This window comes from Bubalus kerabau, chromosome 2 (genome assembly GCF_029407905.1).
Source record: "Bubalus kerabau isolate K-KA32 ecotype Philippines breed swamp buffalo chromosome 2, PCC_UOA_SB_1v2, whole genome shotgun sequence".
Classification (NCBI taxonomy): domain Eukaryota; kingdom Metazoa; phylum Chordata; class Mammalia; order Artiodactyla; family Bovidae; genus Bubalus; species Bubalus kerabau.
This window is the reverse complement of record NC_073625.1, coordinates 168,320,854-168,392,942: the sequence shown is the minus strand read 5'-3', so window position 1 is coordinate 168,392,942 and position 72,089 is coordinate 168,320,854. Positions and strand designations below refer to the sequence as shown.

General features: G+C 37.3%; 1 protein-coding gene across 1 annotated transcript; it reads right to left on the bottom strand.

Annotated features, from left to right (window-relative positions):
- Positions 1 to 30,077: 30,077 nt before the first annotated feature.
- On the bottom strand, positions 30,078 to 69,304 carry LOC129644985 (phospholipid scramblase 1-like). The gene is made up of 7 exons (XM_055570360.1): positions 69,212 to 69,304; positions 67,744 to 67,786; positions 56,619 to 56,839; positions 45,262 to 45,423; positions 41,097 to 41,258; positions 40,795 to 40,796; positions 30,078 to 30,174 (listed from the first exon to the last, which is right to left on the bottom strand). The coding sequence occupies exons 1-7, from the start codon at positions 69,302 to 69,304 to the stop codon at positions 30,078 to 30,080; spliced, it is 780 nt and encodes a 259-aa protein (XP_055426335.1).
- Positions 69,305 to 72,089: the final 2,785 nt, after the last annotated feature.

Genomic DNA, 72,089 nt, shown 5'->3' with positions numbered 1-72,089 from the left:
TCTTTTTTTATGGCTCAGTAGTATTCTTTTGCATATATGCATATATATATATTTATATAGCTCACATCTTTTTTGTCTGTTCATCTATTGATGGACACTTAGGTTGTTTCTATATTTGGCTAGGGTAAATAACATTGCAGTGAAAATAAGTGTGCCTGTATCTTTTTAAATTAATGTTTTTCTGTGTGTTTTTTTTTTTTTAATACATGCCCAGAAGTGGAATTGCTAGATCATATGGTAGTTCTATTTTTCAGTTTTTAGGAACTTTCTTACGGTTTTCCATAGTGGTTGCATCAATTTACATTCCGACCAACAGTGCACAGAGTTCCCTTTTCTCCATAGCCTTGCAAGTACCTATCATTTCTTGTGCTTTTTTCATAATAGTTATTTTAGCAGGTGTGAAGTCATTTTAGCAGGTGTGAGGTGATATCTCATTGAGTTTTTGATTTATATTTCCCTGATCATAAGTGATGTTAGGCATCTTTTCATGTGTTTATTGACCATCTTCATGCCTTTGAAAAGATATCTATTCAGATCCTCTGTCAATTTTTTAAATGGATTGCTTGTTTTTACTATTGAGTTGTATGAGTTCTTTATATGTTTTGGATATTAGCCCTTTATTGGATATAATATTTGCAAATATTTTCTCCCATTCATTAGGTTGCATTTTCATTTTTTAAAATTTCCTTTGCCATTCCCTGGTGGCTCAATGGTGAAGAATCTGCCTACAATGAGGGAGCTGTAGGAGACATGGGTTCGATCCCTGAGTCAGGAATATCCCCTGGAGGAGAGCATGGCAACCCATGCTCTCTTTACCAGAGAATCCCTGGGACAGAGGAGACTGGAAGGCTACAGTCCGTAGGGTCGCAATGAGTCGGACACGACTGAAGTGACTTAGCATAGCACAGCACAGAAGCCTTTTAGTTTGATGTAGTCCCTTTGGTTTTGTTGCCTTTGCGTTTTGGTGTCAAATACAAAAATCATCATCTGGACTGATGACAGAGAGCTTACTGCTTATGTTTTCTAATAGGAGTTTTACAGTTTCAGGCTTTATATTCCAGTCCATCTTGAGTTAAATTTTGTGTGTGGTTTCAGATAGTAGTCCACTTTCATTCTATTGCATGTGGCTCTCCAGTTTTCCCAACAACAGTTACTGGAAAGACTGTCCTTTCCTTGTCTTCTTTGTAAATTATCGACCATATCTGTTTAAGTTTATTTCTGGTCTCTCTGTTCTGTTAATTTATGTATTTTTATGCCTAGATGCTAACTGCTTTAGTAAATGATTTTTTTAATTGTTAAATACAATGTAAATTAAATGAATTTGTCTGTGAATATCCCAAAGTAGTGTTGGGGTATTACAGTGGAAATAGTACAACGAAGAATATAATATACAGATTATAATACACATGATATTATGTTCTTAAACCTAAATATATAACTTTTATTTAAATGTCTAAAAATCTTATCTTAAAATGATCTTTATGGTGAATATGTGTGATTGATACCTCACAACTGAGATGAAGGATATCATTAATGGAGAAGGAAATTTTTTAAAAAAAGTAATTAAAGGACTGTGTCAACTTAACATAATTATGTTTACAAAACTAACAAAGCAATGTTATAAAACCACTAATTTACACAGTTTTTATAATATATTTGAAAGTGAAAGTCACCCAGTCATGTCTGACTCTTTGCAAACCCATGGACTATACAGTCCATGGAATTCTCCAGGTCAGAATACTGGAGTGGGTAGCCTTTCTCTCCTCCAGGGGATCTTTCCAACCCAGGGATTGAACCCAGGTCTCCTGCATTGCAGGCAGATTCTTTACCAGCAGAGCCACAAGGGATATATATTTAATTATTTGTAAATTCACCAGAAGAAAATTCACATGTGCAAATTCATGTATAGTATTAAGACTTGCAGTGGAAATTTTAATTAACATGGCCACATTTCAGTGAGGAAATGGAAAGTTTCATAACTTTTCCAACATTCAGTTGGTAATATGTGATGGAGGTAGGATTCAGACCCGTTTTGGTATAGTTAAAAGATAATGATTTACATTCTAGACCAAATAAGAAAGATTTAGCTTGCTTCAATGTATACAGTGATACTATCCTCTGGTCAGGGCTGGCTTCATGGACCTTGAAGCTGGGCTTGGATTAATGTGCTGCTATTGGCATCTTGAAAGTTCAGTGGCATTTGAATAAGTGGCACTTCATTTTTATGCAAATTATATAACAGGTCCTGCTTTCGGGAAATATCTCAACAACACTTTTTTTTTCCCCCCTATTTTGCTGTGATGTTAAGCACATTCCTTAACATCTCTGTTTTCATCTCCTTTCTTAAAAATTCAGATTTTGCTGAAATGAACTAGTATAACCATTTAGGAAACCTTTTCAGACAGGTCAGTTTCACTCATCATAGATTCTTAACAATTTTTATTGGAGTGTAGTTGCTTTACAATGTTGTGTTAGTTTCTGCTGTACAACAAAGTGAATCTTCTATACATATACACATATCCCCTCTTTTTTGGATTTTCTTCCCATTTAGGTCACCACAGGGCATGAGTTGAGTTCCCTGGGTTCTCATTAGTTATCTGTTTTATACATAACAGTGTACATATGTCAATCCCAATCTTTTAATTTCCCCTCCCTCCTTGAGCACCTTGGTATCCACACATTTGTTCTCTACATCTGTGTCTCTATTTCTGCTTTGCAAATAGATTCATCTGTACCATTTTTCTAGACTCCACATATATCTCTTTTAAATTTATTTTAATTGGAGGCTAGTTACTTTACAATTTTGTAGTGGTTTTGCCATACATTGACATGAATCAGCCATGGATGTAAATGTGTTCCCCATCCTGAACCCCCCTCCCACCTCCCTCCCCATCCCATCCCTCTGGGTCATCCCAATGCACAGCCCTGAGCACCCTGACTCATGCATCGAACCTGGACTGGCGATCTGTTTCACATGTGATCATATACGTGTTTCAATGCTATTCTGTCAAATCACTCCCCCGCTCACCTTCTCCCACAGAGTCCAAAAGACTGTTCTATACATCTGTGTCTCTTTTGCTGTCTCGCTTATAGGGTTATCATTACCATCTTTCTAAATTCCATATATATGCATTAGTATACTATATTGGTGTTTTTCTTTCTGGCTTATTTCACTCTGTATAATAAGCTCCAGTATCATCCACTTTATTAGCACTGATTCAGATGTATTCTTTTTAATGGCTGAGTAATACTCCATTGTGTATATGTACCACAGCTTTCTTATCCATTTGTCTGCTGATGGATATCTAGGTTGCTTCCATGTCCTGGCTATTATAAACAGTGCTGTGGTGAACACTGGGGTACACGTGTCTCTTTCAGTTCTGGTTTCCTCAGTGTGTATGCCCAGCAGTGGGATTGCTGGGTCATAATGCAGTTCTATTTCCAGTTTTTTAAGGAATCTCCACACTGTTCTCCATAGTGGCTGTATTAGTTTGCATTCCTACCAACAGTGTAAGAGGATTGCCTTTTCTCCACACCCTCTCCAGCATTTATTGCTTGTAGACTTTAGGATAGCAGCTATTCTGACTAGCGTGAGATGGTACCTCATCGTGGTTTTGATTTGCATTTCTCTAATAATGAGTGATGTTGAGCATCTTTTCATGTGTTTGTTAGCCATCTGGATGTCTTCTTTGGAGAAACGCCTGTTTAGTTCTTTGGTCCATTTTTTGATTGGGTCGTTTATTTTTTTGGAATTGAGCTACAGGAGTTGCTTGTATATTTTTGAGATTAATTCTTTGTCACTTGCTTCATTTGCTATTATTTTCTCCCATTCTGAAGGCTGTCTTTTCACCTTGCTTATATTTCCTTTGTTGCGCGAAAGCTTTTAAGTTTAATTAGGTCCCATTTGTTTGTTTTTGCTTTTATTTCCATTACTCTGGGAGGTGAGTCACAGAGGATCCTGCTGTGATTTATTTCAGAGAGTGTTTTGCCTATGTTTTCCCCTAGAAGTTTTATCGTTTCTGGTCTTTAATTTTAGATCTTTAATCCATTTTGAGTTTATTTTTGTGTATGGCATTAGCAAGTGTTCTAGTTTCAGTCTTTTACAAGTGGTTGACCAGGTTTCCCAGAACCACTTTTTAAAGAAATTGTCTTTTCTCCATTGTATATTCTTGCCTCCTTTGTCAAAGATAAGGTGTCCATACATGTGTGGATTTATCTCTGGGATTTCTATTGTGTTCCATTGATCTATATTTCTGTCTTTGTGCCAGTACCATATTTTCTTTATGACTATGTCTTTGTAGTAGAGCCTGAAGTCAGGCAGGTTGATTCCTCCAGTTCCATTCTTCTTTCTCAAGATTGCTTTGGCTATTCGAGGTTTTTTGTATTTCCATACAAATTGTGAAATTATTTGTTCTAGTTCTGTGAAAAATGTCGTTGGTAGCTTGATAGGGATTGCATTGAATCTGTAGATTGCTTTGGGTAGTATACTCATTTTCACTATATTGATTCTTCCGATCTATGAACACGATATATTTCTCCATCTATTTGTGTGTTCTTTGATTTCTTTCATCAGTGTTTTATAGTTTTCTATATATAGGTCTTTTGTTTCTTTAGGTAGATATATTCCTAAGTATTTTATTCTTTTCGTTGCAATGGTGAATGGAATTATTTCCTTAATATCTCTCTCTGTTTTCTCATTGTTAGTGTATAGGAATGCAAGGGATTTCTGTGTGTTGATTTTATATCCTGAAACTTTACTATATTCATTGATTAGCTCTAGTAATTTTCTGGTGGAGTCTTTAGGGTTTTCTACGTACAGGATCATGTCATCTGCAAACAGTGAGAATTTTACTTCTTCTTTTCCAATCTGGATTCCTTTTATTTCTTTTTCTGCTCTGATTGCTGTGGCCAAAACTTCCAAAACTATATTGAATAGTAATGGTGAAAGTGGGCACCCTTGTCTTTTTCCTGACTTTAGGGAAAATGCTTTCAATTTTTCACCATTGAGGATAATGTTTGCTGTGGGTTTGTCATATATAGCTTTTATTATGTTGAAGTATGTTCCTTCTATTCCTGTTTTCTGGAGGGGTTTTATCATAAATGGATGTTCACTTTTTTCAGTGGCTTTCTCTGCATCTATTGAGATAATCATATGGTTTTTATCTTTCAATTTGCTAATGTGGTGTATTACATTGATTGATTTGCAGATATTGAAGAATCCTTGCATCCCTGGGATAAAGCCCACTTGGTCATGATGTGATTTTTTTTTAATATGTTGTTGGATTCTGTTTGCTAGAATTTTGTTAAGGATTTTTGCATCTATGTTCATCAGTGATATTGGCCTGTACTTTTCTCTTTTTTTGTGGCATCTTTGTCTAGTTTTAGTATTAGGGTGATGGTGACCTCATAGAATGAGTTTGGAAATTTATCTTCCTCTTCAATTTTCTGGAAAAGTTTGAGTAGGATAGTTGTTAGCTCTTCTCTAAATTTTTGGTAGAATTCAGCTGTGAAGCCATCTGGTCCTGGGCTTTTGTTTGCTGGAAGATTTCTGATTACAGTTTCAATTTCCATGCTTGTGATGGGTCTGTTAAGATTTTCTATTTCTTCCTGGTTCAGTTTTGGAAAGTTATACTTTTCTAAGAATTTGTCTATTTCTTCCCAGTTTTCAATTTTATTGGCATATAGTTCCTGATAGTAGTCTCTTATGAACCTTTGTATTTCTGTGTTGTCTGTTGTGATTTCTCCATTTTAATTTCTAATTTTGTTGATTTTATTCTTCTCCCTTTGTTTCTTGGAGAGTCTGGCTAATGGTTTGTCAGTTTTATTTATCTTCTCAAAGAACCAGCTTTTAGCTTTGTTGATTTTTGCTATGGTCTCCTTTGTTCCTTCTGCATTTATTTCTGCCCTAATTGTTAAGATTTCTTTCCTTCTACTAACCCTGGAGTTCTTCATTTCTTCCTTTTCTAGTTGCTTTAGGTGTAGAGTTAGGTTATTTATTTGACTTTTTTCTTGTTTCTTGGGGTAAGCCTGTATTGCTGTGAACCTTCCCTTTAGCACTACTTTTACAGTGTCCCATAGGTTTGGGGTTGTTGTGTTTTCATTTTCATTCATTTCTATGCATATTTTAATTTTTAAAAAATGTCTTCGGTGATTTGTTGGTTATTCAGAAGCATGTTGTTCAGCCTCCATATGTTGGAATTTTTAATAGTTTTTCTCCTGTAATTTAAATTTAATCTTACTGCACTGTGGTCAGAAAATATGCTTGGAATGATTTCAATTTTTTTGAATTTACCAAGGCTAGATTTATAGCCCAGGATGTGATCCATCCTGGAGAAGGTTCCATGTGCACTTGAGAAAAAAAGGTGAAATTCATTGTTTTGGGATGAATTGTCCTATAGATATCAATTAGGTCTAACTGGTCCATTGTATTATTTAAATTTTGTGTTTCCTTGTTAATTTTTTGTTTAGTTGATCTATCCATAGGCGTGAGTGGGGTATTAAAGTCTCCCACTATTATTGTGTTATTGTTAATTTCCCTTTCATACTTGTTAGCATTGCCTTATATATTGTGGTGCTGTTATGTTGGGTGCATATATATTTATAATTGTTATATGTTCTTCTTGGATTGATCCTTTGATCATTATGTAGTGTCTTTTTTCACAGCCTTTATTTTAATGCCTATTTTATCTGATATGAGTATTGCTACTCCTGCTTTCTTTTGGTCTCTATTTGTGTGGAATATCTCTTTCAGCTCTTCACTTTCAGTCTGTATGTGTCCCTTGTTTTGAGGTAGGTCTCTTGTAGACTACATATATAGAGGTCTTGTTTTTGTATCCATTCAGCCAGTCTTTGTCTTTTGGTTGGGGCATTCAACCCATTTACATTTAAGGTAATGATTGATCAGTATGATCCCATTGCCATTTACTTTGTTGTTTTGGGTTTAAGTTTATACACTTTCTGTGTTTCCTGTCTAGAGATGATCCTTTAGCATTTGTTGAAGAGCTGGTTTGGTGGTGCTGAATTCTCTCAGCTTTTGCTTGTCTGTAAAGCTTTTGATTTCTCCTTCATATTTGAATGAGATACTTGCTGGGTACAGTAATATGGGTTGTAGGATTTTCTCTTTCATCACTTTAAGTATGTCCTGCCATTCCCTTCTGGACTGAAGAATTTCTATTGAAATATCAGCTGTTATCCTTATGGGAATCCCTTTGTGTGTTATTTTATTTATTTTTTTTTTTACCTTGCTGCTTTTAATATTTGTTCTTTGTGTTTGATCCTTGTTAATTTGATTAATATGTGTTTTGGGGTGTTTCACCTTGGGTTTATCCAGTTTGGGATTCTCTGGGTTTCTTGGACTTGGGTGACTATTTCCTTCCCCATTTAAGGGAAGTTTTCAACTATTATCTCCTCAAGTATTTTCTCATGGCCTTTCTTTTTGTATTCTTCTTCTGGGACTCCTATGATTCAAATGTTGGGGTGTTTAAAATTGTTACAGAGGTCTCTGAGATTGTCCTCATTTCTTTCAATTCTTTTTTCCTTTCTGCTTTTTTTTTTCTACCATTCTATCTTCTACCTCACTTATCCTATCTTCTGCCTCCATTATTCTACTGTTGGTTCCCTCCAGAGTGTTTCTGATCATTTATTGCATTATTCATTATTGATTGACTCTTTTTTATTTCTTCTAGGTCCTTGTTAAACATTTCTTGCATCTTCTCAATCTTTGTGTCCAGGCTATTTATTTCTAACTCCATTTTGTTTTCAAGATTTTGAATCATTATTACTATCATTATTCTGAATTCTTTTTCAGGTAGAGTCCCTATCTCCTCCTCTTTTGTTTGGTTTGGTGGGCATTTATCATGTTCCTTTACCTGCTGAGTATTTCTCTGCCTTTTCATCTTGTTTAGATTTCAGTGTTTGAGGTGGCCTTTCTGTATTCTAGCAGTTTGTGGTTCCTCTTTATTGTGGAGGTTCCTTGATGTGGGTAGGGTTGGATGGGTGGCTTGTCAAGTTTTCCTGGTTAGGGAAGCTTGTGTCAGTGTTCTGGTGGGTGGAGCTGGATTTCTTCTCTCTGGAGTGCAATATTAGTGAGTCCACTGGTGAGTTTTGAGTAGTCTATGGGTTTGGTGTGACTTTGGGCAGCCTGTATATTGATGCTCAGGGCTATGTTCCTGTGTTGCTGGAGAATTTGTGTGGTATGTCTTGCTCTGGAACTTGTTGGCCCTTGGTTGGTGCTTGGTTTCAGTGTAGGTATGGAGGCTTTTGGATGAGCTCTTATCAATTAATGTTCCCTGGAGTCAGGAGTTCTATGGTGTTCTCAGGTTTGGGACTTAAGCCTCCTGTCTCTGGTTTTCAGTCTTATTCTTACACTAACCTCAAGACTTCTCCATCTATACAGCACCAATGATAAAACATCTAGGTTAATGATGAAAAGCTTCTCCACAATGAGGGACACCTGGAAAGGTGCACAGAGTTACACGGAGAGGAGAAGAGGGAGGAGAGAGATAGATGTGACCAGGACGAGAAGAGGGGGGAATCATAAGGGGAGAGAGCAAGCTAGCCATTAATCAATTCCCTATGTGCTCTCCACAGTCTGGACCCCTCAGAAAGGTTCACAGAGTTACAGAGAAAAGAAGAGGGAGGAAGGAGACAGAGGTGTCCAGGAGAAGAAAAGGGGGAATCAAATGGAGAGCGATAGATCCAGCCAGTAATCAATTCCCTAAGTGTTCTCCACAGAAATGGTAGGGACCTAACAAAAGCAGAAAATATTAAGAAGAGGTGGCAAGAATACACAGAAGAACTGTACAAAAAGATCTTCACGACCCAGATAATCACAATGATGTGACCATTGACCTAGAGCCAGACATCCTGGAATGTGAAGTCAAGTGGGCCTTAGAAAGCATCACTATGAACAAAGCTAGTGGAGGTGATGGAATTCCAGTGGAGCTATTTCAAATCCTGAAAGATGATGCTGTGAAAGTGCTGCACTCAATACGCCAGCAAATTTGGAAAACTCAGCAGTGGCCACAGGACTGGAAAAGGTCAGTTTTCATTGCAATCCCAAAGAAAGGCAATGCCAAAAAATGCTCAAACTACTGCACAATTGCAGTCATCTCACACGCTAGTAAAGCAACTCTCAAAATTCTCCAAGCCAGGCTTCAGCAATACATGAACTGTGAACTTCCTGATGTTCAAGCTGGTTTTAGAAAAGGCAGAAGAACCAGAGATCAAATTGCCAACATCTGCTGGATCATGGACAAAGCAAGAGAGCTCCATAAAAACATCTATTTCTGCTTTATTGACTATGCCAAAGCCTTTGACTGTGTGGATCACAAGAAACTGTGGAAAATTCTGAAAGAGATGGGAATACCAGACCACCTGACCTGCCTCTTGAGAAACTTATATGCAGGTCAGGAAGCAACAGTTAGAACTAGACATGGAACAACAGATTGGTTCCAAATAGGAAAAGGAGTACGTCAAGGCTGTATATTGTCACCGTACTTATTTAACTTATATGCAGAATACATCATGAGAAATGCTGGACTGGAAGAAACACAAGCTGGAGTCAAGATTGCCGGGAGAAATATCAATCACCTCAGATATGCAGATGACACCACCCTTATGGCAGAAAGTGAAGAGGAACTAAAAAGCCTCTTGATGAAAGTGAAAGTGGAGAGTGAAAAAGTTGGCTTAAAGCTCAACATTCAGAAGACGAAGATCACAGCATCTGTTCCCATCACTTCATCGGAAATAGACAGGGAAACAGTGGAAACAGTGTCAGACTTTATTCTTTTGGGGCTCCAAAATCACTGCAGATGGTGACTGCAGCCATGAAATTAAAAGACGCTTACTCCTTGGAAGGAAAGTTTTGACCAACCTAGATAGCATATTCAAAAGCAGAGACATTGCTTTGCAAATAAAGGTCCGTCTAGTCAAGGCTATGGTTTTTCCTGTGGTCATGTATGGATGTGGGAGTTGGACTGTGAAGAAGGCTGAGCACTGAAGAATTGATGCTTTTGAACTGTGGTGTTGGAGAAGACTCTTGAGAGTCCCTTGGACTGCAAAGAGTCCAACCAGTCCATTCTAAAGGAGATAAGTCCTGGGATTTCTTTGGAAGGAATGATGCTGAAGCTGAAACTCCAGTACTTTGGCCACCTCATGTGAAGAGTTGATTCATTGGAAAAGACTCTGATGCTGGGAGGGATTGGGGGCAGGAGGAGAAGGGCATTGCAGAGGATGAGATGGCTGGATGGCATCACTGACTCGATGGACGTGAGTCTGAGTGAACTCTGGGAGTTGGAGATGGACAGGGAGGCCTGGCGTGCTGCGATTCACGGGGTCGCAAAAAGTCGGACATGACTGAGCAGCTGAACTGAATTGAACTGAACTGATGGGACTGGATGCCATGATCTTAGTTTCCGAATGTTGAGTTTTAAGTCAGCCTTTTCACTCTCCTCTTTCATTTTCAACAAGAGGCTCTTTAGTTCTTTTTCATTTTCTGCCATCAGGGTGGTGTCATCTGCATATCAGAGGTTATTGATATTTCTCCCGGCAACCTTGATTCCAGCTTGCACTTCATCTAGCAGGATGTTTCTCATGATGTACTCTGCATATAAATTAAATAAACAGGATCACAAAATACAGCCTTGATGTACTCCTTCCCGATTTGGAACCAGTCTGTTGTTCCAAGTGTGGTTGTAACTTTTGCTTCTTGACCTGCATACAGATTTCTCAGGATGCAGGTAAGATGGTCTTGTATTCCCATCTCTTGAAAAATTTTCCACAGTTTGTTGTGATCCACACTGTCAAAGGCTTTGGTGTAGTCAATAAAACAGAAGTAGATGTTTTTCTGGAACTCTCTTGCTTTCTCGATGATCCAACAGATGATGGATTTGATCTCTGGTTCCTCTGCCTTTTCTAAATCCACCTTGAACATCTGAAAGTTCACGATTCACATACTGTTGAAGCCTGGCTTGGAGAGCTATGAACATTACTTTGCTAGCATGTGAGATGAGTGCAACTGTGCAGTAGTTTGAACATTCTTTGACATTGCCTTTCTTCAGGATTGGAATGAAAACTGAGCTGTTCTGGTCCAGTACTTAATATAAATCTCTTTAATTGCCCTTATCACCTGGTGGAGTTATATTGGGTTTAAATATATTTGTTTAAATATATGTCTCTCCTACTAATCTCCTTAGTCACTAGAATACAGCTGTGTTCATTGTTTTATCTTTGGACCCCTACAGTTTAGTCAAAATTTTGATGGAATGTTTGATGAAGTAAAATGCCAAATTCCTTTTTTACTCAGAATTTGGCAGTTATATATCTCAACAACTATGCATTTTTTTACATGAGTTATGTGAAAACTTCCCCAAACTAAAACTTAGTGAGTCCCCAAAATGTATGCATAAGTGCTTCATTACCAAAAAGCAACATTTCCAGTTAGTTTCTGCCTCTGGGTTTTATTTTCCCAACATGATTTATCTAATGTTTTAGCTAAAGAGAAAGTGAGCCACTGATTAAACTAATGTCTTAACATAAGATAAAGTGAGCCTTTATTTGCGTAAATCTTCCTTCAATACCATTTGACAAACCCACTGGTAATTTTTTAGCTAACTACAGATGTACTTGTCAGCAGAATCACAAGGTTCTTTTTGCTCTTTGCTTCATTTGCTTTTCTTTTTCCTGGAATATGGCACTTACATTTTAAATAATAGGTTTTTTGGAAAGATACAGTACAATTGAAGACTTACTCTTTGTAGAGGAAGAAAATAAAATATCTTGCATTAAGAAAAAGTTATACCTATTTCAGGAGTGATAGGATCAATGTTTAGATTCACTAATTAATGCCACATGAATGTCAACAAAAATTTAAAGAGGAAGTAAAAGTAGTAGACCAGTTCTTTCAGAATGTAAGAACAAATTCCAGCCTCTTTTTTTTTTTTTTTTTTTTTTAGTTCAGAGTAGTGTTATACTGCAGCCAGCTAACAAGGACCTATTGTGAGCATCTATTTCTGAATCTGTATTCAATGACATCACATCGGTAGACTGAAATCAGCTGTAATAGGAGTATGTTCACCAAGGTAAGCATCAATCACTATAAATCAAGGCCTTTTATTTCCCCTGGAAAACCAATGACAACATTTATCAGCATAGCATTGGGTCACATTAACCCTATTTCCAAAACATAACAAGAATATTGTAAGGGGAGAGAATTACAGACTAAAGTCACTCATGAACACAGATATAAATATCTTAACAGACTATCAATTAGTACTCACCAGCAAAAACAGATGAACTAAACATTATTATCAAGTAGGGTATGGAAATATGATTGATATTTTAGGACTAGCTAAAGTTTAGCTAAATAGTTCAAAATAAATCAATTTAATTCACCAGCTTGTCAGAATAAGGAGAAAAACCATGTGACCTTATGACTAGATGCATAAAAATTAATTAAATGTAACTTGGAAAAGCTGTGGCTCTTCCAGTAGTCATGTACAGATGTGAGAGTTGAACCATAAAGAAGGTTGAGTGCCAAAGAATTGATTCTTTCGAACTGTGGTGCTAGACAAGACTCTTGAGAGTCCCTTGGACAGCAAGGAGATCAAATAAGTTAATCCTAAAGGAAATCAACCCTGAATATTCATTGGAAGGAGTGATGCTGAAGCTGAAGCTCCAATATTTTGGTCACCTGATGCATAGAGCTGACTCATTGGAAAACACCCTGATACTGAGAAAGATTGAGGGCAGGAGGAGAAGGAAGCAACAGAGGATGAGATGGTTGGATGGCATCACTGACTCAATGGACATGAGTTTGAGCAGACTCTGGGAGATAGTGAAGAACAGGAAAGCCTGGCATGCTGCAGTCCGTGGGGTCACAAAGAGTCGGATGCTACTGAGCAACTGAACAACAATAACAAAGTTGGTAAAAATCTCAGCAATTTAGGAATAGAATTAAACTTACTTAGATTAAGAGTATCTATCAAAAACCTAGAGCTAACAACAAACATAAAGGTGAACTATCAAAAGGTTTCCCCTTAAAAAAAGTTGGGAAAAAAGAAATCTCCTGCTAATATGTTTATTCACCCTTATACTAGATATTTTATCAAGTTCAAAGAAAGCAAGAGAGAAAAATCCGTAAAATTGGAAAGTGTAAAGTTGCCCTTATTTTTATTTGCATATGATGATTGTGTGCACAAAAAATTCCAAAAGACTCTATAAAGAAACTATGAGAACTAATAAGTGAATTTAGCAAAGTCATAGTTTGCAAGTCAGTATAAACAAAATTAGTTTATTCCCATAGACTAGAAATAAAAATTTAAAAATATAATTTAATAGATGCCATGTACTTCAGCATAAAAACATCAAATATCAAGTTAAAAGTAATGAAAAATATGTAACACCTCTACTCTGCTAACTACAAAACTTTGATGATAGAAATTAAAAGCCTACATAAAAGAGAAAGGTGCTATGGTCTCAGAGTGGATGTTTAATATTGTGAAAATGTCAGTTTTCAAAGATTGATCTGTGGATTCAATGGAATTCCGAATAAAAACCCCAGCAAGTGTGTTTGTTTGTTTTTATGAGAAACTGGATAAAGAGGAGTAGCCAGAGACTTCTAAGTTTTTTTTTTTTTTTTAGTGGTGTTTGGCTTTTTAAACTATTCACACGCTATTCATTAATAAAACAAGTTAAAAAATTCTCCATGTACCTCTGACTTTCTAGCTAAGTTAGATCAGAAAAGAGCCTGGGATGCAAACTTGAAGAACGTCAGCACTTAAGGGATAAGCACAAGGGAAGATCTAATAGAGACTGAAAATGAGTGGGAAAAACTGGGGAATCAACCCCAGAGAACAGCTTCTGTGGAAACCAGTGAACTAGAAAAGTTCAAGAAGTAATTGTCAGCAACACCAAATGCCCTGCTGCTGCTGCTGCTGCTGCTGCTAAGTCGCTTCAGTCGTGTCCAACTCTGTGCGACCCATAGACGGCAGCCCACCAGGCTCCTCTGTCCCCGGGATTCTCCAGGCAAGAACACTGGAGTGGGTTGCCATTTCCTTCTCCAACCAAATGCCCTAGAGAAGTCAAATAAGATAAGGTTTAAAAGAGTCCCTTGGTGAAATAAGGAGGGTATGGTGGATATGGGAGAAAAATCACAGTGATGTGGGTGGTAAATAGGAAGTAGAGAAGGAAAGTAGAGAATAATCAAACTTAGACCACAAACACTAGTGGTCCAGTGGCTAAGAATCTATGCTTCCAGTGCAGGGGGCCTAGGTTCTACCCCTGATTAGGGAACTAGATCCCACATGCTGCAAATTAGAGTTTGCATGCCACAACTAAAGATCCCACATGCTGCAACTAAGGCTTGGCACAATCAAATAAATAAAAAATATATTTTAAAAAGAAGAATCAAGCTTAGATATAAAAGAACAACAATAAAAATGTTAAAGCTAGAGGAAGCTATATGATTGAGGAAAATGTGAGGAAAAATAAGAGAATCATGAGCATGTTTAAATTCTAATAAGAAAAATATTCATGGGAGTGGTTCCCAAATGTCACTACACATGAGGATCACCTGGAGAGCTTTCAAAAATTACAGGGCCTCTTTGTATGTGGGGGTAAAAGGTATATGGAAAGATCTCTGTGCTGTGAACCTAAAACTGTTCTTAAAAATTCTACTAAAAGAAATCCAGTGCACAGGCTCTACCTTAGATGAATGAAATCAGTCTCTGGGGATGGGACAAAGCAGCAATAGTTTTTTTAAAGCTCCCAAGTGATTCTGATGTATAGAAAAATCTAGTACTTCTCACACTCTTGTGACAATTAAATTACCTTCATTTTGTTGAAACACAGATTGATGGGTCCCAACTCCAGAGTTTGTGATTAGGTAGGCCTAGGGTGGGGCTCATGAATTGGTCCTTTTAAAAAATTCTCAGATTATGTTTAATTCTGCTAACTCAAAAGAGCAACACTCCACTGTAGGGAGAGAGGTTGGAGATGAAGAGAAAGGAACTAATTGATTGGGGAAGGTGATTTGGGAGGATGAAGGCATATAGAAACCAATGGTTTGGTTGCCTTTTTTAAAATTAATTTATTTTTTAGTGAAGGATAATTGCTTTACAGAATTTTATTGTTCTCTGTCAAACCTCAGTATGAATCAGCCATAGGTATACATATATCCCCTCCCTTTTGAACCTCCCTCCCATCTCCTTCACCATTCCACCCCTCTAGGTTGATACAGAGCCCCTGAGTTTGTTTTCTGAGCCATACAGCAAATTCCCATTGGTGATCTATTTTACATATAGTAATGTAAGCCTTCCTCAGCGATCAATGCAAAGAAATAGAGGAAAACAACATAATGGGAAAAACTAGAGATCTCTTCAAGAAAATTAGAGATACCAAGGGAACATTTCATGCAAAGATGGGCTCAATAAAGGACAGAAATGGTATAGACCTAACAAAAGCAGAGAATATTAAAAAGAGGTGGCAAGAACACACAGAAGAACTGTACAAAAAAGATCTTCACGACCCAGATAATCATGATGGAGTGATCATTCACCTAGAGCCAGACATCCTGGAATGTGAAGTCAAGTGGGCCTTAGGAAGCATCACTATGAACAAAGCTAGTGGATGTGATGGAATTCCAGCTGAGCTGTTTCAAATCCTAAAAGATGATGCTGTGAAAATACTGCACTCAATATTCCAGCAAATTTGGAAAACTCAGAAGTGGCCACAGGACTGGAAAAAGGTCAGTTTTCATTTCAATCCAAAAGAAACACAATGCCAAAGAATGCTCAAACTACCGCACAATTGCACTCATCTCACGTGCTAGTAAAGTAATGCTCAAAATTCTCCAAACGAGGCTTCAACAGTATGTGAATCATGAACTTCCAGATGTTCAAGCTGGTTTTAGAAAAGGCAGAGGAACCAGAGATCAAATTGCCAACATCTGCTGGATCATCAAAAAGCATATGAGTTCCAGTAAAACATCTATTTCTGCTTTATTGACTATGCCAAAGCCTTTGACTGTGTGGATCACAATAAACTGTGGGAAATTCTGAAAGAGATGGGAATACCAGACCACTTGACCTGCCTCTTGAGAAACCTATATGCAGATCAGGAAGCAACAGTTAGAACTGGACATGGAACAACAGACTGGTTCCAAATAGGAAAAGGAGTACGTCAAGGCTGTATATTGTCACCCTGCTTATTTAACTTATATGCAGAATACATCATGAGAAATACTGGACTGGAAGAAACACAAGCTGGAGTCAAGATTGCCGGGAGAAATATCAATCACCTCAGATATGCAGATGACACCACCCTTAGGGCAGAAAGTGAAGAGGAACTAAAAAGCCTCTTGATGAAAGTGAAAGTGGAGAGTGAAAAAGTTGGCTTAAAGCTCAACATTCAGAAAATGAAGATCATGGCACCCAGTCCCATCACTTCATGGGAAAACAATGGGGAAACAGTGGAAACAGTGTCAGACTTTATTCTTTTGGGGCTCCAAAATCACTGCAGATGGTGACTGCAGCCATGAAATTAAAAGATGCTTATTCCTTGGAAGGAAAGTTATGATCAACCTAGATAGCATATTCAAAAACAGAGACATTACTTTGCCAACAAAGGTCCGTCTAGTCAAGGCTATGGTTTTTCCTGTGGTCATGTATGCATGTGGGAGTTGGACTGTGAAGAAGGCTGAGCGCCGAAGAATTGATGCTTTTGAACTGTGGTGTTGGAGAAAACTCCTGAGAGTCCCTTGGACTGCAAGGAGATCCAACCAGTCCATTCTGAAGGAGATCAGCCCTGGGATTTCTTGGAGGGAATGATGCTGAAGCTGAAACTCCAGTATTTTGGCCACCTCATGCGAAGAGTTGATTCATTGGAAAAGACTCTGATGCTGGGAGGGATTGGGGTTAGGAGGAGAAGGGGACGACAGAGGATGAGATGGCTGGATGGCATCACTGACTCGATGGACGTGAGTCTGAGTGAAGTCTGGGAGTTGGTGATGGACAGGGAGTCCTGGCGTACTGCAATTCATGGGGTCTCGAAGAGTCGGACATGACTGAGCGACTGAACTGAACTGAACTGAATGTAAGTTTCCATGTTACTCTTTCCATACATCTTACCCTTTAGTCCCCTCTTCCCATGTACGTAAATCTATTCTTTATGTCTGTTTCTCTATTGCTGCCCTGTAAATAGATTCTTCAGTACCATTTTTCTAGATTCCATATATATGTGTTAGAATATGATATTTATCTTTCTCTTTCTGACTTACTGCACTCATTATAATAGGTTCTAGGTTCATCCACCTCATTATAACTTACTCAAAGGCGTTCCTTTTTATGGCTGAGTAATATTCCATTGTATATATGTGCCACAGCTTCTTTATCCATTCATCTGTTGATGGACATCTGGTTGCCTTTTTGACGGGAGGAAAGGCAGGTACCTCTTCATTTGTGATAAGGGGGGGAAAAAAAGAAAGTATGAATGTGAATTCAGATAAGTTGGTAGATTAGTAAGAAGCTAAGGAAGGTCTGCTTTGACGACTTCAAGCATTTTAAGCTAGTATTGATGGCGTGAGATGGTCACATGTATCTGACACAAAGTCATGAAGAAATAATCTACAACAATTACTCATGTGGTAGCAAAATTAAATTCCAGACAGCTGCATCTCCAGGCTGCATCAATGTCCCAAGATGTGTGTGCAGTTGTAGCCATATTGATTCTAACATTTTTTTTCTCACATAAAAAACAAGAAAGCAGTGCTATTATACCAATGTTCATAATACCTACACAACAGCAAAGGTAACTCTTTTGCTTAGAAGTAGGAATTACCTTTAGATAGTAATTCAGTAGACATTTGGCTTATAAACTGTGGAATTCAAACTAAAATAAACTAATCTAAACCAAAAATTTCTCTAGTCATCTAGTAGTTTGAGTACTGATAATTGCCCTGCAGACTGCATGTGGGATTGCTTCTGTAAAGTAATTGAGAATTTCATTTGCACCATATCAAATGTATTCACTTGCTGATAAATTGGGGAGCATATGTGAATCTGACATGTTCACATATTAAGTGACAAGTCACCCAAGGTTAATGCTACTTCTTGGAAGTTTCACATTCAGAAAACAAAACACACATACCAACAAGAACACCCCTCAATTTGTGTAGCTAAGTTATCTTCAAGTGGCTCAGATGGTAAAGAATCTGCCTGCAATGCAGGAGACCTGGGTTCGATCGCTGGCTTGGGTAGATCCCCTGGAGGAGGGCATGGCAACCTGCCCTAGTATTCTTGCCTGGAGAATCCTCATGGACAGAGGAGCCTGGAGGGGTACAGTCCATGGGGTCGCCTGGAGGGGTACAGTCCATGGGGTCACAAAGAGTTGGACACGTCTGAGCAACTAAGGATAGCACACAACACCTGATAAAAGTCAAATACTCTTTAGAGTATTAATTACAAAAACAACAACTTAACCCAAGTCCCTGCTGGCTCACTAGCTCCCTATGAGGTTATTAGCAAGACTCTTCATGTGACTAAGTCATATCAGAGTCTAGAAATACTTAATGTATTTTTAAAATTTAGTCTATCCTTATTATTTTGACATTGCATGCTGCTCGCTGTTTCTTGGGTCCTTGCTTCCATCTCCAATGTCATCTAAAGAAACCTCACCTATACTATGACCTGTTGTAGGAATATCACTTTTCATACCAAGGACACTAGGTCTAAGTGCTGTCAAAGCTTCTAATTTAGAGTGCTAGAAGAGCCTCAAATCATCTATAAAGGTAGGGATAAACTTTGTCTCTAAAACAACTTCACTTGTGTCAAAATGCCTACATGGCCTCTTCTTTATCAGTTTTACTGGCTTCCGACCCCAATGCCCAAATCACAGAGGATAAGACTGGAAAGAGATACATAGCTCATCCTTCATCTTCCTCTCCTGTTTTATTGCATTAAATATATTTGGTAAATTGTGAGCTGGAGACAAGTTTATTTATCCTATATAAATAGTTTAGAACTTTGTTCTGGAATGTGAGCTTTGAAATCTTAGTGTTTTGTGCTTATCTTTGGAGGCCTGACCAAAGCAAAAGCAGAAAATACTCAAATTTAGCAACTTCAAACTCCTTTGTCCTCTAAAAAGTGAGTTTATATCTGTATAAATGGAGACAAACAAACAAGATATTGGTGTGTGAATAAGGTCCAGTTTTCTTCATATATTAATATTCCACTGTGGGTATGAGAATATCTGAACTATCAACATTCAATTGAATATGGCTATGGTAATATTAATATACACAAATCATTCAGTGTGTAACATACACTGTGCTAAAAATGATCAAATTTTAATGTTGCAAACAATGCTTTAAGTAGGTACTGTTACCACAGACACAGTTTAGAGGGGCTGAGTACCTGGCCGCAGTGGTGCCATACCCTGATTTTGTCAGACTGGGATGGAGAGTGAAAAAGTAGATGTAACTTCCAGGGGTTTTAGGCAGATAAGTTTCATAGTAGGAACTGGGAATGAGACAGATAATTTGGAAATTAAATTGCTCCACAAAATTTGGGCATGAAATATTTGTATTATTTTTTCTTGAAATCAGTTTGGTTCCAAGTCTCATTGCCAGTATGGTAAGAGAGAGTGTCTTGTATGTGTGTTGCCTTGTAATTAAAAGGTCATAAAAGACTGCTAAAAAATGTTATACACTATAGAAAATTGGGGAGACGTTCACAGGCCAATGTCCTGTGGAAGGAAGGAGCAAACCCTCACTCCCTCTGACTGCACCAGAGAGTGGGGTTCTTTAAGTGAGTCTCCCGGGCCAGTGAAGTGAAGTGAAACTTGCTCAGTCATGTCTGACTCTTTGTGACCCCATGGAACTATACAGTCCATGGAATTCTCCAGGCCAGAATACTGGAGTGGGTAGCCTTTCCCTTCTCTGGTGGATTTTCCAAACCCAGGGATGGAACCCAGGTTTCGTGCATTGCAGGCGGATTCTTTACCACCAGGGAAGCTCCCAGGCCAAACACCCAGTAAACATTTTTGGGCATACATGTGGGTCCATTTACCTCTTACTCACTGAAAAGGAGTAGGTGACTCAAGTCGACCCCTCTCTCTGTAGATGAGCCATTTTTGACTCCTTCAAATCTTCCATTTCATCTTTCTAGAATGTTCCAAGTCATACCCATTTCAAGCATGAGCTTGTGCAATCAAAACCTACTACTTCCTTCTGCAGACAGAAATCCTTAACCACAGGCATAGGATTTATTCAGAACCTGAAATGGCAATCTTTGTATGACAAGGGCTGCTCTATCCAAACACTTTAAAAAGAAGAGTAAGAGTAGCCTATGTGTGTCCTCGTTTTATTATATTTCACTGAGTCTTTTTCTCTTTTGTTCCCCTTTAGACAGTTGTCTGTGTAGGTCTCATGTAGAATGACATGTTCTTTGGATCTTATCTTTCATTGAAACCAACCATATCCAGAAATAGTCATGGATAATTATCAGTCAGTTACACAGTAGACAGAACTGAAAAAAATCATTTATTAAAAACTGTTTTGTAGCTGTGAAAAAACAGATATAGAAAACACACTTATGGACATGGTGGGGGGAAGAGAGGATGAGAGGTATGGACTGAGTAACATGGAAATTTACATTATAATATATAAAACAGATCAGTTCAGTTCAGCTCAGTTGCTGAGTCATGTCCGACTCTGCGACGCCATGGACTGCAGGGCGCCAGGCCTGGCTGTCCATCACCAACTCCTCAAGTTTACGCAGACTCATGTCCACTGAGTTGGTGATGCCATCCAACCATCTCATCCTCTGTCATCCCCTTCTCCTCCCACTCTCAATCTTTCCCAACATCAGGGTCTTTTCAAATGAGTCAGATCTTTGCATCAGGTGGCCACAGTATTGGAGTTTCAGCTTCAACATCAGGCCTTCCAATGAATATTCAGGGCTCATTTCCTTTAGGATGGACTGGTTGGATCTCCTTGCAGTCCAAGGGACTCTCAAGAGTCTTCTCCAACACCACAGTTCAAAAGCATCAATTCTTCAGCACTCAGCTTTCTTTATAGTCCAACTCTCACATCCATACATGTCTACTGGAAAAACCATAGCCTTGACTGGACGGACCTTTGTTGGCAAAGTAACATCTCTGTTTTTTAATATGCTGTCTAGGTTGGTCATAACTCTTCTTTGAGGAGCAAGCATCTTTTAATTTCATGGCTGCAGTCACCATCTGCAGTGATTTTAGAGCCCCCCAAAATAAAGTCTGTCACTGTTTTCATTGTTTCCCCATCTATTTGCCATGAAGTGATGGGACCAGATGCCATGATCTTAGTTTTCTGAATGTTGAATTTTAAGCCAACTTTTTCACTCTCCTCTTTCACTTTCATCAAGAGGCTCCTTAGTTGTTCTTCGTTTTCTGCCATAAGGGTGGTTTCATCTGCATATCTGAGGTTATTGCTATTTCTCCTGCAAGTTTTGATTTCAAGCTTGTGCTTCATCCAGCCCAGCATTTCTCATGATGCACTCTGGATATAAGTTACATAAGCAGGGTGACAATATACAGCCCTGACATACTCCTTTTCCTATTTGGAACCAGTCTGTTGTTCCATGTCCAGTACTAACTGTTCTTTCCTGACCTGCATACAGATTTCTTAAGAGGCAGGTCAGGTAGTCTCGTGTTCCCCTCTCTTACAGAATTTTCCTGAGTTTGTGATCCACACAGTCAAAGGCTTTGGCATAGTCAATAAAGCAGAAATAGATGTTTTACTGGAACTCATATGCTTTTTGATGATCCAGAAGATGTTGGCAATTTGATCTCTGCTTCCTCTGACTTTTCTAAATCCAGCTTGAACATCTGGAAGTTTATGATTCACGTACTGTTGAAGCCTGGTTTGGAGAATTTTGAGCATTACTTTACTAGCACGTGAGATGAGTGCAATTGTGTGATAGTTTGAGCATTCTTTGGCATTGTGTTTCTTTTGGATTGGAATGAAAACTGATTTTTCCAGTCCTGTGGCCACTGCTGAGTTTTCCAAATTTGCTGGAATATTGAGTGCAGTATTTTCACAGCATCATCTTTTAGGATTTGAAACAGCTCAGCTGGAATTCCATCACATCCACTAGCTTTGTTCATAGTGATGTTTCCTAAGGCCCACTTGACTTCACATTCCTGGATGTCTGGCTCTAGGTGAATGATCACTCCATCATGATTATCTGGGTCGTGAAGATCTTTTTTGTACAGTTCTTCTGTGTGTTCTTGCCACCTCTTCTTAGTATCTCCTGCTTTTGTTAGGTCTATACCATTTCTGTCCTTTATAGAGCCCATCTTTGCATGAAATGTTCCCTTGGTATCTCTAATTTTCTTGAATAGATCCCTAGTCTTTCCTATTCTATTGTTTTCCTCTATTTCTTTGCACTGATCACTGAGGAAGGCTTGCTTATCTCTCCTTGCTATTCTTTAGAACTCTGCATTCAAATGGGTATAACTTTCCTTTCCTCCTTTGCTTTTTGCTTCTCTTCTTTTCACAGCTATTTGTAAGGCCTTTTCAGACAGCCATTTTGCTTTTTTGCATTTCTTTTGCTTGGGGATGGTCTTGATCTCTGTCTCCTGTACAATGTCACAATACTCCATCCGTAGTTCATCAGGCACTCTATCAGATCTCATCCATTAAATCTATTTCTCACTTCCACTCTATAATCATAAGGGATTTGATTTAGGTCATACCTGAATGGTCTAGTGGTTTTCCCCACTTTTTTCAATTTAAGACTGAATTTGGCAATAAGGAGTTCATGATCTGAGCCTCAGTCAGCTCCCAGTCTTGTTTTCGCTGACTGTATAGAGCTTCTCCATCTTTGGCTGCAAAGAACGTAATCAGCCAGATTTCGGTGTTGACCATCTGGTAATGTCCATGTGTAGAGTCTTCTCTTGGGTTATTGGAAGAGGGTATTTTCTGTGACCAGTGCATTCTCTTGGAAAAACTGTATTAGCCTTTGTCCTGCTTCATTCTGTACTCCAAGGTCAAATTTACTTGTTACTCCAGGTGTTTCTTGACTTCCTACTTTGCATTCCAGTCCCCTATAATGAAAAGGACATCTTTTTTGGGTGTTAGTTCTAAAAGGTCTTATAAGTCTTCATAGAACCATTCAATTTCAGCTTCTTCAGCATTACTGGTTGGGGCATAGACTTGGATTACCATGATATTGAATGGTTTGCCTTGGAAACGAACAGTGATCATTCTGTCATTTTTGAGATTGCATCCAAGTACTGCATTTTGGATTCTTTTGTTGACTATGATGGCTACTCCATTTCTTTGAAGGGATTCTTGCCCACAGTAGTAGATATAATGGTCATCTGAGTTAAATTCACCCATTGCAGTCCATTTCAGTTCGCTGATTCCTAAAATGTCGATGTTCACTCTTGCCATCTCCTGTTTGACCACTTCCAATTTGCCTTGATCCATGGACCTAACATTTCAGGTTCTTATGCAATACTGCTCTTTACAGCATCAGACCTTGCTTCCATCACCAGTCACATCCACAAACTGGTGTTGTTTTTGCTTTGGCTCTTTCTCTTCATTTTTTCTGGATTTATTTCTCCACTGATCTCCAGTAGCTTATTGGGCACCTATCAACCTGGGGAGATCATTTTTCAGTGTCCTATTTTTTTGCCTTTTCATACTGCTCATGGGGTTCTCAAGGCAAGAATTTTGAAGTGGTTTGCCATTCCCTTCTCCAGTGGACCACATTTTGTCAGCACTTTCCACCAGGACCTATCCGTCTTGGATGGCCCTACATGGCATGGCTCATAGTTTCATTGAGTTACACAAGGCTGTGGTCCATGTGATTAGATTTATTAGTTTTCTGTGATTGTTGTTTTCATTCTGTCTGCCCTCTGACAGAGAAGGACAAGAGGCTTATGGATGCTTCCTGTTGGGAGGGACTGACTGAGGGGGAAACTGGGTCTTGTTCTTATGGATGGGGCCTTGCTCAGTAAATCTTTAATCCAATTTTCTGTTGATGAGTGGAGCTGTGTTTCCTCCTTGTTTTCCACCTGGGGCCAAACTATGGTGGAGGTAATGAAGTTAATGGTGACCTCCTTCAAAAGATCCCACGCATGTACTAGTACACTCAGTGCCCCCAACCCTGCAGCAGGCCAGCACCAACCCACACCTCCACTGGAACCTCCTGGACACTCACAGGCAAGTCTGGGTCAGTCTCTTGTGGAATTATTGCTCCTTTCTCCTGGGTCATGTAAAATAGATAGCCAATGGTAATCTGCTGTGTGATTCAGGGAACTCAGACAGGGGCTCTGCATCAACCTAGAAGGGTGGGATGGGGAGGGAGATGAGAGGGAGTTTCAAGAGGGAGGGGACATATGTATACCTATGGCTGATTCATGTTGATGAATGGCAGAAAACAACAAAATTCTATAAAACAATTATCCTTCAATTAAAAAATACCTGTGGCAGATTCATGTTGATATATGGCAAAACCAATACAATATTGTAAAATTAAAACTAAAATAATTTTAAAAATAAAAATAAAATAATTTTAATTAAAAAAAATTTAAATAAATTAGAAAAAATCTGCCTGCATGGTAGGAGCTGCAGGAGGCCCAGGTTCAACCTCTGGATCTGGAAGATATCTTGGAGGAGAGCAACCCACTCCAGTATTCTTGCATGGAGAATCCCATGGATAGAGGAGACTAATGGTTTACAGTCTGTGGGTTCACGAAGAGTCAGACATGACTCAAGTGAATGAGCATGCACATAACTCACTGAGAAATTGACCTTATACCTAAGAATTATTCTAGGTCTCAAGGAGCCCCTTTTTTAGAGTTTTCTCTTATTATACAAAAAAAAAAATGTTTAATAGGCTTGAATCCCATTATCATTTCACCAACTTTCAGGTAGATTTCTCCATATTATCATGGTGGAAATATGACTGTAAATGTCTAATTTGAAGATTGGTAAAGAGGTCAAGATTGCTAGTACAGAACCATTATTGAAGGACATGGGCATGTGGTACACCAGTTGACTAAAGTCATCTTGAAAGTGGTTGGGCCTGTTCTTCAGTCCAGTGATGGCTACTGGACTGAGTTTTGGGCTAATAGTTTGGCACATGGACAGCAGCACTGACTCGTTCCTGCAAAGAGATTCCTGTAAGAGTTTCTCTTTTGTGTGCCATGGGCCTCATCAATGTATTTACAGATGATATGCATGTTCACCTGAAAAGTTTTCATCAAAAACCTTTTTCTCATACATGTACAAACATCAGGTAAATTTGCATTATTCTTAGAGAATCTAATTTTTCTCTTGTCTGCTTCCACTATCCTGACTCTCAGAGGTACTTGCCTCTTTCACTTACTACTGAAACAGAGCAGGACCTTATAGTCCTTCCTCCCTCTGCCCCCAATGTCCTCAGCCTGCCTTTTGTCTGTAGAAGAACTTTAGTCAAGGATAAATTTAATCTAAGAAGTGAGAAAATCCAGAAACAAAGGAAAAGCAATCAAACAGGATAAAATAATTATAGTTTAGTCATTAAGCAAAGTCAAGGACCTTTAGTTCCTCTACAAAGACTGTAAACAATATTCTGAGCCATATGCTTTGAGCTGTTTTGTAGAAACTAAAAACCCCACCTGACAGAAGATGTTAACTTCAGGAGGACCAGACTGTCCTTGGCATAGGTGGTGCAATTCCAAGACCTGGCCCCGGAGAAACTGGAAAAAAATGACCCTGACCTGAATATTAACTGTACTTAAAACAATCAGGATGATGCTGGTCAGAGAATCACATGACCAATTTCAAGATGACTGTCAGAGATGACTGCTGTTTCTGTCTGGAGTCCCTTCCTTTTTCCTATACACCCCAGAAACTACCCATTTAAAAACTCTTGTCCTCAGTTGTCAGTGGAGAGTGGGACACCAGAAATCATATTCACCTCAATGAACATAACTGATGCAGAAGCTGAAGCTCCAATACTTTGGCCACCTGATGTGAAGAGTTGACTCATTAGGAGAGATCCTGATGCTGGGAAAGATTGAATGCAGGAGGAGAAGGGGATGACAGAGAACAAGATGGTTGGAATGGGATCACTGATTCAATGGACCTGAGTTTGAGCAAGCTCTGGGAGATGGTGAAGGACAGGGAATCCTGGCATGCTGCAGCCCATGGGGTCACAAAGAGTTGGGCATGACTGAGCGACTGAACAACAACAACACAATGAGCTTGTATCTTTTCCAGTTAGTGTCAAGTCTGGTTCGACAAGCAGGGTTTCCGAAAGTGCGATACAATGGGAGAATGAGAAATAAGACACATGAGTTCAGTGAAAGGCGAGGATCAGGGGACCAACACCGCTCCAAGGTGAAGGTGCCAAAACTGAATCCATGCCAGCTTTATTATACTCTCAGCCATGAAGGAAAGAATGTGCAGGGAGTTAAGCTATAACTCATGTGGCCTTCAGGGCCAAAGAACAAAGTGATCATTAGCCATTAAGTAACCAAGAAACAGTAATCAATAACAAATTAGTAACTAAGACTAATATTCTTACGTATAGATTTTCCTTCAGATATGTAAAACATGGGACTCTGAAACGTCAGTTGGGAAACAGTCTGGGATCGGCCACACCCAGGATCATATCTTGTTTTCAAGATTATGAACTGTTCCCTCTGGACTTATTCCATGAGTCTCATGTCTTGAAGCATCCAGTTTATCAATAAATTCCTTCTGTGGCCCTTGCTGGGGCCTGATTTTCTATTCTTCCTGTCTCCTACAAGTTAGTGTTTCTGTTTTCTTCAATAAATATCCAGAAGTGGGAAAAGAAAAAGAAAAAAAAAAACTATTTTTTAGGTAACACTGACTTAGTCGGTTTGGGCTGCTATAACAGAATGCCATAGACTGAGTGGCTTATAAACAACAGAAATTTATTTCTCACAGTTCTGAAATCTGGAGAGTCCAAGATCAAGATGCTGGCAGATTAAATGTCTGATGAGGATCCCCTTCCTGAACTATACTCTTTTGCTATAACTTCACATGGTGAAAGGGCAGGGGAGCTCCCTGAGGGGGCCTCTTTTATATGGGCCTCAATCCCATTCATTGCAGGCTCCATTCTCATGAACTAATCACCTTCTAGATGTCCCACTTTCAAATATTATCACATTGGAGATTAAATTTCAAAATATCAGTTGTAAGGGACAGAAATAGTCAATCTATGGCACACTCAAATCAAGAAAAATCACCCATTAAATAATGTGGTGGATTGTGGAAAAAACGTTTTTACAGTGCCTCAAATCAAGGAATGGGATCTCTTTAAAAGTCTACGGAATGTGAATTTAGACATGAGACTTGAGTTGGCCAATGGGTCATTTGCAAACTTGATGTAAACAGAGGCTTGAAAAGTGCTTATGCATAAGGTTGTATCCTCTGGTTGCTTTTAGAACCCAGCTACATATAAAGAAACTAGACTAGCTGTTAGTAAATTCAGAGATAGAAGCCCGTCCTGAAAAGAAGACTGAATGTAGCTTTTTCTAATAGAGTGGGCTAAATCTGATATGGAGAAGGCAATGGCACCCCACTCCAGTACTCTTGCCTGGAAAATCCCATGGACGGAGGAGCCTGGTGGGCTGCAGTCCACGGGGTCGCTAAGAGTCGGACTAAGCGACTTCACTTTCACTTATCACTTTCATGCATTGGAGGAGGAAATGGCAACCCACTCCAGTATTCTTGCCTGGAGAATCCCAGGGACAGGGGAGCCTGGTGGGCTGCTGTCTGTGGGGTTGCACAGAGTCAGACACAACTGAAGCGACTTAGCAGCAAATCTGATATATGGAAAACCACAGTTTTATAGAGAGTTATATTGACAGAGACTTAAAAGAGACTGAGACAGTTTAAAATTAAAAGACTTCTATCTCCAACTTTCTGTAAGTAGGAAAAGGGCTACAAAACTATTCAGTTAAAAACAGCCATTTCATTTAGAAAAGGAAAATGTCTCAGAAGGCAGAGCCAAAGGTCATAGCTATCCCCGAGGTCATAGCTACGGGGAACAGTGGACTAGAGAGCCACTGCCAGAGGGCAGAACATTCTCTGTTCCTAGAGTAAGAGGAGCTGGCAGCATATGTCCATCTGAGTTCTAAAATCACTATTGATCAGTTCCATTTGTTTACTGCAGTTATTTTCACCTTGGCTCATAGTCCATGGAGTTGGACGTGACTGAACACAGCACATAACACAGTACTATGGTTTGGTGTGTCTTTTTAGTTTTGAAGTCTCTGAATCAAGAGGAACTGCATCCAGGTATCCTTGCTTGCATTCACAAATGATGCAAATCACATGATATTGGACTTGAACCTGATGCTGTAAGTGAAAGAGAATTTTGGAAGTTCTGGGAAGGTTGAGGATACTTTGCATGTGGGGAGAATGAAATAATTATAACTGGAGGGTGGATGGGGTAGAAGGGGAGAATAAAAAAGCCACAGTATTTTTCAGCATTTCCCATAAAGAAGTAGAGTCTATTTTTCCACTTCTTGAATCTGGACTTGGCTATTTGACTTGTTTTGGCTAAGGGACATTAGTAGGTATAGTAGAAACAGAGGTTTGGGATGAGTGTGAACATTTGAGCTTGCTTTCCTGCTGCTTTTCTAATATAGTCATCATGTGTAAGTTTTGGCTAGCCTTCTAGATGATGAAAGCTATGTGGCCTGATGCCCCTACTAACTTAGGCAACAGCCAGACATATGAATGAGACCATCTGGGATGAGACAGTCCCCAGCCAATCTATTAAGTGACTGCACATGCATGAATGATCCAGGTCTTGATAAGAAGAATTATACAGCAGAATCCTCAGCTAAATACAATGATCTTTTTTTTTTTTTCATTGAAGTATATTTTTGTTGTTGAGTCCCTATGTCTGAATAGTTGATTCATAATGTTGTGTTACCATCAGGTACAGAACAGATTGATTCAGTTATATGTATATAAATCCCTGTGCTATAGAGTAAATCCTTGTTGGTTGTCTATTTTACATAAAATTGTATATGTGTATATGGTAATCCCAAACTCCTAACTTATCCCTATGTCCGTCCCTTTCCCCTTCGGTAACCATAAGTTTGTCTTCTGTATCTATGGGTCTATTTCTATTTTGTAAATAACTTCATTTGTATCATTTTCTATTTAGATTACACTTGTAAGTGATAGCATATGCTATTTGTCATTCCTCTATCTAGCTTACTTAGTATGTTCCTCTATGTTTGTGTATATTGCTGCAAATGGCATTATTCCATTCTTTTTATGGCTGAATAGTATTCTATTGTATATATGTAACACATCTTGTTTATCCATTCATCTGTAATTGGACATTTAGGTTGTTTCCATGTCTTGGCTATTGTAAACAGTGCTGCTTTAACATCGGGGTGCATGGATCTTTATGAATTCAGAGTATTCTCTAAATATGTGCCCAGGAGTAGCTTTGCAGGATCATATGGCAATGTTATTTTTAGTTTTTTAAGGAGCCTCCATGCTGTTTGCTATGCTACACTAATTTATATTCCCACTAACAATGTAAGAGTGTTCCCTTTTCTCCACACCCTCTCTATTTGTCATTTGATGATGGCTATTCTGACTCGTGTGAGATGATACATCATTGTAATTTTGACTTGCATTTCTCTATTAATTAATGATACTAAGCCTTTTTTCATTTGTCTATTGGCCATCTGTGTGTCTCCTTTGGAGAAATGTCCCTTAAGTCTTCTGCCCATTTTTTGACTGGGTTGTTTGCTATTTTCATTATTGAGTTGTATGAGCTATTTGTATATTTTGGAAATTAAGTCCTTGTTGATTGTATCATTTGCAAATATTTCTTCCAGCCTGTAGGTTGTCTTTTGTTTTGTTAATGGGTTTCCTTTACTGTACAAAAGCTTATAAGTTTGATTAGGTTCCATTTGTTTATAGTTTCTAAATTTTTGGTGTGGTTCATTATGTAGAAAATTAAATGCTGTGTGTCCTATTATGTAGAAAAAAATCATACAAATAATTTTAGTGAAATAAAACTTTATTATATATTCTAAGTAAAAGTTGTTTAATTTTTCTGAGGACTGGCAAAACTTAATGCCAGTAATGTCTGGCATGATTTTTCAGGCTGACTCTTATGACCAGAGTTCAAAATACATGTAGTCCTAGGATGAAAATGAAACACAAATATGATTAAGCTGGTTTAATAGCAGTAACAGGCAACTTCTAAGGGATTAAGTATGATTATTTGACTACCCTTAATACACCAAAATAATAAATTTGAATATAATATGAATTTGTTTCCCTTAGAGAACAGCAACTAATTTCACCTTACTTTATTTTCTTCTGTATTTTTTCATTCATGTATACTCAATACAGAAAAATATAGAAATACCAAAGATAAAAATTTATAATTTCAATTCTCCAAGATCTACCATTAATATTTTGGTTTAAATTCCTTCCAGGAACATAATTAGTGTTATAATATGCTTATATCCTACTTTTTTCATTAAATAATATACACTGAATATGCATGTCATTGAGCATTTGAGTTATTAACATTCTACTTCATAGATAGTTTATAATGTAATTAATAAATCTCATACCTTACATTTTAGATTTTAACATTTTTTTATTTATTAGAGTGAGTTTTGCAACATAGAGTATACATTTCTGTTTACAAGTGTACACAGAATTGTCTGTTTTTTAGTCACTAAGTTGTGTCCAGCTATTTTGTGACCCATGGATTATAGCCTGCTAGGCTTCTCTGTCCATGGAATTTCTGCAAGAATAATGGAGTGGGTTGCTATTTTCTTCTCCAGGGGATATTCCTAACCCAGAGATTGAAACTCATGCAGCTTCTGCACTGTAGGTGGATTCTTTACCATTCATTGTACCACCAGGGGAGCTCTATGTAATTGTCTGCATCTCTTAATTTTTTGGAAGAAAGCAATATGAAAAAGAAAGCAATATTAAAAAATATCAACATTATAATTTTTAATGGATATTTTCAGTTTGTCCCCCAAAAGTTGTATGTATAGCTCTTGAGTTTCTTATTCTTGTAACCTGATTCGGAGAATAAATTAAAAGAGATATTTCATTGTTGTTTATTCCTTTACTTCATGTTTTTGAAAATGTTTTCATATAATTACTTGTTATCTATGTTCCCTTATTAATTGCTGTATTAATTAGTTTTTAATATTCTATATCCATTTCATTTGAGATTTGATTTTTTTCTCACTCAAGTAAAATTTTTATTAATATAATGATATTATTTCTTGGTCATATATGAATCATATATTTTAGCTACTTTATTATTTGCTGTTTAAATTTTAATAGTTTAATATTATGATTTGTCTTGAGGTACAGAAGTTTAAGATCTGGAGTGGAAATGGCAACCTACTCCAGTATTCTTACCTGGAAAATTCCATGGACAAGGAGCCTGGTGGGGTACAGTCTATGGGGTTACAAAGAGCTGGACATGACTGAGCAATTGAGCACACATGCACAGAAGTTAAGATATTCTAATTTAGCAGTCTTTTACTCTGTGACTTAACTGCTTTGAAAGTTCTTTTCTATCTAGAAATCACATTTATCTTTGATCAGTAATTCAATACTTCTTTCCTTATGCTTCCTTGGGTTTGCTCTGTTCTTTTACTAACCTTTTATATAGATACTAGGTTCATTAATTTTTCACTTTTTTCTCTTCTTCAAAAGTATTTATAGCTATATTATTCTTTTTAACATTTTTAGTTGCATTCTAAAAATTTTTAAATGTAATATTATTCAATTTAATGTATTTTAAAATTTTTATTGTGTTACTTTTTATCCCTGACTTATTTACATGTTTTCCCGTACAAAATATTTTAAAATGTGTATCTTCATCAACATCTAATTTACTGTTACTTGCTTAGACACTAAGGTCCAAATTATACCCATTCTCTGAAACATGTTGAGACTTCCTTCTTGACCTACTATGAGAAAAATTTTTATAAAAAATTGTTTGTTGAAAATATATTATCTACTTGCTTGATACAGAGTTCTACATACATTCTTTAAATCAAGCTTCTTAATTTTTTTGTTCAAATTTAAGTAACTTTACTAAGGTTCTGTCTTCTACAATGAGTAAAAATTAAAAGCTGTGTGAATTTTCCACTATGATGATGAGTTTCTCACTAACTATATAACATGTTTCTCTATATTTTGAGGTTTATATTAGGTACACAGAACCCTAGAATTGTTATATCTTCTGAGTAAAACTTTTATCATTATGTAGTTACCCTCTGTCTGCCCCTAATAGTGTTTTTTGTCCTAACATCTATTTTTTTTTCCCTGATAGTGACCTTGCTCTATTAGCTTACTTATGGTTAGCATTTTTCTGTTAATTTATCCCATGTTTTCTTTCTCTCAATTTTTTTGTCTTTATTTTAGATCTGTCTCCTATATAGAGCCTCTGAATATTTTAAAACTCAAATCGAACCATATCTATTCTTCTACTTGCAATATTTGGCCATTTACATTTATTGTAGGTATTATAAGATATTATGTGGTGGTGGTGGTTTAGTTGCTAAGTTGTGTCCAACTCTTGTGACCCCATGGACTGTATGTAGCCTGCCAGACTCCCCTGTCTGTGGGATTCTCCAGGCAAGAATACTGGAGTGCATTGCCATTTCCTTCTCCAGGGGATCTTCCCAACCCAAGAATTGAACCTAGTTCTCCCGCCATTGCAGGCAGATTCTTTACCAACTGAGCTACAAGAGAAGCCCAAGAAATTGTATAGAATATATTTAATTGACATATTGATATACCTGAATAGGTAGCTCTTTTCTACCATTTTAATTTCCTATTTCTATTTGTCCTACTTTGTCTATGCTTTTTTCTTCTTGCTCTTTCCCCTAAATAGATTCTTTCACTCATTTGTTTACTTGCTTGTATTTTATTTCTATTTCTCCTCTCTACTAGTTTGCAGTTTATAAAGTCCTTTCATTTTTTCAGTGGTTGTCTATGAAATTAACATGCATACTTAACTCACTTCCTGAACAACACAAAGACCTTATGACATTGTAATTCTAGTAATTTTCTCACAGCTTATTTACTTTTGTTGCCTATTATTTTAGTGTTGCTTTTTTTGATCTCACAAATTAGACATTTGCTACTATTGTTTTTTATGAGACACAATTGACATAAAATACTGTATTAGTTTCAGATATACAACATAATGATTTGATATTTGTATACACTGCAAAATGATCACTGCAGTAAGTTCAGTTACGATCCACCACCGTATAAAGTTGCAACATTTTTTCTTGTAAACAGAACTTTTAAAATGTATTATATTAGCATTTTTCAAATATGCAATACAATATTATTAGAGTCATCATGCTATATATCATATCCACTTATTTATTTTATAAGTAGAAAGTTTTTACATCTTGATTCTTTCCCCCTATTTTGCCTGTTCTCCAATCTCTTCTATTAGTTTAATGTGGTTCAGTTTTGTTTGTTTTGTCTTAAATTCCACATACAAGTGAAATCATGTGATATTTGTCTTTTTTGTTCTGACTTATTTCAGTGTTTTTTATGGCTAAATAGTAGTCTATCATAAGTGTACCACATCTTCTTTGTCCATTCATCTATTGATGGATTAATACATTTTACATTATATTTACATTTTATTTTCCATAACTTGGCTACTTTAAATAATGCTGCAATGAATATGAGGGTGCAAATATCTTTTCAAGGTAAAGTTTTTATTTTGTTAGGGTAAATACCCAAAAGTAGAATTTCTGAATCCTATGGAAGTTATATTTTTAGTTTTTTGAGGTACCTGCATACTGTTTTCCATAGTAGTTGTACCACTTTACATTCTCACCAATAGTGTACACAGATTCCTTCTTATCCAAGTGCTTGCCAACACTTGTTATTTCTTGTCTTTTAGATAAGAGTGATTCAAACAGATGTGAGGTGACATCTCATTAAAGTTTTAATTTACATTTCCCTGATGATTAGTGATGTTGAGCATCTTTTCATGTGTCTCTTGGCTATGTGCATGTCTTCTTTGGGAAAATGTCTATTCAGATTCTCTGCCCATTTAAAACTTATATTGTTAGTGTATTCTTTACTACTGAGTTGTGAGTTCTAATTATATTTTGGATATTAACTTTTATTGGATATAAATTTTCAGACATCTTCTCTCAGTCAGTAAGTTGCCTTTTCATTTTGATGATGCTGTCCTTGCTGTTCAGAAGCTTTTTAGTCTGATGTAGTTTCATGTGTTGTTTTTTTTAATTTATTTTTAATTGGATGATAAGTGCTTTACAGTGTTGTGCTGGTGTCTGCTGTACAAAAACATGAATCATCTATCTGATCAGATCAGTCACTCAGTCGTGTCCAACTCTTTGTGACCCCATGAATCGCAGCACGCCAGGCCTCCCTGTCCATCACCAACTCCCGGAGTTCACTCAGACTCACGTCCATCGAGTCAGTGATGCCATCCAGCCTTCTCATCCTCCGTCGTCCCCTTCTCCTCCTGCCCCCAATCCCTCCCAGCATCAGAGTCTTTTCCAATGAGTCAATTCTTCGCATGAGGTGGCCAAAGTACTGGAGTTTCAGCTTTAGCATCATTCCTTCCAAAGAAATCCCAGGGCTGATCTCCTTCAGAATGGACTGGTTGGATCTCCTTGCAGTCACTCTCAAGAGTCTTCTCCAATACCACAGTTCAAAAGCATCAATTCTTCGGCACTCAGCCTTCTTCACAGTCCAACTCTCACATCCATACATGACCACAGGAAAAACCATAGCCTTAACTAAACGAATCTTTGTTGGCAAAGTAATGTCTCTGCTTTTGAATATGCTCTCTAGATTGGTCATAACTTTCCTTCCAAGGAGTAAGCGTCTTTTAATTTCATGGCTGCAGTCACCATCTGCAGTGATTTTGGAGCCCCCCAAAATAAAGTCTGACACGGTTTCCACTGTTTCCCCATCTATTTCCCATGAAGTGATGGGATCGGATGCCATGATCTTCATTGTCTGAATGTTGAGCTTTAAGCCAACTTTTTCACTCTCCACTTTCACTTTCATCAAGAGGCTTTTGAGTTCCTCTTCACTTTCTGCCATAAGGGTGATGTCATCTGTATATCTGAGGTTATTGATATTTCTCCCGGCAATCAATCCCCTGCCTTTTGAGCTTCCCTCAAATTTATACTATATATATATATATATTAACAGTACTTGTTTTTCTCTTTCTGACTTACTTCACTCCATTGGACAGGCTTTAGGTTCATCTACTTCACTTCAACTGACTCAAATTCATTTTTTTTTGTGGCTGAGTAATATTCCATTATATATGTGTGTGTGTGTGTGTGTGTGTGTGTGTACAACTTCTTTATCCATGCATCTATCAATGGACATCAGGTTGCTTCTTTGTCATAGCTATTGTAAATAGTGGTGCTATGAACATTGGGGTACATATGTCTTTTTGAATTATGGTTTTCTCAGGCTATATACCCAGTAGTGGGACTGCTGGGTCAATACTACTTATTATTAGAGAAATGCAAGTCAAAACTACCATGAGGTATCATCTCACACCAGTCAAAATGGCCATCATAAAAAAATCTACAAATAATAAATGCTGGAGAGGATGTGGAGAAAAGGGAAAACTCTTGCACTGTTGGTAGAAATGTGAATTGATAAAGCCACTATGCAAAACAGTATGGAGATTCCTTAAAAAACAAGAAATAAAGCCACATGTTTATTTTGTTTTTGTTGCCTTTGCCTTGGGAGTCAGATCCAAAAATTCCTGATTTAGAACAATATCAAGGAGTTCATCACCTGTATTTTCTTGTAGGATTTTTATGGTCTCTGGTCTTATATTTAATTCTTTAAAACATTTTAAGTTGATTTTGGTGAATGGTATAAGATAGTAATCTAATTTTATTTTTTTGCATGTTCAGTTTTATTAACATTTATTGAAGAGCCAATACTTTCCCCACTGTATATTCTTGGCTACTTTGTCATAAATCAATCGTATATGCATCTATTATTTCTGAGGTTACTATGCTTTTTCATTACCTATGTATCTTTTTTTATACAAATATCATACTAGTTTGATTACTATGACTTTTTAATATCATTTGAAATCAGGGACCATGATGCCCACAGTGTTATACTTCATTCTCAAGATTTCTTTGACTTTCAGTATCTTTTGTGGTTCCATATATATTTTAGGATTATTTGTTCTATTTATTTTAGGAAATATTGACCAGTGAAAGCAAAAGAGGAGACTGAAAAATTTGGCTTAAAACTCAACATTCAGAAAACTAAGATCATGGCATCTGGTCCCTTCACTTCATGGCAAATAGATGGGGAAACAATGTAAACAGTGACAGACTATTTTTGGGGGGCTCCAAAATCACTGCAGATGGTGACTGCAGCCATGAAATTAAAAGACATTTGCTCCTTGGAAGAAAAGCTATGACCAACCTAGACAGCATATTAAAAAGCAGAGATATTACTTTGCCAACAGAAGTCCATATAGTGAAAGCTATGGGTTTTCCAGTAGTCATGTATGGATGTGAGAGTTGGACTAAAGAAAGCTGAGCACCAAAGAATTGATACTTTCAAACTGTGGTGTTGGAGAAGACTCTTGAGAGTCCCTTGGACTGCAAGGAGATCAAACCAGTCCATCCTAAGGGAGATCATTCCTGGGTGTTCATTGGAAGGACTGATGTTGAGGCTGAAACTCCAATACTTTGGCCACCTGATGCAGAGAGCTGACTCATTTGAAGAGACCCTGATGCTGGGAAAGATTGAAGGCAGGAGGAGAAGGGGTTGACAGAGGATGAGATGGTTGGATGGCATCACCGACTTGATGCACATTAATTTAAGCAAACTCCAGGAGCTGGTGATGTTCAGGAAAGCCTGCCTGGTGTTATGCAGTCCATGGGGTTGCAAAGAGTTGGACACGACTGAGTGACTGAACTGAACTAATTCTTCCAACCCATGAACATGTAATATCTTTCCATTTATTTTTCTTCTTCAGTTGTTCATCAGTGTCTTATAGTTTTCAGTGTACAGGTCTTTCACTTTTTGGTAAATTTATTCCTAGTTATTTTATTCTTTTTGATTTCTTTGTAAATGAGATTTTTTTCTTAAGTTCTCTTTCTGATAGTTAATTTCTAGTGTGTAAAAACACAACAGGTTTTTGTATATTGATTTTGTACCTGCAACATTACTGAATTTATTAGTTCTAATGTTTTTTTTTGCAGAGTATAAAAATATACTGTGTTCAGTCAGTCTTCTGAGTTTAGTGACCATTTCTATGGACCATTATTTTGAGCTCTTCATTAGGTAATTTATTTATCTCCATTTCATTAAATTTTGTTTTCTGATGTTTTATCTTCTTCTTTCATTTGGAGTGTATTTCTCTGTTTCTTCATTTTGCTTGACTCTGTGTTATGTTAGGCAAAGAAGCTACCTTTCCCAGTCCTGAAGGAATGGTCTTGTATAGGAGATGAACCTTATCATTTAAAAAGTTGGCTTAAAGCTCAACATTCAGAAAACGAAGATCATGGCATCCGGTCCCATCACTTCATGGGAAATAGATGGGGAAACAGTGGAAACAGTGTCAGACTTTATTTTTCTGGGCTCCAAAATCACTGCAGATGGTGACTGCAGCCATGAAATTAAAAGACGCTTACTCCTTGGAAGGAAAGTTATGACCAATCTAGAGAGCATATTCAAAAGCAGAGACATTACTTTGCCAACAAAGGTTCATCTAGTCAAGGCTATGGTTTTTCCTGTGGTCATGTATGGATGTGAGAGTTGGACTGTGAAGAAGGCTGAGCACTGAAGAATTGATGCTTTTGAACTGTGGTGTTGGAGAAGACTCTTGAGAGTCCCTTGGACTGCCAGGAGATCCAACCAGTCCATTCTGAAGGAGATCAGCCCTGGGATTTCTTTGGAAGGAATGATGCTAAAGCTGAAACTCCAGTACTTTGGCCACCTCATGTGAAGAGTTGACTCATTGGAAAAGACGCTGATGCTGGGAGGGATTGGGGGCAGGAGGAGAAGGGGACGACAGAGGATGAGATGGCTGGATGGCATCACTGACTCGATGGACATGAGTCTGAGTGAACTCCGGGAGTTGGTGATGGACAGGGAGGCCTGGCGTGCTGCGATTCATGGGGTCGCAAAGAGTCGGACGCAACTGAGTGACTGATTTGATCCGATCTGATCTGCTCTTAGTTATCTCTCAAACTTTTGTGATTCTCTAAGCACTCAAATTTGTTGTTCATAGGTCCCAGTGGTTGAAATCAAGACTTTTCAGTGTTCAAAGGAGGAATCTGTCAAGACCTAGTTACAGGCTCACTAGATGGCATATCCTCAAGCAGCAGTTTTTAAAAGTATGTAAATATATTCAGTTCTTTGGGAGTATAGTCATAAACCCTGCTGGACTCCAAACCAAGTAATTTGGATGTATCCCTTGGTGACATTTGAAGATACTGGGACTCTAGATGAATGTATAGCCTTCTTCCTAGTAAGTAACTTGAGCTGAAGCAATACTGAAGGAGAGTACAAAAATAGAACCCCCCAGCCTATGTTCCCTGAGAACAACTTCATAGCCTCTAGATAAATGGTAAACCTGAAACCTGCCCCTCAAGCTGAGGCTCCAGCCCAAGTAAAGAAGCCTTTTTCATAGGAAGACTAGGGCTATATTTTAGCCTCCTATCTATATCATAGTCTGGCACATGGTACCCTGCGAAGAACTATCTCTCAGATTGTTTCAGTCACTTAGAGCCCAGAAGCCCAAGCACTCCTGGCCACCAGAGTCAGGTGATCAAGGGATATCCCCCTGTGTTGACTGTATATATCTGTTGGCTTTAGCAGGACTGCAGGTGAGCTTGGAGCCAAGGCATGCCTGCTGGCTTTAACAAGGCTGCTGGCAGAGTATGACCACCAGCACAAGCATGGTAGCAAAACTGGCACCTACTAGTGCTGGCCCTTACAATGTAGAATGAGAAGATAAAAGCATAAAATGCTAGCAACTTTGTCTGGAAAGTCCCAACAGGCCCTCTTCCCTCTGCAACATGCTTTAAGATTAGCTAGTGAACCCCCTTCACTAGCTAATATCATTTAGATGTTTTTCAAACTGCAGCTTATGTGCTGTCTTGGGGTGAGTCTGCATGTAAGCCCTTTAAGAGAGGAATCTCTGTTCCCTGCAGCACTTTGAATGTCCTGAACCTTGGCCCTATTGGTTTCCAAGGCCAGATGTTTGGGGGCTCATTTCTCCAGTGCAGGTCCAAGACTTGGAGTGCCTGAAGTAGGGCACCAACCCTTTGCTTCTAGGGATAAGCTCTGTATTTGTGAGAGCCCTCCCAATTGTGTGTCTCCACACCAGATGTGCCTTTTTTGGTGAGAACACACCTCTGCTTTTCCACCCTATATTGATCTTTTTAATCCCTCATCATTGAAGAGCTGTTTAGCTAGTTTTCAGCCTGTTTTTAAGAAGGAAATACTCCATGTACATGTGTGTGTGCTCAGTTGCTTCAGTCATGTATGATTGCTTCATCTGCTGCATTGCAGGCAAATTCTTTACCTCTGAGCCACTGGGGAAGCCACAATTATTCCATAAGTAGGAGTTAATTTGATGTGTCCATGGGAGGAGGTGAATTCAGGTGTTTCTTACACTGCCGTCTTGAACCTCTGCTGCTATTTATTTGTAAAAACACATTTACATTCACAAATAGAGTTAGCATTTTATTTGCTCGTGAGTATTATTGAGCCTCAGATGATTATTCTCATATTATGTCCCTTCTTCCTGAATTATCTCCTTTAGAAATGATCTATGGGTGTAAAAAATGTGCTTTAAAAAAAAACTTATTTATTTTGCTCTTCTCCTTGAGATATTCTTGAAGAAAATTGAAATTGAGAGTTAAAATTGTTTTTTAAATCAGTACTTTGAAGATATTATTCTATTCTCTCTGGCTTCCACTCTTTCTATTAAGAAGGCAATTGTCAGTCTATTGTTTGTAGTAGATTTTTCTTTTCTTTCTGGTTACTTATTTTTCTTTACTGTTTTGCTATCTCACTGTGATTTATATAGGTGTTAATTTTTAATTATATTACTTAAGATATGTTGTCCTTTTTGCCTCACTGAATTCGTTTCTTCTGGAAATTTTTTTTAGCAGTTATTATTCCCTATCCTATCTTGAGACTCTTGACTTTCATATTTCCTTGTCTCTGTAGGTTATTATGAATAATTTCCTCAACTATATATCCCAGTTCACTAATTTTTTCCTCAGCTACATTTGATCTACTATCTAATCTGTTTATTTTTTCCTTTCTCCAAATTACTTAATGCTGTATGACACACCCCTGCATACTTCTGCCATTTCCTGTTATTTCATAATATTTGGAGAATGAAGATAGTTGCTATTTTCATTTTCTCCTAAGACCCAATGAAATCAAGAATGACAAATTCTTTTAAAATATTTCTACATATCTATGGTCTCCAAATGAGCAATGATTACCTTTTTCAATGAACTGTTTAAAAAAGTTCTTATTATAAAATTTTAAATTCTTGGTGTATGTATGTGGTCAGTCGCTCAGTTGTGTCTGACTCTTTGCAACCCCATGGACCGTAGACTATCAGACTCCTCAGTCCATGGGATTTCCCAGGCAAGAATATTGGGGTGGGTTGCCATTTCCTCCTCCAGAGGATCTTGCTGACCCAGGGACTGAACTCGAGTCTCCTGAGTCTCCTGCATTGGCAAATGGATTCTTACCACTGAAAAAATAACAATAAATTACACTGAATGAAACGTTATATTCTTATTTTCAGTGACTTATTCTTATTTTTCATTAGGGCAAAGGAATTCAACTCTAATGATCACATTTCCAGGGCATTCTAGCTTTTTTTCCTTTGCAGCGTGAACATTCAATCCATGATGTAATTTGCGGACATAGGACTAGACCAAAAGCACAGATTGCAATTGATCTAGGTGATTTGAGGAGAAATAATAGCAAAAGTATAGTGATAATCTCAGAAAATTAATGTGCAGTTAAAATAGAATGAAAATAGACTCACAATGAGGAAACTTGCTCCAAGCATCAATGCTTTTATTCTAACATCAAGATCAAGTGGAAACTGGATCCCAAATTTATTGGTATTGGTAAAAAGTTCCCTCATAAATCCAATCCACTGATTTGAAATCTTACCAATAATCATTTCTTCATCCAGAGACAATAACTAAAATAAAAAAAAATATTTTTAATCTTATATTAAAACCCCTGAAATAAAAACAACAGGCATTCCTACATCAATTTTAGTAATTACATATGACCCATATGACTTATAATATAATAATGATGTACCCTGAAATAAAAAGAATATTCAATAGGATCAGAAGATAGCCTCTAAAAACATGTATAGACAATATCTACCTAAAGGAAAATTTTCAAATTGATTGGATACAAGTGATTTTATGTATACATGTGTATACATACATATATTATGTTTTATATATAACGCATATTATATAAAATTATATTAATATGTATAATTTGCTTAAACTTGATTGGAGAATCCATTTAATTGCAAAATGAAAACCACTAGCTTTTCAGCTCTTCTACACACCTAACTCTTTCCTAAGAGATCCTAATTTTCTGAATCCCTCTGCAATTTCCTCATGCCCTTTTTTCCTTTACTCATTTGGACTCCCTAGAGTACAACGTCTCGTACCAACTAATGTTATTTCTCAACAAACATAGGCAAAACACTCTCTGACATACATCACAGCAGGATCATCTATGACCCACCTCCCAGAATATTGGAAATAAAAGCAAAAATAAACAAATGGGACCTAATTAAACTTAAAAGCTTCTGCACATCAAAGGAAACTATTAGCAAGGTGAAAAGGCAGCCTTCAGAATGGGAGAAAATAATAGCAAATGAAGCAACTGACAAACAACTCATCTCAAAAATATACAAGCAACTCCTACAGCTCAACTCAGAAAAATAAATGACCCAATCAAAAAATGGGCCAAAGAACTAAATAGACATTTCTCCAAAGAAGACAGACATACAGATGGCTAACAAACACATGAAAAGATGCTCAACATCACTCATTATCAGAGAAATGCAAATCAAAACCACTATGAGGTACCATTTCACACCAGTCTGAATGGCTGCAATCCAAAAGTCTACAAGCAATAAATGCTGGAGAGGGTGAGGAGAAAAGGGAACCCTCTTACACTGTTGGTGGGAATGCAAACTAGTACAGCCACTATGGAGAACAGTGTGGAGATTCCTTAAAAAACTGGAAATAGAACTGCCTTATGCTCCAGCAATCCCACTGCTGGGCATACACACTGAGGAAACCAGAAGGGAAAGACACACTTGTACCCCAATGTTCATCGCAGCACTGTTTATAATAGCCAGGACATGGAAGCAACCTAGATGTCCATCAGCAGATGAATGGATGAGAAAGCTATGGTACATATACACAATGGAGTATTACTCAGCCATTAAAAAGAATACATTTGAATCAGTTCTAATGAGGTGGATGAAACTGGAGCCTATTATACAGAGTGAAGTAAGCCAGAAAGAAAAACACCAATACAGTATACTAATGCATATATATGGAATTTAGAAAGATGGTAACAATAACCCTGTGTATGAGACAGCAAAAGAGACATTGATGTATAGAACAGTCTTATGGACTCTGTTGGAGAGGGAGAGGGTGGGAAGATTTGGGAGAATGGCATTGAAACATGTATAATATAATGTATGAAATGAGTTGCCAGTCCAGGTTTGATGCACGATACTGGATGCTTGGGGCTGGTGCACTGGGACGACCCAGAGGGCTGGTATGGGGAGGGAGGAGGGAGGAGGGTTCAGGATGGGGAACACATGTATATCTGTGGTGGATTCATTTTGATATTTGGCAAAACTAATACAATTTTGTAAAGTTTAAAATAAAATAAAATTTAAAATCACACACACACACACACACACAAAAAGAGATACTCATGTAAATATAAAACAATACATCTGTGATAAATTCCACTGCTTATTTTGTAATGAATGCCAGAAGGGAAAGGAAGTGTGATATGATGGAGTATAATAGGGAGATAATAGGCAGACTGAAAGAACTGGAGGGATGGTTTTAGAGAAAACCTCTTAGGCAAAGCATCATTTGAGCTGAGATTTGGAGGATTGGTAGGAACTAGTGACAGAGGAATAGGGAAAGTGAGAGCCTCCTAGAGAGAGTCAGCTATATGTTAAAAAGGCTCTGATTTAGGAAGGAACATGGCTGGAGCAAAATGAGTGAAGGAGATAGTGGTAGAAAATGAGTAAGAAAAGAGAGGCATGGAGGACTAGGTCTGCCTAGCCTTGTAAGCTAAGGAAATTGGGGAATAGAAATATGGAAGAGTTTTACATGATTATGTCAAACATCCAGTTTTTCCAGAACTCTGAACACATCTTTCCCTATTACCCTCAGCAAAATAGTTTATCGTTTCCATTGAGGAGAAAATAGGAGCAACTGGACAGGAACTTACTAAACTTGCAGACACCAGCCTAGAAAGTTATTCTATCTGTACCAACACTCCCTGCTTCCTTTCTAGTGTGATGAATGGGCCATTTCTATGCCTGTTCAAGACCAGTTCCCTACATTCCCTTCCATACCAAGTAAGAGAAAAAGTTCATCAAGTATTCAGTTTATGTTGTTTCTCCACATTTTTCCTTCATTTTGGCTTCTTTCCTTTAAAATCAAAGCGTACTAAGGAAACACCTTTCGTAAATATACCTCCCTGACCACTCTGTGCCCTGACCCAGTCAGGAACAGGTTTATGGTAATAGTGTTTATGGAGACAGGTCATATAGATGCAGAGTTAGTTTCTGTCTTATCTAAAGTTTTGGTATTTGTTTATAATAGACTTTTGCATTAATTTTGATGTTAAAATATATTCAAATATCATTTATCTTAATTACCAGGTTTTTTGATACCACTTGTAATTTTTCACCTGAGATAAACACCTTATTTGCCACACCCTAGTCCTGCTCTATAACCAGCTGCTCCTTTACATGTCTCCTCTTTTTCATAACCAAAAGAATTAAAAGATTTGCCCACATTTGTGCACAAGATGACTTTCTCACAGAATCATTACCTCCCTTTCTTGTTCCTTACTCTTGGAGGTTACCTACAAGTGCCAACTATAAAATGGCTTTGTTTCAAATTTAGAAGGAATAGGAAGTATATTAAATACCTTAGAGAAAATTCTTAAGACAGTAGAATAAAGTAGAATTTACTGTACCATAATGTGAGATAAAACACTGGTATTATTAAAAATTGAGGCAAGGTAGCTTTACCTCCCAGAGTTTTAAGCACAGAACACCCTGTTCCACTGGTTTTCAACTTGAAATAGAAAAATAAGAGTCCTGTATGCTCATTTTATTAAATTTTCAAATAAAGCATTATTATTATAATTAATTTTTAAGTATGCCTTCTTTAATCAGTGCATGCAAGTGCCAATCAGAATTAGCATCACTAAAGTGAATTGACATAATTCTAGAGGAGGAAAAAACTCAGGTAGTATTTTAACTAGGCTGTGTCCAAATTTCTGATTATACATTTCAGATATTAAAACAAGCAAAAATATCCTTGATAAAAGGCTGACAAGCAGTACTTTTTTCAAATAGAATATCTTATCATACCAAGACAATACTCTCTGTTGCTTAAGAATCTACAGATTTAAACAACCGTAGTGGGTTAGTTTTATTAACTATATTTAGTAGTTTACTTCCTAAATTATTATCTGAATGTTGGCCATTTTCTGAGAAGTAAATCAGTAAGCACATAAAACATTAACAAAATTGTATCATAGCAATTTCAGAATTTTATAAAAATTAGCTTTAATATATTATTTATAATTAATGCTGGATTATGTCATGATCTATTGAAATAAAGTTAATTTTCTCTTTCAATATTTTCAAAGCTTCTTGTTTGATAGTTAAACACTTAAAATATAGATTAAAAGATGCCTTATAAGCTTCACAAACTGTAGGGCTTAATTAAGCAAAGAAATTATGAATTAGAAATTCAATTTAAAAATTAGGCAAATAGGTATAGTAATAATTATAACATGTTTTAATTTTGTTTTAAGCACATTAATTAACTATCTGCATTAGAAAAGTATCAAATTATTAACTAATTTAAGCATAATATCCTAAAACATAATAAATTACTCACATTAAAATTTAGATCTTTGAGACAGCTAGAAACCACACATGGCCCTCTGATTTTCATTAAATTCTCCTTATTTTCATTTGTTATTTTAAACATTGGCAAAAATGGGTGATAGTATTGATAAACATATCCAATTATTTCTCCAGGAGGAGCCTCAACTTTTAGCTACAAAATATTAAAAAACATATAGTATTAATCAAATTAGATATATTTGATTTGTAAATAAGACTGTATTTACTTATATGCCACCTTTTACTTAAGTTTTTGTATATGTGAAGAGAACTCTTGAGTTTTAGGCATGCCCTATATTTGGGGACTGATGCAGAAGTGAAAGGGCTTTCTAGGTGGTGGTATGGTAAAGTACCCGACTGCCAATGCAGGAGATGCAAGAGATGCAGGTTCAATCCCTGGGTTAGGAAGATCCCCTGGAGGAGGGCACGGCAATCCACTCCAGTATTCTTGCCTGGAGAATCCCATGGACAGAGGAGCCTCATGAGCTAGGGTCCATAGGGTTGCAAGGAGTTGGACACGACTGAAGCATCTTAGCCCACATGCATGGAAGTGAAAAAGAGGAATTTGGATGTTAAAATCCCTCAATTGAGATCTGATGCTGCTGCTCACTAACTACATGAAATATGGACAGATCACTCACCTCTCTGAAATTAATTTTCCACTTGCAAAAGAGGGATGATAATAATAGTTGGTGCTTATGAGGATCACTTTTTAAATTTTTATGCCTATTAGATATGCCTTAAAAGTGCAAATCACACCAAAACTGTTTATTATCCAATATGCCAAGAACTTTTGTACTTTTATGACAATACATATGTGACTTCATTGAAGTTCTTTATGCTCATTGTGATTTAAAATTCAGTTCATTAAATCAACAGAAACTAGTTGAATAAATTATGGCATATCATCCATAAAATGGCTTATTATGCAAACATTTATGAGATTGAGGAAGTTCTATACATATTGATATAATCTTCAAGTTAAAAAAATTGTAGAAAAATATCTACTGTGTTACAAACACACCTCAAACAGACACACACACATATATGTGAGTATATATATAGAGAGGTATAGATATATAAGCATAAGTACATTTCATGCAAAGATGGGCTCTATAAAGGACAGAAATGGTATGGACCTAACAGAAGCAGAAGATGTTAAGAAGAGGTGACAAGAATACATAGAAGAACTGTACAAAAAAGAACTTCACAGCGAAGATAATCACGATGGTGTGATCACTCACCTAGAGCCAGACATCCTGGAATGTGGGCCTTAGAAAGCATAACTACAAAAAAAACTAATGGAGGTGATGGAATTCCAGTTGAGCTATTTCAAATCCTGAAAGATGATGCTTTGAAAGTGCTGCACTCAATATGCCAGCAAATTTGGAAAACTCAACAGTGGCCACAGGACTGGAAAAGGTCAGTTTTCATTCCAATCTCAAAGAAAGGCAATGCCAAAGAATGCTCAAAGATTCTTTCTACCACACAATTGTACTCATCTCACATGCTAGTAAAGAAATGCCCAAAATTCTCCAAGCCAGGCTTCAGCAATATGTGAACTGTGAACTTCCAGATGTTCAAGCTGGTTTTAGAAAAGGCAGAGGAACCAGAGATCAAATTGCCAACATCCACTGGATCATGGAAAAAGCAAGAGAGTTCCAGAAACACATCTATTTCTGCTTTATTGACTATGCCAAAGCCTTTGACCGTGTGGATCACAATAAACTGTGGAAAATTCAGAAAGAGATGGGAATACCAGACCACCTGACCTGCCTCTTGAGAAACCTATATGCAGATCAGGAAGCAACAGAACTGGACATGGAACAACAGACTGGTTCCAAATAGGAAAAGGAGTACATCAAGGCTGTATATTGTCACCCTGCTTATTTGACTTATATGCAGAATACATCATGAGAAACGCTGGGCTGGAAGAAGCACAAGCTGGAATCAAGGTTGCTGGGAGAAATAGCAATCACTTCAGATATGCAGATGACACCACCCTTATGGCAGAAAGTGAAGAGGAACTAAAAAGCCTCTTGATGAAAGTGAAAGGGGAGAGTGAAAAAGTTGGCTTAAAGCTCAACAATCAGACAGCTAAGATCATGGCATCTGGTCCCATTACTTCATGGGAAATAGATGGGGAAACAGTGGAAACAGAGTCAGACTTTATTTTTTTGGGCTCCAAAATCACTGCAGTTGGTGACTGAAGCCATGAAATTGAAAGATGCTTACTCCTTCAAAGGAAAGTTATGACCAACCTACATAGTATATTCAAAAGCAGAGACATTACTTTGCCAACAAAGGTCTGTCTAGTCAAGGCTATGGTTTTTCCAGTGGTCATGTATGAGGATGTGAGAGCTGGACTATGAAGAAAGCTGATCGCTGAAGAACTGATGCTTTTGAACTGTGGTGTTGGAGAAGACTCTTGAGAGTCCCTTGGACTGCAAAGAGATCCAACCAGTTCATCCTAAAGGAGACAGTCCTCGGTGTTCATTGGAAGGACTGATGCTGAAGCTGACACTGCAATACTTTGGCCACCTGATGCGAAGAGTTGACTCATTGGAAAAGACCATGATGTTGGGAGGGATTGGGGGCAGGAAGAGAAGGGGATGACAGAGGATGAGATGGCTTGATGGCATCACTGACTCGATGTACATGAGTTTGAGGGAACTCTGGCAGTTGGTGATGGACAGGCAGGCCTGGCGAGCTGTGATTCATGGGGTCGCAAAGAGTCAGACAGACTGAGCGACTGAAATGAACTGAATTGATGCATCTATTATACAAATATTCATAGAATAATTCTTTAACTCATAATAGCACTGCTTCTGAAGAAGAATAAAGCAGACATGGTAACAGAGTTTGATAGACATTATTTTTTCTGAATATACTTCTGCTAACTTTATTTCTTTCTTTCTCTCACCTTCTCTCTTTCTTCTTTCCTCTTTAACTTCCTCCTTTTTATATATACATATGTATTTATTATTCTTTCAAAAAATAACTGAAGACCTTAAGTGAAGATGGTGGTAGTGGTGATGTAGTGTATGAATCTTCTCAAAACCCTCATAGAAAGGACACAGTAAGTATGATTCCTAAACCAAACAAAACCTCCGTGAAATTCTTTATCAAAGTAGATGGAAAAATTATAGCCTCACATCTCAAAATACAAGTAGATATAGTATAATATATATCTACGGGAGAAGGCAATGGCACCCGACTCCAGTACTGTTGCCCGGAAAATCCTATGAATGGAGGAGCCTGGTAGGCTGCAGTCCATGGGGTCGCTAAGAGTCGGACATGACTGAATGACTTCACTTTCACTTTCATGCATTGTAGAAGGAAATGGCAACCCACTCCAGTGTTCTTGCCTGGAGAATCCCATGGGCGGAGAAGCCTGGTAGACTGCGGTCCATGGGGTCGCACAGAGTCGGACATGACTGAAGCGACTTAGCAGCAGCATAGTAAAACAAGTGACAGCAGCAAGATAACTTCTGAGATCCAAAGAGTCCAGATACCACTAACCAGTATTCATCACAAAGGGAAACAGATCCCCCTCAGAAGATAAGTAGCCTGCAATTAAAATAAATAAAAAAAAAAAAAAAGAAAGAAAATAGTATAAACAGAGGGAGAAGCACTTTACAAACATATCTGGATAACTGTTGTCATGGGAGGTGTTTCATTTGGCAAGAATCAATAAGAAAAAAAAAAAAAACTCAAAGGACCAGTCTGAGAAACATAACTGAAAACGGGATGCGAGAGCACAGCCCCTACTACCTCCACTGGCAGTACAAGAAGACGAAGGGAGGACTCACTGGGGTGATGTCCAGGCATAAGAACTTTTTACAATGTCATCCATCCAAGATTCCCTTTCGTAACAGAGAGTAGAATAAAAACTACATGAGACAGGAAGATCTAGGTTAAAGAAAGAGAAGTTCAGGTAAAGGTGGAAGCAGTGTAAAGAGAAGGTAAATCTCAAAAAGAACCAAGAAACCATATTCCTAACATTACACAATCAAACAGAAGGGAAATTCCTAGAATTCTACCCTCCTATTAGAATCTCTTTAAATGATTCTGAAGATAAATCTGGACATGACTCAACATCTGGAAAAAGGGAATGGCACTGGTTGAGAGTTCCTTGATTTTTTTGTGGCTTCTTATTTGAGGTCTGGCCCCAGTAAGTGCTGTACGAGGTTGTGAATACTTTTTAATAAAAGTTCCTATTTTAAGAAGGTAAGAGAAACTGTGGAAGAAATAATAAAAGATTAGAGGAAAAGAATCAAACAGGAAATGGACCAAAATAGAGAAAACAAAACCAAAAGTAAAGTTCCTTAAGTTAAACATGAAAAAAGAAAGAAAACACAAATTACTGCTGTTTGAAATGAAAAGGGAGCTATTAATACATAATCTGTAAACTTGAAAGTAAAGAACATATTAACAACTTTATGCCAATTAAAATTCAACAGCTTATATAGACAAATTCTTTGAAAGAAACAAATTACAAAAATGGACTTAAGAAGAAAAAGAAAACCTGATTATCTCTCTATATATTAAACAAGTTTTGAATATAAGTCTAAAATCCTTCACACACCCACTATTATAGACTGAGATAGCTTTACTAAAGACACCACCCTTATGGCAGAAAGTGGAGAAGAACTAAAGAGCCTCTTGATGAAGTTGAAAGAGAAGAGTGAAAAAGTTGGCTTAAAGCTCAACATTCAGAAAACTAAGATCATGGCATCCAGTCCCATCACTTCATGGCAAATAGATGGGGAAACAGTGGAAGCAGTGGCTGACTTTATTTTTCTGGGCTCCAAAATCACTGCAGATGGTGACTGCAGCCATGAAATTAAAAGACATTTATTCTTTGGAAGGAAAGTTATGACCAACCTAAACAGCATATTAAAAAACAGAGACATTACTTTGCCAACAAAGGTCCGTCTAGTCAAGGCTATGATTTTTCCAGTGGTCATGTATGGATGTGAGAGTTGGACTGTGAAGAAAGCTGAGCACTGAAGAATTGATGCTTTTGAACTGTGGTATTGGAGAAGACTCTTGAGAGTCCCTTGGACTGCAAGGAGATCCAACCAGTCCATCCTAAAGGAGATCAGTCCTATGTGTAAAGGAGATCATTGGAAGGACTGATGCTGAAGCTGAAACTCCAACACTTTGGCTACCTGATGCGAAGAGCTGACCCATTGGAAAAGACCCTGATGCTGGGAAAGATTGAGGGCAGGAGGAGAAGGGGACAACAGAGGATGAGATGGTTGGATGGCATCACTGACTCGATGGACGTGAGTCTCAGTGAACTCTGGGAGTTGGTGATGGACAGGGGGGCCTGGTGTGCTGCGGTTCATGGGGTTGCAAAGAGTCGGACATGACTGAGCAACTGAACTGAACTGAAAGAATATAATAAAATATTTAAATAAGATAATAATACAAATCCTACACAAGCTTTTTCAGAAAAGAATAAGGAATAGTTCCAACTTTCTTTATGAAACCCACATTATCCTGATTCAGAAGCCACACAAAAACTTAAAGGAATAATACAGACATATATATCATATACATAAACACAAACTATTAGCAAAGTGAATCCAGAAATATATAAAAAGAATAACAAATGTGTACAAGTGGAATTTACCTCAAGAATGTCAAATTGATTTAACATTTAAAAAGATCATTTGATGCAATTTACATAGTCACAGATTAAAACAGAAAAGTCATATAATCAAATGAGTAGATATGGAAAAATATTTGACAAAATACAAAATTTATTTATGATATAAACTCATAAAACTAGGAATAAATGGGAGCTTCTTCAACCTAAGAAAGTAATGAAACAAAGTTTTTTATATGTAAAAAAACTACAGAAGAATGTCATTCTTAATGATAAAGATAAGATCTTAAAAATCAGTACAAAAGGCAAGACTATTCATTCTTACATATGTTCAATATTAGTATTCTTATCTAGAAAGTTGACAATAATTAAATGTGACATTTATACATATACACATATAAGTAAAAAGCATACAGATAAGAAAAGCAGAAGTAAAACTTTATTTTCTTATTATCTAGTTGGAGAAAACATTAAGGAATATATAAATTCCTGATAGAATTCATAAGTGATTTTTGGCTGTCAAAGGGTAAGGGATCAATAATCAAGGCTCAATTGTTTTTCTATATGTGAGCAACACAGATGAAATATTTAATTTGAATATATTCTTAATTGTATCTTCCTTGTAGCTCAAACCTCCCTGGTGGTTCAGCGGTTAAAGCGTCTGCCTGGAATGTGGGCAACCCAGGTTCGATCCCTGGGTCGGGAAGATCCCCTGGAGAAGGAAATGGCAACCCACTCCAGTACTCTTGCCTGGAGAATCCCATGGATGGAGGAGCCTGGTAGGCTACAGTCCATGGGGTCGCAAAGAGTCGGACACGACTGAGTGACTTCACTTCACTTCCTTGTAGCTCAGCTGGTAAAGAATCTGCCTGCAGTGTGGGATACCTGGGTTCGATCCCTGGGTTGGGAAGATCTCCTGGAGAAGGGAAAGGCTACCCACTCCAGTATTCTGTCCTGGAGAATTCCATTGGCTTTATTGTCCATGGGCTTGCAAAGAGTCGGACACGACTGAGTGACTTTCACTTTCACTTAATTGTATCTAAAAACATGAAATACTTTCATTTAGTCCTAATAGGATATTTATAAGACTATGCACTGAAAATAACTACCAGGAGTTATTAAAGAAGATCTAAATCTAAGGAGAAATACACCATAGTCATGAAGCAAAGATATTGTATTAGTAAAAAAATCACTTACTGAACTTCCCTGTTGGCATAGTGGATAAGAATCTGCCTGCCAGCACTGTTTATAATAGCCAGGACATGTAAGCAACCTAGATGCCCATCAGCAGATCAATGGATAAGAAAGCTGTGGTACATATACACAATGGAGTATTAGCCATTAAAAAGAATTCATTTGAATCAGTTCTAATGAGGTGGATGAAACTGGAGCCTATTATACAGAGTGAAGTAAGCCAGAAAGAAAAACACCAATACAGTATACTAACACATATATATGGAATTTAGAAAGATGGTAACAATAACCCTGTGTACGAGACAACAAAAGAGGCACTGATGTATAGATCAGTCTTATGGACTCTGTGGGAGAGGGAGAGGGTGGGGAGATTTGGGAGAATGGCATTGAAACATGTATACTATCATGTATGAAACGAGTCACCAGTCCAGGTTTGATGCACGATACTGGATGCTTGGGGCTGATGCACTGGGACGACCCAGAGGGAAGGTATGGGGAGGGAGGAGGGAAGAGGGTTCAGGATGGGCAACACAGGTATACCGGTGGCGGATTCATTTTGATATTTGGCAAAACTAATATAATATTGTAAAGTTTAAAAATTAAAAAAAAAAAAAAAGAATCTGCCTGCCAATGTAGGGGAGACTGGTTCAGTCTCTTGTCCAGGAAGATTCCACATGCTGTGGAGCAACTAAGCCCATGTGCCACAACTACAGAGCCTGCATGCTGCAACTACTGAAACCCATGAGTCTAGAGCCTGTGCGATGCAGCAAGAGAAGCCACTGCAACGAGATGCCCATGCACCACAACTAAAGAGTAGCCCTTGCTCTACACAACTAGAGAAAGCCTACACACAGCAACTAAGATCCAGCACAAACAAAAATTAAAATAAATAAATAAAAGAAGTCATGCTCAGTGGCTCAGTTTTGTCCAACTCTTTGTGACCGCATGGACTGTACCCCTCCAGGCTCTTCTGTCCATGGAATGTTCCAGGCAAGAATACTGGAGTGGGTTGCACTGACCCAGGGATTGAACCCGTGCCTCCTGTACCTCCTTCATTCTTTACCATTGAGCTCACCTGGGGAGCTAAATAAACCACTATTTCCCAAAATTAACAAATAGATTCAATGCCCTCCAAATCACTATCTTGGCATGAAGTTTCAAGTAATATAAAATATTCTTTTGAAACTTATATGAAAATGCAAAGTACTTATAAAGAATCAAACAATTAAAAAAAAAACAAAATTAGAATGCTCATACTGGCTAGTATTAAGACTTTAAAGCTAGGTACTCAGTACAATGTAGTATTGGCATAAGGGTACATATCTATATATACCTATATGTATAAATGAAAGTGAAGTCGCTCAGTCTTGTCTGACTCTTTGCAAACCCATGGACTGTAGCCTACCAGGCTTCTCTGTCCATGGGATTTTCCAGGCAAGAGTACTGGAGTGGGTTGCCATTTCCTTCTCCAGGGGATCTTCCCAACCCAGGGATTGAACCTGGGTCTTCCGTGTTGTAGACAGATGCTTTACCATCTGAGCCACCAGTAAACCCTGGGAGATAGTGAACGACAAGGAAGCCTGGCATGCTGCAGTCCATGGGGTCACAAAGAAATGAACACAACTTAGTAACTAAACAACAACAACAACAACAAATCAGTGGAACAGTGGAAGAGAGCAGATTCCAGAAATAGGTACACGGATATATCGACAATTTATTTTCAAAGATATAAAAGACAATTCTATGGTAAGGGTAGTCTTTTTTCAAAACATGGTGTTCAAACAACTGGACATTAAAAAAAAAAATCTCAGCTCTTCCTTCACAGGTACAAAAAATTAACTTCAAATGGAACTAGACCTAAATATATAATTTCTGGAAGAAATATAAGGAAGTCTTTGCTATTTTGTGATAGGCAAATTTTTTTTAGGTAAGTTCTTAAAAGCATGGACCATAAGAGTATACATGATAAATTGGATTTTATGAAAATTGAAACCCTCCTTTTTTCCAAGGGTGAAAAAATGAAAAGCCAAGCCATAATCCTGGGCACAATATTGGCAATACACATATCTGAGAAAAGGCTTGTATTCAGACTATCTAAAGAATGCTTATAACTCAGTAAGATGAATTGGCTTGTTTTAGGAAGGGCAAAGGATTTAAACACTATATAAAGATATTCAGTAGCTAATAAATACACACAGGGAAATGCAATATTGAGAATAGTTTAGAGGTTCCTTAGCAAACTAAAAACAACTACCCTATGACCTTGCAGTTCCACTCCTGGGCATACATCTGGAGATAAACATTATTCAAAAGGATACATACACCCCAGTGTTCATTGTAGCACTCTTTACAATACCAAGACATGGAAGCAACCTAAATGCCCATAGACAGAGGAATGGATAAAGAAGATGTGGTACATATATACAATGGAATATTTCTCAGGCATTAAAAAGAATGGAATAATGCCATTTGCAGCAACATGGATGGTCGTAAAGAGTGTCATATTGAGTGAAGTCGGACAGAGAAAGAGAAAAATCTTATGACACTCCTTATATGTGGAATCTAAAAAGAAATGATATAAATGAACTTACAAAACAGAAAGAGACTCACAGACTTAGAAAACAACTTATGGTTGCCAGGGGGAAGGGATAGTTAGTATTTTGGGAAGATCATGTACACACTGCTTCTGCTGCTGCTGCTAAATTGCTTCAGTCGTGTCCGACTCTGTGCGAACCCACAGACAGCCGCCCACCAGGCTCCTCTGTCCCTGGGGTTTTCAAGGGAAGAATACTGGAGTGGGTTGCCATTTCCTCCTCCAATGCATACAATCATGCTAAATTGCTTCAGTCATGTCCAACTCTGTGCAACCCTATGGACAGCAGCCCACCAGGCTCTTCTGTCCAGGAAATTCTCTAGGCAAGAATACTGGAGTGGCTTGCCATTTCCTTCTCCACATGTACACATTCAGTTCAGTTCAGTTCAGTTCAGTCGCTCAGTCGTGTCTGACTCTTTGCGACCCCATGAATCGCAGCACGCCAGGCCTCCCTGTCCATCACCAACTCCCGGAGTTCACTCAGACTCACATCCATTGAGTCAGTGATGCCATCCAGCCATCTCATCCTCTGTCGTCCCCTTCTCCTCCTGCCCCCAATCCCTCCCAGAATCAGAGTCTTTTCCAGTGAATCAACTCTTCACATGAGGTGGCCAAATTTCAGCTTTAGCATCATTTCTTCTAAAGAAATCCCAGGGCTGATCTCCTTAAGAATGGACTGGTTGGATCTCCTTGCAGTCCATGGGACTCTCAAGAGTCTTCTCCAACACCACAGTTCAAAAGCATCAATTCTTTGGCGCTCAGTCTTCTTCACAGTCCAACTCTCACATCCATACATGACCACTGGAAAAACCATAGCCTTGACTAGATGAACCTTTGTTGGCAAAGTAATGTCTCTGCTTTTGAATATGCTCTCTAGGTTGGTCATAACTTTCCTTCCAAGGAGTAAGCGTCTTTTAATTTCATGGCTGCAGTCACCATCTGCAGTGATTTTGGAGCCCAGAAAAATAAAGTCTGACACTGTTTCCACTGTTTCCCCATCTATTTGCCATGAAGTGATGGGACCGGATGCCATGATCTTCGTTTTCTGAATGTTGAGCTTTAAGCCAACTTTTTCACTCTCCGCTTTCACTTTCATCAAGAGGCTTTTGAGTTCCTCTTCACTTTCTGCCATAAGGGTGGTGTCATCTGCATATCTGAGGTTATTGATACTTCTCCTGGAAATCTTGATTCCAGCTTGTGTTTCTTCCAGCCCAGCGTTTCTCATGATGTACTCTGCATATAAGTTAAATAAGCAGGGTGACAATATACAGCCTTGACATACTCCTTTTCCTATTTGGAACCAGTCTGTTGTTCCATGTTCAGTTCTAACTCTTGCTTCCTGACCTGCATATAGGTTTCTCAAGAGGCAGGTCAAGTGGTCTGGTATTCCCATCTCTTTCAGAATTTTCCACAGTTTATTGTGATCCACGCAGTCAAAGTCTTTGGCATAGTCAATAAAGCAGAAATAGATGTTTTTCACACTGCTATATTTTAAATGGGTAACCAAAAAGGGCCTATTGCATAGCACATGAAATTCTGCTCAATGTTATATGCTAGCCTTGATGGGAGAGAGGTTTAGGGGAGAATAGATACATGTATATAAATGGCTGAGTCCCTTCACTGTTTACCTTAAACTATCATAACATTGTTAACCGGCTATGCTCCAATACAAAATAAGATGTTTAAAGTTCGGAAAAAAGTCACAATGATATTTTACAATAGAAAACTTCTAAAAATCTAAATTTCTTTTAACTTTCATTGCAAGAAAAATATTTACAGTGTTACACATGGGTCTTATTCTGAAAGTATGAGATATTATATAATTTTATCTCTAACATATTTCATCCCAGACTATTCTTAATTTTAACATACTGCCCAGTGTTGAGGCTTTTTTGAAGGAACTCAAATACATTCGAATCACATTGTAGAAATAATATTTACTGACCTTTTGTAGGCAGCAGTTACTCCAGCAACAGCTCCATCTTAGAGCTTTATGCAGAGTAATGACATCACATCCTACATTATCATAAATTGTCATTGTAAAAGGCCTTGAAGGTCCACAGAGGTGTCTGATGAAACAATTACTTTTCTCTTCTGCAAAGTAAAGTCGTTGTCCTTGATTATTCATGACATCATATGTTTTATTAGTTTCAAAAGGACTGAATACTAAAGAATGAAATAAAATGATGATTATGAATAATACTGATATGATTTGTATAAACTGCATACCAAATTATGCTCAAATACAAATAAGTTGCATAATGTTGAGTAAGAAACCCCTTGGCTTTAAGCAATGTTCTTCACTACTTTCTTAGTTTCCCCATATAGAAAAATAAAAGAGATGGTAGCTGTTCTCTGGTTCCTTTTATGCTAAAATTCCACGCACAGCATTTCATTTTTGAAGTTCAGAGAAATTAACCTGTAACTATAGGTTTTTGATCTGATCTGATAGGTTTTGAGTTACTTAAAAAAAAATTGCTCCTCTCCAGTTTTCCTTCCTATAGGTCATGAAAATGACTTTATTAGTCTTCAATCTGGCTAATAGAAACCAAGCAAAAATATTTCACTTAAATTACGGGAGACAGTGAGCACTCTCATATATTGTCCACATAAGATAATGAATTCACCTTTTTTTTTTTTTGCAAGAAAATGGAAATATTATCTTCGTCCTAATAATCTTACTCCTATGATCACACAAAAATTTCTAAAATTTTAAAAATTGCTCTCTGTACCAAATATTCACTACTACACAACTTAGAAAAAATAAGATGGAAGCAAAGTCAATATTTAACAACAAAAGGTAATATGTATTATCCCTTCTTGAGAATTATTGGGTAACTATTTGAAATGCTGGGTTACACTATGGTAACTGCAAAACAATAATCTTTAATAGATATACACTCAGAAAAGAAAAAGAAACTCCAAACACAATACTAAAGATAGTCATCAAAGCACAAGAGAACAAAAGAGAAAATGAAGAAAAAGATCTACAAATCCAAGACAATTGAAAGAATGTCATTAGGAACATATTCATCAATGATTACCTTAAGTGTAAGTGGACTGAATGTTCTAACAAAAAACCTAGACTGGCTGAATGGATACAAAACCAGGAGGACTCATATATTTTCTACCTAAAAATGACTCCTTTCAGATGTAGAGACACATACAGATTGAAAGTGAGGGGATGGAAAAAAGTAGTCCACAGAAATAGAAATCAAACGAATACTGAAATAGCAATCAATACTTATATCAGACAAAATAGACTTTAAACACTGTTAGAAGAGACAAAGAAGGATGATACATAATAATCAAGGGATGAATTCAAGAAGAAAATATTGTAAATATGTATGCACACAACATAGAAGTACCTCAATATATAAGGCAAATATTAACAGACATAAAAGGAGAAATGAACGGTTACAACATAATAATTTGGGGAACTTTAGCATCCCACTTACATCAATGAACAGATCATCCAGATAAAAAAATCAGTAAAAAAACAGAGGCCTTAAATGACACACTAGACCAGACAGATTTAACTGAGCATTCCAGCATTCTGCTGCCAAAAGCAGCAAATACACATTCTTTTCAAGTGCACATGGAGCATTATCCGGGGTAAATCACAAGATGGGCCACAAAGCAAGGCTTCATAAATTCAAGAAAATTGAAATCATATGAAGCATCTTCTCCTTCCACAACAATATGAGGCTAGAAATCAACTACAAGGGAAAAAAGAAAAAAAAAAAAAAAAAAAGGGCAAAAAAGACAAACCCATGGAGGCTAAATGATATGCTACTAAACATTCAATGGATTATTGAAGAAATCAAAGAGGAAATTTAAAAAATACCTAGCCATAAATGAAAACACAACAATCCAAATCTATGGGCTGCAACAAAAGTATTTCTGAAAGACCAGTTTATAACTTTAAAATCTTACCTAAGGAAATAAGAAAAATCTCAAATAAACAACCTAACATTATGCCTAAAGCAACTAGAGAAAGAATAACAAACAAAACCCAAAGTTAGTTTAAGGAAAGGAATCATAAATATAAAAGCAGAAATAGAAGAGACTGAAGGGCAACAGAAAAAAATCACTGAAACTAAAAGCTGGTTCTTAAAAAAGATAAAATTGGTACACCTTTAACCAGACTCATCGAAAAAAAAGGCCCAAATCAGTAAAATCAGAAATAAATAAGAAGTTACAGCCTAAACCACCGAAATACAAAGGATTAAAAAAGACTAGTATAAGTAACTATATGCCAATAAAACGGATACTCTAGGAGAAATGGACAAATTCTGAGAAAGATACAATCTCAGACTGAACCAAGAAGGAATAGAAAATATTGAATCAGTAATTTAAAAACTCCCAACAAACAAAATTCAAGAACAGATGGCTTCACAGGTGAATTCTACCAAACATTTAGAGAAGATTTAACTAATTCTGAAATTAATCCAAAAAAACTGCGGAGAAACGAACACTTTTGAAACCACTCTAAAAGGCCACAATCACCCTGATACCAAAGATATCGCACACACACACAAAATTACAGGTATCACTGATGAATATAGATGTAAAATCATCAATAATATACTAGCAAACTGATTGCAACAATACATTAAGAGGATCATACACCATAAACATGTGGGTTTTACCCCAAGTTTGCAATGATTTTTCAATATCTGCTGCTCGTTAAGTGTGATACACCACATTAATAAATTAAAAAATAAAACTCACATGATCATCTCAATAGAGGCAGAAAATGCTTTTAATAAAATTAAATATCCATTTATTATAAAAATTCTTCAGAAAGTGGGCATAGAGGGAATATGAAAGTGAAAGTGTTAGTTGCTAAGTCATGTCCAACTCTTTGTGACCCTATGGACTGTAGCCTGCTAGGATCCTCTGTTCATGGAATTCCCAGGAAAAGAATACTGGAGTGGGTAGCTATTCCCTTCTCCAGAGATCTTCCTGATCCAGAGATATAACCTGGGTATTGAGAGGGTAATAGGCAGGAAGGCCAGGGGTCTCCAAACGGAGGAAATAGCCTGCAAGTGTCAGACATTTTTATCTCTCTTAAGCGGCAGGAGGAAACAAACTAGCAATATTTTTTCCTTCTCTATACAAATTTAAAAGGAGGTTTCTTTTAAAACACTGTATTGTCATAATGACACCTGATCTCACCTGAAATTAACTATTCTCAAACCTAGAGATAACCAATGCATTTCTCCTATGGAAATGTTTATCTTCAGTACAGTTCAGTTCAGTCGCTCAGTCGTGTCCGACTCTGCAACCCCATAAATCGCAGCACGCCAGGCCTCCCTGTCCATCACCAAATCCCGGAGTTCACACAGACTCACGTCCATCGAGTCAGTGATGCCATCCAGCCATCTCATCCTCTGTCGTCCCCTACTCCTCCTGCCCCCAATCCCTCCCAGCATCAGTCTTTCCATGAGTCAACTCTTCGTATGAGGTGGCCAAAGTACTGGAGTTTCCACTTTAGCGTCAGTCCTTCCAAAGAAATCCCAGGGCTGATCTCCTTCAGAATGGACTGGTTGGATCTCCTTGCAGTCCAAGGGACTCTCAAGAGTCTTCTCCAACACTACAGTTCAAAAGCATCAATTCTTCGGCGCTCAGCCTTCTTCACAGTCCAACTCTCACATCCATACATGACCACAGGAAAAACCATAGCCTTGACTAGATGAACCTTTGTTGGCAAAGTAATGTTTCTGCTTTTGAATATGCTATCTAAGTTGGTCATAACTTTCCTTCCAAGGAGTAAGCGTCTTTTAATTTCATGGCTGCAGTCACCATCTGCAGTGATTTTGGAGCCCAAAAAAATAAAGTCTGACACTGTTTCCACTGTTTCCCCATCTATTTCCCATGAAGTGATGGGACCAGATGCCATGGTCTTCGTTTTCTGAATGTTGAGCTTTAAGCCAACTTTTTCACTCTCCACTTTCACTTTCATCAAGAGGCTTTTGAGTTCTTCTTCACTTTCTGCCATAAGGGTGGTGTCATCTGCATATCTGAGGTTCTTGATATTTCTCCCGGCAATCTTGATTCCAGCTTGTGTTTCTTCCAGCCCAGCATTTCTCATGATGTACTCTGCATATAAGTTAAATAAGCAGAGTGACAATATACAGCCTTGATGTACTCCTTTTCCTATTTGGAACCAGTCTGTTGTTCCATGTCCAGTTCTAACTGTTGCTTCCTGACCTGCATACAGATTTCTCAAGAGGCAGGTCAGGTGGTCTGGTATTCCCATCTCTTTCAGTTTATTTTGCACAGTTTATTGTGATCCACACAGTCAAAGGCTTTGGCATAGTCAATAAAGCAGAAATAGATATTTTTCTGGAACTCTTGCTTTTTCCATGATCCAGCGGATGTTGGCAATTTGATCTCTGGTTCCTCTGCCTTTTCTAAAACCAGCTTGAATATCTGGAATTTCATGGTTCACGTATTGCTGAAGCCTGGCTTGGAGAATTTTGAGCATTACTTTAATAGCATGTGAGATGAGTGCAATTGTGTGGTAGTTTGAGCATTCTTTGGCATTGCCTTTCTTTGAGATTGGAATGAAAACTGACCTTTTCCAGTCCTGTGGCCACTGCTGAGTTTTCCAAATTTGCTGGCATATTGAGTGCAGCACTTTCAAAGCATCATCTTTCAGGATTTGAAATAGCTCAACTGGAATTCCATCACCTCCACTAGCTTTGTTCATAGTGATGCTTTCTAAGTCCCACATTCCAGGATGTCTGGCTCTAGGTGAATGATCACACCATCATGATTATCTTGGTTGTGAAGATCTTTTTTGTACAGTTCTTCTGTGTAGTCTTGCCACCTCTTCTTAATATCTTCTGCTTCTGTTAGCTCCATACCATTTCTGTCCTTTATCGAGCCCATCTTTGCATGAAATGTCCCCTTGGTATCTCTAATTTTCTTGAAGAGATCTCTAGTCTTTCCCATTCTGTTGTTTTCCTCTATTTCTTTGCATTGATTGCTGAGGAAGGCTTTCTTATCTCTTCTTGCTATTCTTTGGAACTCTGCATTCCGACGCTTATGTCTTTCCTTTTCTCCTTTGCTTTTCACTTCTCTTCTTTTCACAGCTATTTTAAGGCCTCCCCAGACAGCCATTTTGCTTTCTTGCATTTCTTTTCCATGGAGATGGTCTTGATCCCTGTCTCCTGTACAATGTCATGAACCTCATTCCATAGTTCATCAGGCACTCTATCTGTCAGATCTAGGCCTTTAAATCTATTTCTCACTTCCACTGTATAATATAAGGGATTTGATTTAGGTCATACCTGAATGGTCTAGTGGTTTTCCCTACTTTATTCAATTTAAGTCTGAAATTGGCAATAAGGAGTTCATGATCTGAGCCACAGTCAGCTCCTGGTCCTGTTTTTGTGACTGTATAGAGCTTCTCCATCTTTGGCTGCAAAGAATATAATCAGTCTGATTTCGGTCTTGACCATCTGGTGATGTCCATGTGTAGAGTCTTCTCTTGTGTTCTTGGAAGGGGGTGTTTGCTATGGCCAGTGCATTTTCTTGGCAAAACTATTAGCCTTTGCCCTGCTTCATTCCATATTCCAAGGCCAAGTTTGCCTGTTACTCCAGGTGTTTCTTGACTTCCTACTTTTGCATTCCAGTCCACTATAATTAAAGGACATCTTTTTTGGGTGTTAGTTCTAAAAGGTCTTGTAGGTCTTCATAGAACCATTCAACTTCAGCTTCTTCAGCATTACTGGTTGGGGCATAGACTTGGATTACTTTAATATTGAATGGTTTGCCTTGGAAACTGACAGAGATCATTCTGTCATTTTTGAGATTGCATCCAAGTACTGCATTTCGGACTCTTTTGTTGATCATGATGGCTACTCCATTTCTTCTGAGGGATTCCTGCCCTCAGTAGCAGATACAATGGTCATCTGAGTTACATTCACCCATTCCAGTCCATTTCAGTTCGCTGATTCCTAGAATGTCGACATTCACTCCTGCCATGTCTTGTTTGACCACTTCCAATTTGCCTTGATTCATGGACCTGACATTCCAGGTTCCTATGCAATATTGCTCTTTACAGCATCGGACCTTGCATCTATCAGCAGTCACATCCACAGCTGGGTATTGTTTTTGCTTTGTCTCCATCCTTTCATTCTTTCTGGAGTTATTTCTCCACTGATCTCCAGTAGCATATTGGGCACCTACTGACCTGGGGAGTTCCTCTTTCAGTATCCTATCATTTTTCCTTTTCATACTGTTCATGGGGTTCTCAAGGCAAGAATACTGAAGTGGTTTGCCATTCCCTGCTCCAGTGGACCACATTCTGTCAAATCTCTCCACCATGACCCGTTCGTCTTGGGTTGCCCCATGGGCATGGCTTAGTTTAATTGAGTTAGACAATGCTATGGTCCTAGTGTGATTAGATTGACTAGTTTTCTGTGAGTATAGTTTCAGTGTGTCTACCCTCTGATGCCCTCTTGGAACACCTACCATCTTACTTAGGTTTCTCTCACCTTGGGCTCGGGGTATCTCTTCATGGCTGCTCCAGCAAAGCGCAGCCGCTGCTCCTTACCTTGGACGAGGGGTATCTCCTCACTGCCACCCTTTCTGACCTTCAATGAGGGATACCTCTGCTAAAGCAGAGACATTACTTTGCCAACAAAGGTCTGTCTAGTCAAGGCTATGGTTTTTCCAGTGGTCATGTATGGATGTGAGAGTTGCACTGTGAAGAAAGCTGAGCACAGAAGAATTGGTGCTTTTGAACTGTGGTTTTGGAGAAGACTCTTGAGAGTCCCTTGGACTGCAAGGATATCCAGCCAGTCCATTCTGAAGATCAGCTCTGGGATTTCTTTGGAAGGAATGATGCTAAAGCTGAAACTCCAGTACTTTGGCCACCTCATGTGAAGAGTTGACTCATTGGAAAAGACTCTGATGCTGGGAGGGGTTGGGAGCAGGAGAAGAAGGGGGCGACAGAGGATGAGATGGCTGGATGGCATCACTGACTCGATGGACGTGAGTCTGAGTGAACTCTGGCAGTTGGTGATGGACAGAGAGGCCTGGCGTGCTGTGATTCATGGGGTCGCAAAGAGTTGGACATGACTGAGTGACTGAACTGAACTGAACTGATGCTAATATACTATGCATTTACCCCAAACTCTGTCTTCAAGTTGGTTCCGCCTCTTGGCTCAGAACCTACTTGACAAACCAGAATGTTATACTCAGATATTGTCCCCCTCATCTATGTAAACAAAGCTATTTGTATGGTGATCTGTCCTTCTTCAAGATTCAAGTTAATCATTTTATGGCCCAGGATAAATCATTTGGTGCCAAGATTATCCCAAAATGCATCTTATATGTGAGGAGCCTGGTGCCATTCTGTGTTTTAAGACATTCTTTTCTTTCATTAACAGACTGCTAGTGACTATATAACATCCAGCTAAAGACTATCAGGGGAGTACTCTTTCTGCCCGCTTCTGATGCCTATGTCAGAAGCTTTCTCTATTTCCTTTATACTTTAATAAAACTTTATTACTTTTAATAAAACTTTTTTTAAATAAAACTTTTATTACACAAAAGCTCTGAGCGATCAAGCCTCATCTCTGGCCCCAGATAGAATTCTTCTCCAGGGACCAAGAATCCTGTCGTCTTTTTTCATTCAACAACAACCTTTCAGTATCCGGGATAAATGCCATATATGACAAATCCACAGCTACCACAGTAATCAGTGGTAAAGAGGTGAAAACATTTCCTCTAAGATTAGGAACAAGACAAGAATGCACTCTCATAACTTTTATTCAACATATTTATGAGGTCCTAGCTATGACAATCACAGAAGAATAAGAAATAAAAGGAATCCAAACTGGAAAAGAAGAAGTAAAACTATCACTATTTGCTGAAAACATGATGAGAAAACATAGGGAAAATTCTAAGAAAGCTACCAGAAAATTATTAGAGCTCACAATGAATTTGTTGAAGTTGCAGAATACAAAATTTATTTACAGACATCTTTTGCATTTCTGTACACTAACAACAAAAGATCAGACAGAGAATTTAAGGAAATTATCCCATTTATTGTAGCATCAGAAAGCATAAAATACCCAGGCATATACATACCTAAGGAGACAAAAAACCTGTAGTCTGAAAACTAGGATGCTGATGAAGGGAATGAAGATGACACAAACAGATGGAAATATATACAGTGGTTTTGTATTGGAAGAATCAATATTGTTAAAATGACTATACTACAAATTCAGTGCAATCCCTATCAAATACCAATGGCATTTTTTTCCCCACAAAACTAGAACAAAAATAAAATCTCAAAATTTGTATGAAAACAAAAATTACCTCTAATAACTAAAACAATTTTGAGAAAGAAGAATGGAGTTGGAGGAATCAAACTCCCTGATTTCAAACTATACTGCAAAGCTATTGTATTCAAAGCAGTGTAGCACAAAAACAGACATATACATCAATGCAACAGGATGGAAAGCCCAGAAATAAACTGACAGTCAGTTAATCTATAACAAAGAAGGTAAGAATATACAGTGGAAAAAAAGACAGTATTTTCAATAAATGACATTGATAAAACTGAACAGCTATATGTAAAGGAATGAAATTAAAATATTCTCTAACACCATATACAAAAATAAACTCAAAATAGATTAAAGACCTAAATGTAAGATTGGATACTATAAAACTCCTACAGGAAAATATAGGCCGAACCCTCTTTGACATAAATTGTAGCAAGAATTTTTTGGATCTGCCTTCTTCACAGCTAAGGAAACCATAAGCAAAATGGAAAGACAACCTAAGGACTGGGAGAAAATATTTGCAAAGGATGCTACTGACAAGAGATTAAATTTCCAAAATATATGAATGGCTTATACAGCTAAATGTCAAAAAGAACACAATTCAATTAAAAAAGGGGGTGAAGATCCTAATAATCATTTCTCTGAAAGAGACATACAGATAGCTAATAGGCATATGAAAAGATGTTCAATATCACTAATTATTAGAGAAATGCAAACAGAACTACAATGAGGTGTCATCTCACACCTGTCAGAATGGCAAGCATTCAAACATCTATAAATGATAAATCCTGGGAAAGGTGTGGAAAAGAGAAACCCTCTTACACTCTTGGTCAGGGTGTAAATTGGTAGAGCCACTATGGAGAACAGTATGTTGGTTCCTTACAAAGCTAAAAATAGAGTTACTATATGATCTTGCAGTCCCACTCCTTGGCATATATCTGTAGAGAACTCAGCATCACTAATTATTAGAGAGATGTAAATCAAAACCACAATGAAGTATCACCTCATACTAGTCAGAGTAGCCATCATTAGAAAGTCTACAATGACAAATGGAGAGGGTGTGGAAAAAAGGGAACCTTCCTAAATTGTTGGTGGAAATGTAAATTGGTAGAGCCACTTTAAGAGCACCTTAAAAAACTAAAACTAGCACCATATCATCCTGCAATGCCACTCCTGGACATATATTTGGAGAAAACTCTATTTGAAAAGACATATGAACCTTGGTGTTCATAGCAGCACTATTTACAATAGCCACAACATGGAAGCAAACCTAAATGTATATCAGTAGATGACTGAATGAAAGTGATGTGGTGTATATATACAACAGAGATGCTACTCAGCCACAAAATGCCATTTGCAGTAACATGGATCGACATAATCATATTAAGTGAAGTTATTCAGATAAACACAAATAATATATGATATCACTTGATAGGCTATCTGAATATGTGAAATCTAAAAAATGATACAAATGAACTTACTTTCAAAACAAAACTGGATTCAAAGACATAGAAAATGAAATTATGGTTACCTAAATCGAAAGCAGGGCAGGGATGTGGGAAGAGATAAACTAGGAGTTTGGAATTAACACATTTATACTACTATACATAAAACAGGAAAACAAGATCTTCCTGTACAGCACGGGGAACTATATTCAATATCTTTTATTTCATGGACAATGAGTAAAAATGATTTCAAAAAGCCTCATGAAAGGAATATTTTTTAAAAGTCTTCGGAACAGCTTTATCAGTAGTTTTGCATAGATGGTTATCTTCTGCTTTTCTTAATTTTAAATGTTCTTTAATGAATAGTGTATAATGAATATATGTTGCTCTAATATACATTTAACATTTTGTTTTAATATTGACCTTTGAAACTGTTAGAGTGTTTCCCCACTAATCGTTAAAAACTGAACATATTTCATAAAAAATGAACATAATTATGTCTTCATATTGTACCAACATATTTGGAATGTATTCCTTTTGATTTAATATTCACAGATAGACTATGACTCAAAATTTATGAAAAAAAACTTCTGACTTCCTTTTAAATTTCATTTCCTTTTATGATTAGAAATTACATATGTATGACACAAATTTTAAAATGCAAAGAACATAACATTTAAAATAATTCTTCCTTCTAGGCTTATTCTATTCCTTCTCCTTTCTCCAATTTCATATGCATTCTCCTAGAGAAATCTTAAACATATGCAAAGACTAAATGTATTTTATACACACGCACACACTCACAAACTACACTATGCACTACTGTGTAACTGCTTTTTATACTCAGCAATGTATCTTGGTACTAAGTTGAGATAAAGGTTAACAATTGAATTCTAAAGGACGGTTTAATTTCTCAGACTAAGGAGTGGATTGGACTCCCCATTACTTTACTTGCATCCTGTTTCTATTCAGAACTCCTGAAGAATTTGAAATCATTGCTTCTCTCAAATACCTATCTTAAGGAATTCAGGATGGGTGGATGTTTTCAGGAAACTGGACCTGCTTTTTGTAAGACTAATGCAGACTAGAATTTTCAGTTATAATCTGGAGTCAATATCTTTCTGCCTCCCTTCCCACGAGAAGACTATGATCATATTCACGTTTGTATCATCCCAAGATCTCCTATACAATCTCCATATATCTCAAGGTTTAGTTTCCCTCAGACAAAAGAAGCACTTTAATTTATAGGTAGCGGTAGATCTACAGCAAAACAAATTACATATTTAAGAATTAATATATCAGTGCATTTGGTACATACCTTCCAGAAGATCAAAACGTTGACACACGAATAAGTGATTTATCTATTACAGTAGAAAATAAACATATGTGGACTGGAGTAATCAAACTAAATTTAAAGAACATAACAATACTTATATACATTCCTACTTACATTTAGGATATTTAAAGTAATTGATTTATTATCAACAGTTCTAATTTTTTTCTGTCAAATATCATACCTTTATATGAGTCTAAGTGTGGTTTTAATATTTTTTTTACCATAGAAAAAGGGAATGACAAAATATTATCAGATAATCTATAAAGTGTATTCTCTTTGCTCTATTGTTAATGTCTCAACATTATTGTTCACAAAAAAATTTAAATAATTTTATTAAATATATTTTTGAAATTCAGAGAGAAATATCTGTATTGTAATTTAAAGTAAAAAGTTTATTGTAGTTTTTGCCCATATTGAAAAATGACATTAGATTTATATTAGTTTTTGCAACAAATTTACAATTAAGCACTGAAAATGTAAGTAATCTTTTAAAGAAAGAACATGCATACTGTTTCACTTTTAAAAAGTTAAAAAATAAGATGTAGACAGTATTTAGTAATGTGAAATGCCAAGGTTTATTATTCAGAGACAGCACTACAGGAAATTAAATCAGAATTGATGTCACAAAGATAGTAATTCTGTATCATTAAATTTGGTGGAGAATAGATATTTTTCTAATATTAGTGCTCATATTTTACATTCGTAAACCAGGTTTCTACTATCTAAGCATTAGATGAACTGAACAGTCCTTAAATCATTTTTACTTACATTCCCAAAATCCAGGTTCCTGTTTTAAAAAGTAGGTATTTATGTGTAAATAAGTTTACCAGATGATAAATTTATAAAAAAAAAAACAATGTTTTACCATAGTTGGGCCTTAAGAGACACTGTCTGAACTATTAGGGTCTGCTTATAAGCAGATTATTTTGAGTAACTATATAATCAGCATACAGTTCTTGGTTCTATATCCGCAGATTCAGCGAATCTCTGACCATGCCCTGTTTATGATCCACAGTTGGTTGTATCTGTGGACACCAAACCACATATTCAGAGGGTGGGCTCTGGGACTTGAGAATCCTGTGGTTTTGGTATCTGCCAGTATGGTCCTGAAACCAATCCCCCATGGATGCTGAGGGTTGTGCTCAGTCCCTCAGTCATGTCCGACTCTTTGCAACCCCATGAACTGTAGCCTGACAGGACCCTCTGTCAATGGGATTTTCCAGGCAGGAATACTGGAGTGGGTTGCCATTTCTTTCTCCAAAGAAATGACTGTATTTAAATTATGTTTACTGCCTCAATCAGAAACTAAAATAAAATGTAAAATTTTTGAAGTTACAAGTGTAGTATTTTAATCTATAGTAAAAATATTTTCCAGTAACAAATAATATTTTGAAACTATCTAACTTCATATTATTTTCCATCAACTAAATTAAGAAACACACTATTGTACCTGAGTCAAATATTCCAATCCAGGTGGACAGTTGGCTGTTGACCCTGGTGTTTGCATCCAATGTGTCCTGGGTTGTATATTACAAAAAGCCATAATCTAGTTTATATGAATACTCCAGACTGTGACAGATTGGAAAGATTTCTCCTTTTGTCTTCAAAATCTAACATTACAGAAATATTAACATGGTTAGAGACAGGAATCAACCTCAATTCAGGTTTAGTTTTTCTTCATTTAATGGTAAGCATTAAATTAAATGGTGAACATCATCCATATTTTATTTTTAAAGTGTTCTCAATTGAAATATTTATGGTTTTATTTACAGAATCTCTCAAGGAAAAAAAAAAAAGGAACCTCAAAACTACAAGAAGTCCCCAGTTAATGCAAGAGTAATAAACTGAGTGTAAATTGTTACACATTCCTATGTGGCCTTGATCTATTTCAGTCAGTTTGGTTCAGTAGCTCAGTTGTGTCCGACTTTTTGCGACCCCATGAATCACAGCACTCCAGGCCTCCCTGTCCATCACCAACTCCTGGAGTTCACTCAGACTCACGTCCATCGAGTCAGTGATGCCATCCAGCCATCTCATCCTCTGTCGTCCCTTTCTCCTATCTCTCCCAGCATCAGAGTCTTTTCCAATGAGTCAACTCTTCGCATGAGGTTATTTAAATAGAATTAAATTTTAGGCTCAGAATCATTTGACAGTGGCTGGATAAACATTTCCCCTCCACTGTTGAGGGATATGTTATGGTGGACACGAAGACCTGCATAATTTTATCCTGCATAAAGACCAGATAAACTATTTAAAAATGAGGTTTGAGGTTCTATCTCTAGTGCCATGATTCTAACAAACAGAACAAATATATATGGAATCAAAATTTTCTAACTGGCACTTATTAAATTCTCATTATTCTCTGTATTTTCTTCAGCCTGCATGAGGATTAAATTTATGAAATAAATTTACAAACCCATGCTTCCAGCTCAAAGTTTAAAAAGATGATTCTAATACTGACAATAAACACATTAAAAGTATTGAAGAATTTGCTTACTTTGTTTTGGGGCAAATATATGTTTTACTCTCAGGTATTGATACATTTAAAAAAAACAAACAAGACATCACAACATTAATGTAAGACATGACTATCAGTTGTAGTGAGAGAAAGAGGTATTTTGGAAAAATATTTATTACTGGAAACAAAAGTGAGTTTTAAATAATAGGTTGCAGTCTAAAGAATCAGGCTATGAAATGAGAGTTGACGTAAAAAGAAGTAAAGAAAGGATCCTAGGAAAAGAGGAAAATGCAAACTGAAGAGCTATGTTCTTTCTTTTTTTTTTTTTTTTAGTTTAATTGGGTCACGTAATAGCTATATGTTTAAATTTGGAGATGTCTATAGGATATTTTCCAGAGTGGCTAGTCCATTTTACATTCCTGTTAGCAAAATATGAGCATTCTCATTTCTCTGCATTCTTGTCAGCACTTTTATTGTCTGTCTTTTTGATTATAGCCTTTATAATGGGTGTGAAGTTGTATCTCATTGTGGTCTTGATTTACATTATCCTAACTAATGTTTGGAAGAAATAATACTAAAGCTGAAACTCCAGTACTTTGGCCACCTCATGTGAAGAGTTGACTCATTGGAAAAGACTCTGATGCTGGGAGGGATTGGGGGCAGGAGGAGAAGGGGACCACAGAGGATGAGATGGCTGGATGGCAACACCAACTCGATGGACGTGAGTTTGAGTAAACTCCGGGAGTTGGTGATGAACAGGGAGGCCTGCTGCCATTCATGGGGTCGCAAAGAGTCGGATACGACTGAGCGACTGAACTGAACTGAACTGAACCTGAACTAATGTTCATGAGCAACTTTTCATGTGTTATTGGCCACTTGTATATCTTCTTTGGAGAACTCTCTCTTCAAATTCTTATGCATTTTTTGCTTATGTTATTGAATACTTGTATTTTTATTGTTGAACTGTGCCCATTTTTAAATCCCATTATAAAACATAAGATTTGCAAATATTTTCTCCCATTTTGTAGGTTGTCTTTAACTTTCTTGATGATGTCCACTAAGCACAAATGTTTATATTTTGGTGTAGTACAAAATTTTTGTTGTCATTTGCTTGTACAATAGCTGTCATATTTAAGAGATCACTTTCTAATCCAAAATCAGAATGATTTATTCCTCTGGTTTTTCTAATAGTGTTTTAGCTCTTACATTTGGATCTTTCATCCCTTTAGAGTTAAATTTTGTGTATACTGTGAGGTAGAAGTCCAACTTTTCTTGTACATAGGAATATCTAGTGGTTCCAGCACTATTTGTGGAAGATATTTTTCCCTATTGTTTTGGCATCCTTGTTGAAAATCAGTTGGCCATCAACATGAGGGTGTTTTTCTGGACTCATTCTGTCCCACTGATACATATGCCCACCTTAAGTCAGCTACAGTGTCTTAATTCCTTTAGTTTGTAGTAAGTTTAGAAATGTAGAAGAATGAGTCCTTCAACTTTGTTCCTTCTCCAGATTGCTTTGAGTATTATGGATCCCTTGAGTTTCCACATACATTTTAGGGTAATTTTGTCAGTATCTACAAAAAAGCTACCTGTGATTCTGAGATTCATAGAATCTGTTGATTGTATTAGGAAGTATTGTCATTCTAACAATAGCAATACTTCCTATCAATAAACATTAGATGTGTTTCCATTCATTTAGTTCTTTTTCAGTTCTTTCAATAATATTTTCTGATTTTCAGAACTTTGTACATCTTTAAAAAACTATTCCTAAGTATCTTATTTTTGATGCTATTGTAAATAAAATTATTTTCTTATTTTTAGTACAGTTCACTGCAGTTGTATACAACTAAAATTGATTTGATTCAATTAT

Coding starts and splice junctions, on each gene's coding strand:
- LOC129644985 (XM_055570360.1), bottom strand. CDS start 69,304: ATGGCTTTTTGTAATATACAACCCAGGACACATTGGATGCAAACACCA. Junction 67,787..69,211: donor GATTGGAATATTTGACTCAG/GTACAATAGTGT, acceptor CTACTGTAATAG/ATAAATCACTTATTCGTGTG. Junction 41,259..45,261: donor TCAAAGATCTAAATTTTAAT/GTGAGTAATTTA, acceptor TTTTTATTTTAG/TTATTGTCTCTGGATGAAGA.